This window comes from Pholcus phalangioides, unplaced genomic scaffold (genome assembly GCF_987345545.1).
Source record: "Pholcus phalangioides strain wild (caught in Gottingen) unplaced genomic scaffold, Ppha-v1.0 ptg000010l_1, whole genome shotgun sequence".
NCBI classification, from domain to species: domain Eukaryota; kingdom Metazoa; phylum Arthropoda; class Arachnida; order Araneae; family Pholcidae; genus Pholcus; species Pholcus phalangioides.
Window position 1 is genome coordinate 1,436,851 of NW_028301603.1, and position 67,979 is coordinate 1,504,829.

Sequence of the window (67,979 nt, forward strand, 5' to 3'; positions counted from 1 at the left end):
CAAAACTGTATCATGTCTCGTGTCTACCACTGACTGTAAAAATTCATCGACAAATGATTCCCATCTTCCAGATGATGATGATGATAAGTGGACTGATATGACTCAGGTATTTCCAATTTCTTCCTCTTTTTCGTCTCCTCAAGTATCTCGTACCTCTACTAATTGTAATTTGAGGTCATTTTTGCATAAAATTGGATGTCCCACATAATTTTTTTTTTCCACTCACCCACTTGGGGAAGCTCACTTACATCTTATTATTCTTATTAGTGTTAAATTTGCATAACCACTGTGTCACTCGTTACTTATGTGTCCACTGACAAGAACTGTTCCTTGTGTACCTACAAAAACTGACCCAGTCTAGTGACTGTATCTACTTCAAGTTCTTGGCTTGTATGTCATGCATCGAGTCGACTTGTCATGTCAATATATATTCTTTTTTTATGTGTATGATATTTTTTTAATTTTATTTTTCAATTTGTGAAATGCTTAAAGCCTTTTTGATATATCATTAAGTTGGTACAGGCACTCTCACTCACCTTTTGGGTCACTCACTCGTCATCTCCTACACCTTTCCTATGTTTATATATAATTAAGTATTGGTGTGTGTTTGTCTCGAATATTGCTGTATGTGTGTGCACGTTCTTAATTTTTTTTTTAGTTTTTCTTTCCAGCGAATCCTCGTTCTTTGTCAGCATTGAAGTTATATCATTGATATGTGTTTGTGCATACTGCTCCTGGTTGAAGGTGACATGTTTTTTTTTTGGGTTTTCATGTGAAAAGTAGTTCCAGTGTTGATATCATATTGTGAAGCTTATTTCTTTTAGGCTGGAAGTTTAGATTCTTGGCGCCAGATGCTGAAGTTTGTTATCATAGTTTTGATTTATTTTTTTGAAGTTGTTAATATATAGTTGTGATGCTGAATTGTGATTCTTTTGTAAAAAAAAAAAAGAGAAGTGTCAATTTTTTTTTCCTGGAGCAGGGGATGGACATAGATGGACATTTCTGATATTGATTATATCTTCATTGGCAACTGCGAAGCACAAGTTTGTTTCAAATTTTCCTTTGTATATTTTATTTGGTATAACACTGTTGATTGTGTATTACACACATACCAACCAAACAGCATTGTTTGATCCATATAGTATACTTGACTGCTGGCACAAAATTTTTTTTACACAACTTATGATACTATTGCCATATATTTTGTTTTTCTTCCTGACATGTATTCTAATGCTCAGTTCTAACATGCATACATATACAAGCACATACACCATATGTTTTTTTTGTTGTTGAACTCTGTTGTACACATTATGTTTACAGTGTTACATTATGTTTGTCATGTATGTGATTCACTCTCACCTTTTCTCTCGTGTTATATGTAATGGTCTCTCACCTGTTTCATATTGAAAAATTTTACTTCGTAAAATTTTTCTCCTCTTCCCGTAGGTAATATGTCACGAGTGCACCTTACACACACTCTCTCCCCCTTTCGCCTTCCCATCGAGAAACCACAAACCACACATCATACATACATACATGGGATGCAACACGTGTGCTCTCCTTTCCCTCACCAGGTATTTCTAAGATGCACTTGAGCACCGAATAAGTATGTATTACATAACACAATCACAACTCTACAGACAGACGTGCCTCTGGGCCAATGAAAACCCCTTTACAGAAATCAGGCGATTGCCTTTGACCAATAGCAGTGGTCTTCACCAACTTGGTTTGGGAACACACGAGGCTTTTTGCCAGAGAGAGAGTATGGCTGGAGGTTGGACGACCAACATGTCGCGCTTGAAGAGTCGTGAATTCACTCTTTCTCTCCTCCTAACCCCGGGTCGAGATCCCTCAATGTAGGGCACGCAAGAAACCTTGCCCCGAGATGACGGTGAGTGATTCAAACTATATATATATAATTATTGTGTGTTTAATTTGGTGGAGTGAGAGTGTCCATGTTGAATATAAATTGTATCGAGTTTAGTGTAATTCACGATGTCGAAGTATTTTCAATGAATGAATAAAGGTAGAATTGTAATTTTCTAATTGGAAAGGTAGTATTATTTTTCTCGCAATGTCCCTGTTCAAAATTGTCAAGTAATATATAATACGGAAAATATCGTCAGTAGAGCCACAACACTTTTTTGGCAATAATGGTAGCCTATACAAAAAAAAATGTTATTACCCTTTCAGACCTTGAATTCAATGATAACACACCTACAATCCTTGAAGTCAGGGCTGAACTCACTAAGTTAAAAAAAAAATCTACAGCGAGGAAAAGTTTACCACATTTGTGCTTTCTGGGATCCAAGTCAATTAGCTCGAGAAAAACGCCAGTGACACAATATTTCTTGCACTGTCTTTACTGCAGGGGGGCCACTAACTCTTTTCCCATAATATTTAGTGCAAAGCAATGTAAAAACAATAGGTTGCTTGTATTCCCATCCAAGCCATCATTCCTCTAGTGATTAAAGCACAAAACTTGGGTGAAACCTGATAACGTGAGTGCATACAAACAAACGAAATTTTGAATAGCTCAATTTATTTGTGCAGTATTTCCAATACTTCAAGTGTAAAACCAAAGCATAGAAAGACTGCCACCGAAGAATTTAATTTGATAGTTTGTTGTTTGAACAACATTTCATTTTTTGTCAACGTCTCTTTTTCCAGCAATTAAAAAAATCTGCCAAATTACTGATCTCCCCGTTGGTCTCTGCTCAGTAGCGTACGCAGGATTTTCTTAAGGAGAGGTGCTCATTTTGTTCCCTGAGCACCCCCTCCCCCTGCGTAGGCTTCTGTTTGGGGGTTTTGAACCCCATCTTGCGTACGTCAGCGGTTCTGCGCTTTTTTTTTCAGTATGTTGCACATTAGTACAGCATACTCAGTGTATATATATAATGATGAAAACTAAAAATATGAACATATAATAAGTAAAAAATTATGAAAATTTAGAATTGTAAGAGATACATTATTAAAATCTAATGTGAGAGTTAATTATAACCCCATTGTTGAAAATTTAGAATGAAAGAAATACGCAACTGAAAATTTATGACAAGTAATTATAAAATTGTATTTTTGAAAAAAATTTTGAGAATCGGTAAAAGCTTTGAATTGTCCATCAGTGCCGGGAGGGGGGGTCCATCCCCTCAAAACCTAAGAAAATGACAGAGATATATGTTATAACATGGTACATTCGTTTGCTCTCTATTATTCTGTCCCCTCCCCTCAAAAATAAATTTCTGGACAGGGCCGCAACTATAGATGCTTAGTTAGCCGATGCAAGCACGCATTTTGGTGCCTCGTCCTTCTAATATTGAAGGTGGGGTTAATAGATTATATTTGCGCCCCCTCTGGTCCGGGGCACCAAATATGTTTGCTGCCCTGGTCCTGGGGTCCATTTGATCTAGTGGCTCTCTTATTGTTAAAACACTATACTGATAAGAATCATGACGAAACTTTTTTCGCTTATAAGCTTGGAAGTGAAAAAAGTTTAGTCCGTGTGATTACACGGACCAACTGGAATCTTGTCATTGACCCTTCGCTTCAACATTACTGTAATGCAAGGATACTCAATCTTTAGGAGAGCGCGGGCCACTTCCTCGTTGATTTGAAAATGTGTCACGGTCCGCTTAGTTCATGTGGAGATATACCGTGGACCACTTGAGTGATCTGGAGCTGAGCCACGGGTAACGAGTAATATGTGGAACTGCACCGCAGGTCGCTTACGTGCTCTGGAACTGTGCCGCACATCACTTAAGTGATCTGTAAATATGTCGTGGGTCACTTGACTGATTTGTAAATGTGTCGCGGGCCACTTGAGCGATGTGAACTGTTCCAAAGGCCCCTTAAGTGATCTAAAATGTGCCGCGGATCACTAAAATGATCTGGAAATGTGTCGGGTTCGCTCAAGTGTTCTAGACCATGCCGCAGGTAAGTGACCTGTGTATATGTCGCGGGTCACTTGAGTGATTGATGTTAAACTGTTCCAAGAGCCATTCCAGTTCTCTGTAAATGTGCCACGGACCGTTTAAGTGTGCTCTGGAACTGTGCGGCGGTCACTCAAGTGATCTAAAAATTTTTACAAAATTAAGTTTGAGGTCGCAGGCCACATCAGATAAGTCCGAGGACCACAGTTGGCCATGGTTCGAGCACGTATGAAACAACAGCACAGTAGTATTGAATGCAACCACTATCTCAAAACGAGAAATTTCATGGATGGGAAATTTTCATTACAATTAAAAATTCACGGTTTGAAAAAAAACTTTTTTCTCTCGAAGACGAAAATCCACAAAATGTGTATTTTTCCGAGAAATGACGGGATAACGGGGGAAATTTTGCAATTTTCTGAGTTCTACGTAATTTCGTCCCGTAAAATACAGATTACATGGTCATACGATTTCCAGATACAGTTCTGTTTTGAAAGATAGCAACATAAGGTCATCTTGGCGACTTGTTTCTAAGATGGAAAAGTATAATTTCTTGCCAAATATGATAAACTAATGAAACCACGTTAGTACGTTTATACTGACGTCACTCCCTCATCAGCCAATCATATCACTGAGCCGTTTTGGGTTTTAACGGCTCGTCCCCTTGGGTTTTGAAAAAATTACTCAACTGGAAGTTTGATCTTTCAGGTCAGTTTATAAGCTCTGTTTATAAGGAGAAAAGCTGAATGAAAAATTTAGTTTTTTATACCTGAGCTTCGTCATCACCACATAAGGCACTTCTGATTTTGAAAGTAGATAGCAGCACCAACATTATTTTTAAAAATGAATGTCTTAAAAGTATTCTGATGAGGTCGTCAACGTGGCAGGGAGTGTGCAAATGACCGAAAAGCTCACAGAATGAGAGAGTAAATTATCGAGGAGAAAATGAGTGACCGAAAGAGATCAAGACAACGAGTGAGTGAGCAAGTAATATCGGAATAAATGAGTGTCTGAAGCAGCTGACAAAGTGAGCGAGCAAGCTATAGAGAAGATCATCCGCTGTATGTGGGGAACGCAATCTGTGGTGAAACTTTTTGTAACAAAAAAAAATTTGGAAAAATATTTCTGCCCGCTCTAGACGGGCACCAAATCCAAGGTAAAAAAGTAAAACAAAATTTTATCGGAAAAAATTAGGGAAAATTATTTCTGTCCACTGTAGATGGGGAACCAGATCCAAGGTAAAAGGGCGAAATAAAAAAAAATGTGGTAAAAAAAAATTAAAAAGTTTCCCCAATTTGGCTGAAATTTCCCTCCCCAAAGATAATAATGGAGATAGAACGGTAATGACACAAATGATAATTAAATTATTCGTGAAAGTTCATCGAATAGAGACACAATCTGTGATGTCTTGGTCCATGAAAACCGGCCGAGACTTGAATATATTGGCGGAAAATCTGGCGAAATTTCGAACAATGGCGGAATGAAACTCTTGGGACGAACATGAGCGGAATACTACGATAACGAAAGTAACAAATTCCCGTGCCTCCAGCATAATCTGTGGATGTGGTGTGAAACATGTTTCACTTTAGGGAATTGACGTACAGTATTCGGCGCAGACTATGTTATAGAGAAAAAATTCTTCCCAAAAGTAACCAAACGTGAGAAAAATGGCCAATTATGGGTCATTAAATTGTCAATTGGCGAGATTCTCAGCCATTTCGTTGGGCATTTTACCTGTTGTGGCCTCGTACTTGTATTTGGAATAGAGGGCAACTGCAAATCGCAGTGCATTCAAATGCATTTCATGAAGAGTGTTGAACATGACAAATCTCTTTTCGAGATGAATATTTCTAGGCATAATCGCCATAATTAGTTAATGGAATTATTTTCGTACTTCATTTCAATAAAGAATAAAAATTCAAGTCGAACTTTGTAGAAAAATGCCCCCCCCCCCTCCTCTGTTGTCATCAAAAGTCAGCGAAACCCCCTCCCCCCCCCCCGATGCTGACGTAATACTTGAATGACCCCTAACGCGTCAACCCATTGCGCGCGACCCAAATGTGGGCCTCAGCATAGGCGTATCGAGACTTTTCTCAAGAGGGAAGTGGTTTCAATTCTTTTTTCTATTCTGAGGGGCCTTTACGTTTTTTTCCCCTGAAAAATAACACTATAATCTCGGCTTGAGAGCGGGGAGAATTACTGTAATCTAACCTCCCTCCCCACCAACCTTGCGTACGCCAGTGGGTGTCAGAGTCATCTGATGTGGCTTTCGTCGACTTATAACCAAACCACTCAAATGGCCCACGAAAGATGATCAAATCACAAGTTGCCGTTAACACATTGTTTCCAGATTATATGAGTGGCTCGCGGCACATTTCCAGATGATTTAAGCTGTCACCGGTGCATGTACAGATAATTTAAATGACCCCAAGTACATTTGCAAATTACGTACTTTAGCAACCCCGTGGCACACCGTCAAGTTGACTTCTAGTGCATGCATTTTCAGATCACTTGAGTGGCTGCCCGCACATTTTCAGATCGCTTAAAGGCCCGCGCCACATTCACTTGAGCGTCTCGTGACACATTTACTGTTCCACGTCAGCAGCCCGCGGCATTTTTACAGATCGTTTTAGTGGCACTTGGTACATTTCCAGATCATTTAAGTGACTCGAAAGCAATTTCCAGATCACTTAAATTGTCTGCGACACATTTTCGGATCAACTGAGTGGCTGGAGACACACATTTCCAGAAAACTCGAGTGGCCCGCGACACCTTTCCAAACCAATGAAGTCTCAACATCATGGGGCCCTTAAGAGAAACTGATGTTCTTAGGGGCTGTAATAAGCCGGAAGAGTAACAGCTTACACATCAACATATACTTACTTTCGAAAAGCATGATACCAGATCTCGTCATGTAGTCCCTACCCGTGAACATGAGCCCCCCCCCCCCCCAAACCATGCCTTGTATGGATCTCCATGTGTTGAGATGGCCGTGGGTTTTATGGGCGTCACTGTTGGAATGTGATAGTAGTCACAATTTTCCCAACCATCTTTTCTTAAAAGCTTTATTTCTTTACATTTGAATTTTTCTTACGGCTCTCCGTTAGCCACCTTTCATGGCTTCCCTCCCATTTGATTTTTACCCATGGCCTTCTTAAATATCCCAGGACTGCAAAGGAAAATTTTTGTTTGTTCTTTTGTTTTTTTCTTCTTTTTTGACACAAAATAAAGTGTTCCAGACTCTGCCACGAAGCTGGGCTGGAAGAGATCTCGACAACGGGATAAGTCCAGTATCAAAGTTCTGGCGTTCATTCATTCATTCAGGACTGCAAGGGAGGACTGCATATGGCCCCCCAGGTTGCGAAACAATGCACCAAGAGCATGCGAACTAAAGAAATTAACTAACTAGAACCCATAGGCTCCCCCCCCCCCCCACTCCATGTTAAATCTGTAGCTTCTATCGCCCTCCCAGGCCATTCCATCACCCACCAGGGGACGATATTGCCCACTTTGGGAAACACTGGTCTAGCGTGTGGCGTGAGTGTATCCATCATAGAGAAACAATAAGTCGTCTCAGAGTACACGATCGTTTGACTTTACAGTAACGGTAGCGCCGTATAGCACAGTCACTGCCAAAACGAACATATTGTAATTATGACGTTGAAATTATTGGATGGCAGATAATAACTGGCAGGCACCACTCTAAGCTAATAAGTAGAAATGCGTAAACACATAAATGAGAATCATGAAAAAGTATTAACGTGGAAATGACCATTTTTCAAATGAATATGCAGACTGAGATTATTAAACATATATCTGCGTCTTCTGATAAGTTATTTGACCTTCTCAACGCATATTTGTGGTTTAAACACATTGCACACATTTACATTTTTTTGATTCCTTCGATTTGTTGATTCTAGCATCTTGAGAGCATACTTTGGCATTTTTGTAGTGCGTATAATCCAGACTCAAGCTGTCATGAAAAAAATAAACGAAGAATGTGATAGATTATAAACTTTAATATGTATTTATTCTAGGAAATTCGGACAACAGCCCACGAACAAACGAATACATTTCCGTAGAACGACCATTCGATGACCATCAGCAATACATCATGTAGGGGGTGCAGCACCAGCAGCAGAGCGTCGGGCAGATGGCACACAGCAGACAGTCCTCCAGACCATTACTCGGGGTTTGAGTTTCCCTGATGTACCTGCGAAAAAGACAAATTTGACTCTTGGATCGATGAAAACTTCAAAAGAAAGAAGAATGAGATTCAAGAGTAAGGTGTCTCTCTCGTGGTAATATGCATATATATGGCCGATTTTCTGTATTTTTTTATTTTATTTCGCGAACAGGATTCAAAAATTTGATGTTATGCTTTATTAGCATGATCTATTTTTTTTTTCTTTGCTTAGTACTAGTGGCGTATTTACGGGGGGGGGGGGGCAGCAGGCTGTAGCCCTAGGATGGCAAATTCGAGGAATAAGTGGCAAAGAAAATTAGTGGAATGGAAAAGGGTGGCGAAATTTGTATAATCCTCGATAAATCCGCCTCTGCCCAAACAGCAAGGGACTAGGGCAGGGAGTGAGCAAAAGAGTGACCTAGTGAGTTTGCAAGCATGTGAGTGATCAAAACAACGTGCAAGCATGAAAAATTGGTAATAATGATGCATTATGTTTAGAATTGATATCATTTTATGATAAAGTGGGTGTGAATCGTTTCTATTCTCTTGGACATCGTGGGTAAAAGTTATTCACCTCATTCCAAATGCTTTTGCTAATGTCACGTCCACCACATTGGTGCTACCGGAGCTCTGCCCTCGAAAATATTCCGTTAAAGACCATTATGGATACCATGGGATGGGTGGGCTTGGGCACTCTCTCTCTCTCTCTCTCTCTTGTGATCTGTTTGAAAGTCTTAGGCTCCAGGATGTGGGGCGATGAAGACCACTGCCATCCCTTCTGGTGAGATTCCCCCCCCCCTTTATATTATGATGTAAATTACCTGTATTATTATGTATTACAATTGTAAATTACCTATGTATTTTGTAGCAATCCAGACGAAGGATATGAATTAAAAATAGAGTTTTATAAACAATAGTGCTATACGTACGTGGTCTGGACAGGTTGTGGATAGTAGTAAGGTCCCGGATATTGTATTACAGGTGAAGAGCCTGGAACATACCGCAGATCTGGAGCAGTTGCCCCGTAAAAAGGCGGTGGGTTTTGTCCGTAATTTGGCAGACCCGCCATGTCTCTCTTCGACATGTCTCGATTCCGGTTCAGACCTACGGATTCAAGAAAACCATGAGGGGGCGGATGATCAATGTCTTTATAGAGTGATTTTCACCAAGCATGGGTGTAGGTAAATACATTATAGCACACTAAAATTGTAAAATCAATGAAATTTGATTACTCACCTTATCAAATTTCAGACCAAGCTTAACGTTCTTAGTATCTTTGGTCGAGCAATTATAAAACCTCAGTTTTTCACCGAATTTTATCGTTTGCAATGAAAACATACGCGAAACGATTTCCAAAGAGAAAAACACACAAATATCACGCGCAATCAGCGCCTAGGACGGCTGTGACTGCACTTTTCAACGCGATACATTGATCTCTATTGTTTTCCGGATCGTAATAATTGAATAATTGAAATTCGAATTGATTCTGACAACTTACTAGTCGAACTTAAGTCACAATAAAGCTTACAACAAGGATGCTCATCCTTTAAAGAGTGCGGGCCACTTAGCTCATGTAGAAATGTGGCGTGAGCCACGTGAGGGATGTGGGAACTGTGCCGCGAGTTGCTTTAGTGCTCTAGAACTATGCCCCAGGCCACTCAGAATATCTGTAAATATGCCGCGGGTCACTTGAGTTATCTTTAAATATGGCGCGGGTCATTCAAATGATCTGGGAATGTATCGCTGTTCACTTAAGTCATGTGAATATGTGGCGTGTGGGTCGCTTGAGTGATGCTGTAACGTGGGTGACATAAACGATGTGTAACTGCATCGTGGGCCTATTTACGAATTTGCCGCGGTAAATTGCGTTATCGTAAATGTGATGCGGGCCACTTGAGAGATCTATAAATGTGGTGTCTAGTTCGTTTTTATAAAATTAAGTTTGAGGTCATGAAACATATCAGACGACTCCTGGGGTACATTCGGCCCCGTGGGTTATGTAAAAGAGTAAAGTTCCCAACTTCTGGGCGCAAATGCGGGACGATTTCCCCGTTAAAAAGCCTCGCCAGAGAGAGCAACAGGCCTGTAACGATACAATTATTCAATCATTACACTTCACTCTTAGCTAGAAAAACTGATGGCAGATTGAGGTACTACACATAACACAGAAGCAAACTTCACGTCAGGTTCACAAAACGTACACGCACATTCCAGCATGTACCAATTCGTTAGAAGTTCCGCGAGGAATGTGGACGAAGTGCCTGTGCCGTCTTAACACATGTGCCCACCTCAAGAGAAGAGGAGCCTCACACACACAAAAATGAGAACTAATTGAGGTTTTCGAGAATTTTCCAGGTAGGGCCTCAGAGAAACCAATTGGCCCGGGGCACATGATGCTCTTAAGACGGTCTTACGAATCGGATGACGAACGGTGACGAGCACCTCCAAAATTATATCTTTGAATGGTACGAAAGACAACACTATGGACAAAATCAAACACTATGATATAACATCTGTTATTTTAGAATATTAATGTTAGCATAATAGAAGACTTCATATATATAATTTCAGTATGTTTTGCAATCATATTAGCTCAAACTCGTTCTGAGCAGAACTTCGTCTTAGAAGAACCTAGAAGGAACCTAGAACATTAATATCATAGGAAGTCGAGAGACTTGAGAAAATGAGGAAAGTAATTAAATTTCGGCAACCTGAGATGGCAGCAACCAATCGATCCTTTGAATTATTTCGGATTTGATGAAACATATATTCACTTATACATGCTATGCTATCTAAAGTGTAAAATTATTTACATATCTTCACATTACAAAGGTTTTTAACAGCTGGCTGTGCGAAGATATATTTTGGAATGAGAGAAAATTCAACTGCTCCTTCGGGGAATCGAACGCACGTCCTTTCACTTTCCGGATGAACGCCCAAGACCACTAGACAAAAGGCGATGTCACTACCTCGGATAAGTCGCCATCTGGTAGCATTGTCAGCAATTGTGAGCTTTGGCCTGAGTTAGATCCGACCGTCCATGTCAGTCCGTTCAGTGCACACGAGCTCGAAGGGGCCGTTCAAGTATTAAGTAAGCAAATTTTTAGCCATTTTTGACCCCCCCCCCCTGTCAGCAAAATTTCGTCATCAGCTTTGACCCTCTGAACCCTAACTCGTATTTTCACAAGGGGTGGTTGATGACGTAAGCATTATCCAAACCCCCCCCCCTCCCCCCTTGTCATCAAAAGTCAGCAAATCGGAAACCCCCTCCTTCCCCCACCCCCATCGATGATGACGTAATACTTGAACGGCCCCTAATGAAATATTGAGATATTCGTTGCCTCTGTAGTCTAGTGCGTTCACCCGGAAAGTGGAAGGACGTGGGCTGCGGGGAATCGAAATTGAATTTCCTCTCTTTCCAAAATACAGTATATCTTCGCATCAGCTGGCTAGCTGTTAAAAAAAACCTTCGTGCGGAGAGCGACATCATCCTCGGATATCTTCATTGAGTGATTTGTTTCCAAATTTTTAAACATTAACAAAAAATAAATGCATTGTTGCATATTGTATTTTTAAAAAATCTTGTGCGCATGAAGAATAGCTTGAAATCGATTTAAAATTCACTCAAAATAAAGAAAACGATTAAATTCATTGAATGAAAAATGTGATTGAATATGAATATTGAAAAAAAAACATCATCTTATTTAAAATTCAAATCAGCAAAAAAAATTGCAGAATTTACATAACTTTTTTTGTTCATAAATATTTCAGTTATGAGCGCATCTCATATATTTTGCATTATGGAATCACCCTATGGATAACTGAATCAAAATGCATTCAAAAGGAAGAAAATTTCATCGAGCGAAGCAAAAGATTTGAGATACGTTCATAAATATTTATCCATGGACAAAATAGTAATACAAATTGTATAGTTTTTTAGAAATTTGAGTTTTTTAAAGAGAAAAACTTTCCAATTTACTGGTGAACCAGTGATTCTAAATTCCTCTACTTCCGATTAGGAAAAAGTACTTAAATAACGTGTAGAACTTCGATACGTCATTCAAGTTGCAAGGGGTTGTATAGTTATTAAAATTAAAATAAAAACCAATTTTTTATACGGACACATGGTGCCTAAAACCTCAATTAGAAAGTTGTTGCACTGTCCTGTCTCTCCTGAGGGCAACAAAAATAAAAAATTCACGTTTCCAAGTGCAATATTCGCTGATATATTTAAATTCAAAAATCGGAGGAAATTTGGGAAAGAACAGCATAAACTAACGGACAATCATTGTTTCCCGAATTTATGCTGTTCTTTCCCAACTTTCCTTCAATTTTTTAATTATCGTTAATATATCAGCGAATATTGCACTTAGAAACGTGGGATTTTTTTTTTTTTTTTTTTTTTGGCCTCGGGAGAGACAGGGAAACTTTCTAACAGGGTTTTTTGAGCACAGGGGCGCCGTATGAAAAGTTAATTTTTTATTTTATTTTAATAACTATACAAACACTTGCAACATGAATGACGTGCCTGAGTTCTGTGAGTGAGTTATTTGAATAATTTTTCTAATTTGAGGTATGCCTCTAATACAGTGTTTCTCAACCTGGGGCCATATGGCCCACTTGCGGTCCTGGGATATTCTACGGTGGGGGCAGGAGTGAAAATCAGATGAAAGGGGAGTCATGAGGAGTGGTGAAGGGGGACCCGCAGAGAGTGAAATATGTTGGGGGGAAAAGTGTGACTAAACTTCCAGAATCCAGCAGAGCTGTCCATGAAGCAGGAACAATCTATACCTATGTGGGCATAGCTTGTGGTGCTCATGGAGGCCCTTCATGGTCACGTGTGGTACTATAATTTTTGAGTGTAAATATGTATAAGCTGTTTCGATTACGTAAAGGGGCACCCCAGAATTTTGCCCGGGGAACTATGATAGTGAGACGGCCATGTATAGATCCCCCAAAAGAAGGAAGTTCACTGAGCTCCAGCCCACGATAAGGTGCAGGCTCATAATGATGTGTCGGTAGGGGCGATTTACTGTGTAGGTTCGTTGGATGGTCCAGCATTTCGCACATACCATATATTATATCAATCCCCGAAATTAATATATTCCCATATAATTTGCCCCTTAAGAAAGGTGGCAATCTCCCCTTCCCCTCCCCCCCCCCCTTTGATTGATCTTATCTATAAAATTTTTGTTCATTATAAATTTAGTTTGGATTAAACTAAATTCAGTAAATAGAAAGTGTTTCACTCCTTCATGAAGGTAAGGAGGGGGGGGAAGGACCCTAGATAAGACGAGGGGCCACAAGAAGAAAATGTGGTGCAAAGTGGGCCATAAGCTAAAAACGGTTGAGAACCACTGCTCTAATAGACCAACGGTTCGTCAGTAAAATGCGGCAAGGCGAATTATAGAATCACCCTGTATATTGATTTTATGGTTTAAGCTCCAGGTGTTTATACAATTTTGAACAATACACTTTCTGCTAATCTCTGAAAATTTGGAAAAAAATAGCATTGAAGATACGTAAATAATTGTGTTGAAGTAGTGGCGGCAGGGCCGTTTTAAAAGCGCCATGGGTCGCAGGGCCAATGATTTTTCTGAGGCCTTACCTGGCGAATTCTCAAAAATTCCAACCAGTTCTCATTTTCGTGAGGCCCTCGGGACGAGCCTGGTTGTGTCCAGGCTTAAGTATTGCTAGAAGATTGCCTCCAAATTGTTTGCACAGCGGATATCTATCTCTATATTACCGTTGATTTCAGAAACATAGTTTCAATCGCAAGAAGTTTTAAAACAACATGCGGTAACTGAAATATCTCGCATTTTCCAAAGGATCGTATGTCTAAAAGAGAGAGAGAAAAAATTAACTTTTTATGCATACCATGTGTGCTAAAACTTCCAATTGGTGAAATGTAAATGCGGCTCCGAGAAGTCATTTACAAAAAAATACATATTTTTAAGTATAACGCAATCGAATCCCGTTGTAACGAACTCCAAAAGACCGAAGAAATCACTTCGCTACAATGAAATTTCGTTATAAAGGAATTCTAAGTATATGTATTGTTTTTATGTAAACTTATCTGGGGGATTGGAAAAGCGTTCGTTAAAACGAGATTTTCGCTATAGCGGTATACGTTAAAACGGGATTCAACTGCATAATATCTAGATCATATTTTCCCAAGCTTTGGTCACACACACACAAAATCACCCCCTTCTTCAAAACTTTTTTCTTCTCATCGCCCCTCAACCTACACCACAACCCATAGGATCCTATACTACACCCAAAGCATCTATCGCCCCGCATCTATCGCCCCTTGAACCTTTCCATCGCCCCTCACGGGACAATATAGCTCATTTTGAGAAAGACTGATCTAGATAAATATTGCATTTAAAATACTTATATTTCACAAATTTTGCTCCTTTTTGGCGCAGAATCTTTATTTCAATAATTGGAAGTTTTAACACCGGGGACTGCTAAGTTATATGCATAAAAAGTTGAGATTTCTACATATTTTCTGTATACGACACCTCGCCAAATTTTAAAATTTTAAGTAACCGCACGTCTCATTCGGAAACTATATTAACTGAAAGTACGTTTCTCTCTAAATTCAAAAATATTCGTAGACATATCTGCTGTGCAAACAATTTGAAAGAGTCCGCATTTTTGAAATTTTGTCTCTTATAGTATTTATTTGTATTATTGTTATTGTTATTACTACATTTTATCTTTTATTTATTGATTCTAGCATTTTTAGAGCATACAGGGTGTCCTGTAAGTGCTAATGCGGCTTTTATCTCATCGACCGTCCATCGTAGAAGTATGATTCAAATTTAAAAAATGCTCAAAAAGAGTTTAAAAATTATCCTGTACCAGCTTGTGAGAGTGGAAATACAGTGTGTCACAAAATAAATAAAAAATCTAAATTCTTATAAAATCCCCCCCTTGTCCCCTAACCTCTAATTAGAAGGTTTTTTCCCTGTCTTTCCTGATGCCAAAAAGAAGAAAAGAAATCAAAGTTTTCAGGAGCAATATTTGCTGTGATATTCGAATCCAAAAATGTGGAGAAAACTTAAGAAAAAGACAGCATAAATGAGGGAAATCAGTATTGTCCGTCAGTTTTTGCTGTTCTTTTGACGACTTTTCTCCACTTTTTGACTTCTAATATCTCAGCGAATATTCCACTTGAAATTTGAATTTTTTTTTTCGTTGGCCTCAGGAGATACAGAATAACAACTTTCCAATTGGAAGTTAAAGCACAAGGGGCACCGTATAAATATTTGGTTTTTTTTTATTTTGTGACACAACGTTATTTCCTCTCTCAAAACTGGTACAGTGTAATTTTTGAACACATTTAAGCATTTTTTAAACCGGAATCATGCCTCAAAGGGTTGATGAGATAAAGGTCGCATTAGCACGTACGGGGCATCCTGTATATTAGCGTACTATACCCTTTTTTGGAGCATATCGTGCAATTTTTTTAACGCATACAATCCAAGCTCTAACCCTCATGAAAAAACGCAAACACTATGAACGAAAAATATGATAAATTATGAGATTAATCGTGTATTTATTCTAGAAAATTCGGAGAACAGTCCACGAACAAACAACTCTGCAACATCTCCGTAGAACAGTCATTCAATAACATCAGCAATACATCATGTCGTCGGTGCAGCAGAAGCAGCAAAGCGTCGCGCAGATGGTACACAGCAGGCAATCCTGCAGACCTGATCCTGTTTGCGCAGGTTGTGTCTCCCTGACGTAGCTATGCAAAATACGAATTGTCTCTTGAATCGACGAGAACCTCAAAAAACAAACTTATTGATAAGTAGTTAGTTAGTTACTCACTAAAAAAATATATGTAATGATGTGTAATAATGACGCATTGCAACTTTACCGTTTCTGTGGTTTTATAAATTCCATTGGCAAAAAACCAAACTCTAGAGATTGATAGCTTTTTTCTCAGCCCGAGAGATATCAAGGAAACCGTTTTTTTCCGGATATTATGCTGAGGTGAGCTCGGAAAGAAAAGCCATCACGTCTCCGGTGGTACTCGAACCCAGACCTTCTTGCACAGCGGGCACGTATGCTATCATCTACACCACTGGAGACATGACCCTGCCTTCCTTATTTCACGCCCTGTGGCGTGAGGCGCTGAAGTAGAGGCATTAGTAGCCTCTCTTAACTTCAGGAAATGTCCCCCGGGTGGGACGGTTTAGAGTGAGATATAGATGGATACCTTGAACCCTATAGATGGTTTTTTTCTCAGTCCGAGATATCAAGGAAACAGTTTTTTTTCCGGATATTATGCCGGATATTAGGCGTGAAATAAGGAAGGCAGGGTGATGTCTCCAATGGTGTGGATGGTAGCATGATTGCCCGGTATGCAAGAGGACCTGGGTTCGAGTCCCGGCGAAAGCGTGGTGACTTTTCTTTCCGAGTTCACCTCAGCATAATATCCGGAAAATAACTGTTTCCTTGAAATCAAACTCTCTTTAAAATGCCGCTTTTTTTTTCAAGATGATGAATTACATATTTTGAGCTGGTGATGGTATATAGTGCTTTCCTCCCGACTCCAAGGAAAATTAATCGAGAAAGAGAAATACTCTAGCTTTTCTTTTCATGATTAATTCTATACCCGTATTCCTATACTACCCTAAAGGGAAGGGAAAAAAGTTATATTTCACACAAAAACCGCGACTCTTTTATTCATGTGTACTGAAGTCAACTCCACCCACTAGCGCAGGCATCTTCAACTTGTTGCTCGCGAACACCACGCTGCACTATAGCACCCCTAACGCTCCGTTCCCACGTCTAACTTCGTGCTCTTAATCAACGTCGCGATTAAACACGAGGTACAAATTGCAATCAAGGATTAAAATCATCCTCATCAGTATGTTAAAATTGGCGTAAGGGTGCTCTTCTTTTGATGATGGGTACAGACGCAGTGCTCGCGGCTAGAAAAAAGCTAAAGATTTCTGCAGTAGCGGTTGGGAGGGAACGAAAACATGTGCTCTTATAGGAGAGGTATCGACACAAAATATTTGGGCTGGTCATTGCCGAAGTTAAGAGGGTTTTAAGGAGGACGACATATCTGAGCGGGATATCTGGCAATTGACGAAATGCAAAACATCAAGTTAAGGGAGATATATCTTGATTGCCGAAGAGAAGGATAAATTGATTTCATTTTATGATAAAGCTTATCGATTCTACTCCACTGTACATCGTGGACAGTCGTTTATCTATTTATTTTCAGCTGATTATACGACATCAGTACCCTTTGTCCACGGTGACGTCTTCCTAAACACGCGTACAGTAACTAAAGAGCTCGGATTATGAGCTCAGTAGACTGATTAATCATCCTGTGATGATTTGAATTTTTGTTTTCAAGATGAAATTCTTTAAATTATAGATAATACATAGAGTACGCATATATTCCAGTTATTCTCTCTCTCTTTATAAATTTATTTATTTATTTCCTTTATTCTTTGATAAGTTTGTTACACTATTTGGGACGGGAATAGATTTTATTGAGTAATGGTAGAGTGCCCCAATCACTATATTGTCGGTGAGTAGGATTCGAACCCAGATTTGGTGTTTGTATCACAACTTTTTTTTTTTTATTATGTTAAATTTTCAACGTCTGAGTTTGAGTTTCATCTATTTTTCACAAAAGAAAACTGAAAAAAAAAAGGATTTTTTTACGCTCCCGCAGAGAAACAAGCATATTTCCGACTAATTCTACAACGAAAATATTAAGGAGGCTACACGCGTAAGAAGGCTGCAAGCTGAACAAATATGCATGCTCGATATTTTTGCAAAAGCATGCTTGAATGTCTGTAGGAGAATTTCGTTCGTAGGAGAAGAAGCGTTTTGATTTTACAAGCGGCTTGAAGATTGAATGAATTTTTTTTTTTTTTTTTTTTTTTTTTTTTTTAATTAATTGGACAAAACAGAACACGTTACAAAATACACAAGAAAGACAGATGACAAAACAAAATACATAATAAATAAACAAAAATGGACAAATGGACATACATAAACACCCACTCTGTGACCCTCAAGGGACTACTTGTCCTTCCAGAAGGTCGAATAATTTGTAATATTATATTTCTATTTTTCAAGCAACTTTCATTATTGTTCTATTATCATAAACAAAAAAACAACAAAAAAAAAAAAACATTAGTAATTTATGATCGTGTGCACGCACAATAATTGGATTTTTAAAACATCAAAAAAATATGTTGAAAATATTTAAAATTAAAACTAAAAATACATCTTGTTCGTAGTATTATCTCTTCAAATTGTGATTAGTGTTCATGAAAATTGTTGAAAATATAGATATTTATGTTAGATATCTCTATGCACAAAAATTAAACACGTATTGTAAAAATAAAATAAACGTATAGGTATTAGTAAATATTTCTATTGTATTATTGTTTCAAACACAATGCTCTTTGCAAAATCAAAAATATTATAATTCAATCTTTTATTAGTATAATTAGCAGTTTGGTATTTATTTAATACCTTTGGAGCAGTGTAACTAAAACTTTTTTTGAATAGAGTTTTATTTGTTTTTGGCACTTGATATTCCATACTTAATCTACTTGAAGATCTGTTTCGATTCTTTATTAACCATTCTTCATTTGCTATAACAAATTTTATTATTCTGTATATATAGTTTTGTCTTATGGATAATGCATGGCACTCAGTTTTGTTTTGGTTAGTGGGATTAGTTTTTATTGTGAATCTGATTTTATTATATATATTATCTAATTTATTTATGTTAGTATAATATGCACCACCCCAGGCACAGATTCCATACGTTACAATTGAATATATCCATGCATAAAATATATCTTTAAAAAATTTTTCATCTATTGCATTTTTAAGTCTATACAATACCGCTGCAAAAGTTCGAATTCTTTTAGTTATTTTTCCACAATGCAAATTCCATTTTAGGTCGTCCTGTATTATTATGCCCAAATAATTGTAGTCGAAAACTCTGTTTATTTCTTGGCAGTTACAGTATGATATGCTATGAGTAGGGGAATGGTTATGAATTTTTATATGTATATTATTAAAATTATTTATGTTTTTTGTCTTTAAGCAAAAATATTTAGTTTTTTGAATATTTATTTGCAGTTTGTTTTTACTTAGCCAACTATTTATTTTGAAAAGGTCTTCTTCTACTTTTTTTAATAAATTTTCCATTTCCATCTCTTCTACATACAGTACTGTATCATCGGCAAAAGATATTAAGTTTCCATTTAGTTCTAGTTTACAAAATTCGTTTATATATATGAGGAAAAGTACAGGTCCCAGAACTGATCCCTGAGGTACGCCTTTTTTTACTTCCAAGAATGTACTAATTTTTTCATTTATTTTAACTGCTTGTTGTCTATTGTAATAATATGTTTCAAACCATTTCAATATATTACCACGGATGCCAGCTGAGTAAAGTTTCTTAGTTAGGATATTAAGGTCAACGTAATCAAAGGCTCGTTTAAGATCTAGGAATACGGTTATTGAGTATTTGTTTAAGTTATATCCATTGTTTAAACGATTACATAAATCAATTATAGCCATTTCTGTATTTTTTTTCTTTTGGAATCCGTATTGGTTGGTGGCAAAAAATTTTTGATGATTTAAGAAATTTAGAAGTTGTTTTTTCATACATTTTTCCATAACTTTTGAAAAAACAGGTAGAATAGAAATTGGTCTGTAATTTATTAAATCGGTTGCATCTCCTTTTTTGTAAATTGGATGTACCAAGGAATATTTGAGTTCCGGATAAAAAAGTCCATTTGATATTGATGAATTTATGAGATTTCTTACTACGTCTAAATGGTATGTTGAAATAATTTTAATCATTTTAGGGGTAATTTTATCGTACCCACTTGATTTGTTTTCTTTCATTTCTTTAATCACATCATTTATTATTGCATCAGTGGTTTCAAAATAAAACATAGAATTACTTCCATTATTATTATTTGTTTGTGCTGTGCAAAAATAATGTTCATTTTCTTCTACATCCTCCAAATTTCTGTTTATGAAATCGACATTGAATCTTTCAGCCATATCTGAAGCACATTGGAATTCTGGTAATTTGTTGTTTATATTTTTGTTTAAAATGGTTTCATTTATACATTTCCATTGCAGCCTTTTATTACTTTCACAAGTGTTGAAATTGTTCTTAATGTACTTCAGTTTTGTGGTTTTTATGAGTTTTTTTAATTCTTTGTCATAGTTCTTGTATTCTATTTCAAAGGATACTATATTTGGATATTTTTTGTATTTTTTGTACAACTTTTCTTTGTAATTTATTCTATCTATAATTTCCTTGGTGATCCATTTTTTCTTGGATTTTTTTGGATTTTTTTTAACTGTTTTAGACCATAAGTTCGAGTTTAATGTTATCACATCCATGAACCGCTTGTATTTATTTTGAGTATTACTCTCTTCAATAATAGTCGTTAAATTCAAATTTGAAATGAATTTTTCAAATTTTTCATAATTTATTATCGTTATTTGTTCATTTGTTCTGTTGATTTTTATATTCCTTTCCAAAAAATTGATGTAACCTATAATTGGGTAATGGTCAGTGACTTGTGTTTTGTAAACAGTGAATTCTTGTGTGGTTGTTTGTTTGGTTCTATAGAAAGCATGGTCAATACATGTTTTAGTTCCATTTCCTTCTCTAGTTACGTTTTCATGTAATGGATGAAATCCATTTAATGCCATTATATCAAGATATTTTGATGTTTCTATGTCTTCTCCATAAAGATTAATATTTATGTCTCCCACTATTAATGTATTACTTTTCGAATTTAACATGTAAAACTCCAATTCATCATTAAATTGTGATATGGTATAACAATGTGATCTGTAGATTTGAAATATTTCTAGCTCATAATCAGGGAGAAATATGCAAAGTTCTTCTGCTGTTTGGAATTTATAGCTTTTTTTTTGTATTGATCTAATTGACTTGTTTATATACATTATAACTCCTCCTGACCTATTATAGGTTCTACAGTTTGCGTAACTGTAATAGTCATTTATATTATCTGAAATATAATAATTAATCAATTCGTCTGTTTCTATCCATATTTCATTTAGACAAATAATATCTATTGATACATTCAAGGACTTTAAAAATGCTGTAAAGTTGTCAAAATTTGCTCTTAAGCTTTGTATATTAAGTATTAAAAATGTTAGTGTTTTATCTGTGTTAGCGGGTCTTTTGAAAAAATTTTGAACCTCTTCAATATCCTCCAATGGTTTTTGGTTTAGTGCAGATATTTGATCAATATCAGTTTCCATTTATGTTTGTGTCTAGTTTGTGTAATTGCTCTTGTTCTGTTATTCGCAATATTTTTGACTTTTCATCTTTTCGGAGGAAAATTTTACCTTCTTTAACCCATGCAAATTTGTAGTCGTTTGCATTTTTAAATTGTCTTACCATAAAAAAAAGCTTCTTGTTTTCTATTGTTAAATGTTCATTGACATAAATTCTGTTGTCTTTAAAATTAGGATTGATTTGGTCAGCTGTTAACGTGTTCTGTCCTCTCGCTTGCTGGATCCAGATGGTTTTTGATCTTTCACTTTGAAATCTTACAATAATCGGCCTAGGTTTCTTGTTGTTCTGCGTTGGAACTCGGTGTGCACTTTCTATTACAGTTTCTTGTTGAATATCCAAGTTTATTTTCACTTTTTGAAGTATTTCATCAACATTTTCATTCTCAATTTCAGGAATTCCATTGATCTCTACGTTGTTTTTTCTGCCTCTCGTTTCAATATCATTCATTCGTTGTTTTAGTTCTTTAAGTTCAGTCTTCAAATTTTTGTTCTCTAATTTCATTTCCTCGTTTTCCTCTGTTAGATGTACCACTATTTCTTTCACGTTCTCTAATTTCTTACCAATGTCATCCATACGCCCTGAATTGAATTCGATTGCCTTTATCACATTTTGTATCTCGTTCTCCAGATGTTTTTGTCTCTCGATGATTTCCTGTGTTGCTTCCTTGATGGTATTTCTCATTTCTTGTTTCAGCTCTCTTATCATATTGTCAAAATTTTTGAAATTGTCATCCAATTCACTGTCTTTGCTGGTTTTTTTCTCTAGTCCTTGATTTGCTGCGACACATTTGGGGCAAGTATAGTCTGTTTTCTTTGCTTTTGACATTTTTCTGAATGTAGCTTCCTTAAAACCTGCGCAAACTGGATGTATATATAATTCACATTGTTTGCAGCAGAAAAATTCGTTTTTATCAATCACTTCGTCCCCGCAGGTACTACACTTCAAATCTCCCATTTTAAAGAACGGAGAAGAGCAAAATATATAATAATTTGCCTGGTAGAGAAAATTCGAAACAGAAAGAATCACCGAAATAAAGTTCTTAGTTTGATATGCGGTTTATAGATGGCAGCACGTGCACCACATAGATGCTTGCAATCACGTTGCTTTGTTTATGTATTTTCAATGCTTATATTTCTATTTTAGAAATACCATAATTAGCTATTTTAACACATTTTATGACAATATACTCATTATTTTTCCTACCTTTAACGTTGATACCTAATTTAAAAGGATAATTCGTTACTTATTAGTCAAAAATCGGGAGCTTGTAAATCACACGTATGTAAACAAAGGTGGCCGTTGCCATTTTTGACACAGTTTGACAACTGTACAAGCCGCGCTTGAGCAAAACTGAAGATGTGTATACTCTATACCCGTAATTTTTCCACAAACTTGTACTAGTCTTCACTTTTCAATGAGCTAAGCTTGGTGTTGGTTTTTTGTTGGCGCTTTTCCTCCGTACACAAGGACAAACGCAGCCAAAGCGAGTGCACCATCGCCCGAGCTCGAAAGAAAAATCGCATGCATGTGCACAAGAAGATAGAGCATGCATTCTTGTCGAACTTGCAGTTACGTGTGTAGCCATTTTTATATACTTATTACCGTTTGTACAACGGTATAAACAGTTTCACAGAGACTGCGTAAAATGGATGGGTGGATCTTCGATCAGATTTTTCATTCGATATAAAAGATATTCGGGTTACTCGAAATCGATCTTTTTTTTTTTTTTTTTTTGATTGGTATTAACATCCATCAAAATTTCATCACAAAAGTGTCGCAACCCAATAAATGCCAAGACAGCTAGAAGTTTGGAGGGGTCAAAGAAGTTTTAGGGCAATGTCTGTCAACCTTTGACTCGCGGACCCCATTTTAGTACAAGATATACGGAAAACTGGCTACATGGAGAAATGATGATTTCTGGGCAGAAAAATCCATCTCTGCCTCGCCGGAGACTCGAACCCCAGTCTCTCGTATGCTGGACAAGTGCTCTACCACTAAGCTATGAAAGCAGATATAATATCTCTCCGTTGAAGCGTATATGCTGAACGGCACTGTGGGAAGGACAGTGACAACAATCAGGTAATTGCTCGTAAATGACATCAGGGCCACCATATGGTGACATATATGTAGAGAAAGATGTCCTCTCCACTTGTTAATACAAGATATATAGAAAACTGGCTATATGTAAAGATGTTGATTTTTTTGGAAGTTTTCCTTCCATCTGTCTCTTGAACCCTGTCTTATAGCGTATGGTCTTTCTTTAACCAAAAAATAAAAAAGAATTAACTGATTTATTTTATTTTCCTCGATCGTCCGCGGAGCTCTCGGGAAGTGCGCACGGAGCTGCAAGGGCTCTGGGGAACACCGGTTGAGAACCACTGTATTAGGGTTTTGGGTCACGCATCTAGCAAAAGCCTACTAGATCACTAGAGTTCCTCCAATGACAATGTTTTGATGGGATACTGCCCGGTGAAGTCAATTGTTCTTTACCAGTGTAGAAGATCGGCATTGAGTTATCGATAATGCGACATTTGGGGGAATCAAAGGATTGAAAACTTACATGGGGCTCCATCTATAATGCAGTTTTCCAGAGACTACGTGAAATGAATGTTAGAGAAATAGATTTTGATCGAATGTTTTGTGCGTCTTGCTATTTATCACCAATGGGTATACCATCAACAGAGTCAGAACAACAAAAATTTTCAGTGTCGAAAGATGGCCACGTGTCTATGCATCTTGTTGCAATTTAGACGAAGGACGTGCCTTAAAAAATAACGTTGTGTATACAGTTAGTGTTATACGTACACGGTCTGGCCAGGCTGTGGATAGTTGTAGTAAGGCCCCGGCTGTTGCGTCACAGGTGAAGAGCCTGGATTATACTGCGTATCCGGAGCAGTTGGCCAGTAATATGGTGGTGAGTTCTGTCCATAAAAAGGCGGTGGGTTTTGTCCGTAATAAGGCGGCGGGTTTTGTCCATAATATGGTGGCGGGTTTTGCGCATTATTTGACGGGGCGCTCGGAGCCGCCATGCCTCTCTCTTCGATAGGGTCGCGATTCCGTTTCAGACCTACGGATTCAATAAAACTGTGAAGTTGTTGTTAAATGTTTTATATAAAGATTAATTATCACCAAGGATGCTTTGAGTAAACGCAATATATACGAAACACAATCACCTAAATTACTGCAATATAATTGGTGAAATCTATGAAACAATAACTCACCTTATCAAATTGCAGACCAAGCTTAACGTTATATCTGGTCGAACAAATAAAACTTTCAGTTGTTTTGCAATGAAAACAGGCGAAATGATTCCCGAAGGAGAAAACACACAAATATCACGCGCAATTGGCCACCAGGGACGGCGTTGACTGCGATTCAAACTCAAAACGGTACTCTGTATTATTTTCTGGTCGTACTAACTTGAGAATTAAAATTCGATTGATCCTGATAACGTGCTAGCCGAAATTTAGCCGCAATAAACATCTTTAACTATAGCATATTCTGCCATCGAGGTAGCTTAGGGGTCATTCAAGTATTACGTCAGCATCGATGGCAGGGAGGGAGTTGCTGATTTGATGACAGGGGGGGGGGGTTTGGATGATGCTTACGTCATCAACCACCCACTTCTCTTTATGAAGATATGAAATATTCTTAATGGCATCTTATTCGGTGCGCCAAAAACGGGGAAAACCTTTCGATAGTTATTGGGCAGCTGAACTAACATTCTCCTTATTGATTATTTCCGAGAGCCACTTTAGTGAACCTCTGAATGTTTCACGGATCTTTCAAGTGCTCTGGAAATGTTTCCGGGCCGCTTAAGTGCTCTGGAAATGTTTCCGGGCCGCTTAAGTGATCTGGAACTGTGCCACGCATCACTCAAGTGACCTGTAATTATGCCACGGATCACTTAAGTAATCTGGGAATGTTCCGCGGGTAACTAGAGAGATATGTAGAACCACACTGGGGGCAGCTTAAGTGCTCTAAAACTGTGCCACATGTCACTGAAGGGATCTCTAAATGTGCCACGGATCGTTTAAGTGTTCTGGAACTGTGTCGCGGGTTAATTAAGTGACCTTTGAATGTGAAAGTGATCTTTGAGGCGTACTTTGGTGATCTGGAAATGTGCCACGTAAATGTACCAACTTAAATGCTCTGGAATTGTGCCACGGGTCATTTAAGCAATTTGTAAAAATTTCTACAAAATTAGGTTTGTGGGGCAAACCACACCAGAACCTTCAGGACCCACATTTGGTCTGCGGGTCAAGGGTTTACCATATATGGCTTAAAGGGTGGGTCACAATGAATTTCTTAAAGAGAAATTTTGAGTTCTTACCCTTCAAATAGCATTGAAATTAACAGAAATCGATTATAATAACATATGAGCTATTTTCTTTCGAAATTTTAATTTTTTTAAAAATATTTTTTGCATTAAAAAAAATTTTTTTTTCGTCTGGGGGGGGGGGGAAGAGGCGCACGAGCCCCCATGGCCCCCCTCCCGCGTACGTTTCTGATCCCACCAATATGTGTTAGGAGGTAGGGGGGGGGCACTGCTGACGAAATTTTGCTGACAAGGGGGAAGGGGGTAAAAAATGGCTAAAAATTTGCTGACGTAATACTTGAACGGCCCTTACTACTTTTAATGATGGTTCACGCCGACCGCATCGAGTAGCAGCATTGTTTGACTCGAAACAGGGTAGAAGCGCACGATGGAGCGAGTTGTTTGCGGTCAAGCAAATCATGGAACGAGAGCTAATAGTCTTCAAGTCAAGAGTGCTGTCTAACACATCGATGCTCAACCCTTTACCCGCGGGCCAAATGTGGCCCATGACCTCTTACCTAATTTTGAAAAAGAAAAAAGGAATTTGTGGCACATTTACAGATCACTTAAATGTCCAGCAGTGCAGTTCCACATCGCTTAAGGGACCTGCGACATATTTACAGATCATTGAGTAACCCCAGGGCCGTCTGAAGGAGCATCACGGGACCCGGGCCAGGTGATTTTTTGAGGCCGTAATTGGAAAATTCTCGACAATTTCAACCAGTTCTCATTTTTGTGAGGAACCAAGGCCTGCTCGGGTGAGCCCATGCGTTGGGACACGGCACTGAGTGCAGTGGCGGATTACCGCACAGGCGCATGAGGCGCGCGCCTAGGGCCTTGGCAGAGCGGGGGGGCCTCCAAATAGTTGTGTGCTTCATCCTACATATGAATTTACATGCGCATCAACAAATCTCTTGAACTAAGTACAGTATCTGCTCTCCCTTTTTTTTTTTTAACCGCAATTTTTTTTTTTTTTTTTATGTATACTGTACGTATAAGAGTTATGGAAGAAAAACGGGAACTGAAAGAAAAGAACAATTTACAAGACGCAGCTCTCAAGGGCCAGGAGTGTTGAGAACAGCAGGTCCTAATGTCTGTCCGAAATGAAAATTGGAGTGAAGGCATAAACAGATGTCTCATTCCACAGTATTAAATGCTTTTATAGGCGCCAATAATACGACAGCTTTGGTGTAAGCTTTTGTATACAGTATAATGGATGGCAAGATGGCTATCGACAAGCGGCGACATCGACAGGAAGAGACACTCGTACTAATTAAAATGAATGTAGTAGAGCTCTTATTGTGATTTTGTCTCCCACTTGTTTGAATGAAATACTATAAGCTGGTTCAAACAACATATACATTTGCAATCTATGACTGGAACCATACGACCATATGACAAAAAAAAAGTGGGGTTTGAAATGAATGCTGAATGACATGCATTCTGAATCACGTGATTTTTCTGTTTCTCTTTTAACACTCCCTCCCCGGCTGAAAAAAATCAAGGGGGTTTCTTTTCCGTCTTTCTAAAAAAAAGAGCTACATTTTTGGATTGGTCAAGGAGGCTTGGGTATACAACATCTTTGTGTCAGACCGAAAAGTGTTTATTGTTAATGTAATTTGTAATGTGTGTTATTGTAATGAAAAAAATTTTCATGCCGATCCTCAAGATTTTCTTTAGGATTTAGATTGCAGAATCTCCAAAAGTAACGGTAAGCAAAACTAAAAATATATAAATTATCTGATAAATTTTTATTTGAGCATTTCAATTCAACTACAGTAGTCTCTCGAGAATTCGGTCGTGCTCTAATCCAGCACGTCCAGTAGTCCAGGATATTTAGGTGGTGTGGTGTCATTTTTCTCCTGATGCCCTAACCCCTTAACACGTTCTAATATTTCTCAATCGCTGATCAAGTCCTGACTATGTCTTTGCACGAAATTTCATATATTATTTCAATGGGTTTCTTCAAAGTTAATCCAGCAATTTCGGTAAAATCTGGCACACCGTGGTCTAATACGTACCGGCAAGGGCGTAGCCCCGGGGGGGGGGACTTGGGGGGGGGTCTGGTTCCCCCCCGAAATGTGAGAAAATGACCGAAAAAAGGGAAAAAGATGGTCAAATCCATTGTTCTGTCACTTTGGTCTCCCCCCCGAAATGAAAGTGGTCCCCCCCGAACGAAATTTCTGGCTACGCCCCTGCGTACCGGATTAGCGAGAGTCTACTGCAGGGGTCTTCAACCTTTGAGGCATAGCAGGCCATATTGAAACATTTTATAAAATACGCGGGCCACAATGTTATACTGTGGCATTTTTCGTTATTAAACGAAACGGGGGGGGGGCATAATATAGAAGATTTTTATTCACTCTGAATACAAATAATACAAAGGCAAAGGCCACAACAGGCAGAGTGCCCAACGAGGTGGCTGAAAGAGAAAATAATAATAATTAATATAATAATAGTAAAAATAATATAGAATAAACAAATAAAAAATAATAATTTCTAAAAAAAATTTTTTAAATAATTTCTTTCATTGACAATAATTTTAATTCATTCTGAACTAATTTCTTCCATTAAAAATATAATTCTTATATTTACTCTGATATAATTTCTTCCTTCTATTCCCTCTATTGAAGAAATGTTTTTCTATTAAATATTATCAGTATCTTTATATCAAATCAAATATATTATATTTGAGATATTATCAAATCTTTATTAATCAGTAATATTAAATTACTAAAACTATGACGGATCTCCATTTTTGCCGTGTGGCTGAAGGCACCAGGACGGACATTTTAGATTACTAAAAATATGATGCAGAATTTTACTGCGATTTTTTTTTTTTAATGGGAGTGTGATTATTTTTCATCTAGTACCAGAGAATATCATTATATTTCCTTATCTTATTTTTGTGTTTATGGTTTTGGTGATGCAAAAATAAAAAAAAAGTTATGATTTTCATAATATTGTTCATTTTAGTGAACCATCTCGTTCTTATTAGGGCCAAAAGGGTGCAGTGGTGGATAAACGCAAATTTGTGGGTGGGGGCGGTGGTTGTGACAATGTGTTCAATTTTTCAGGACGGTTCTGATTTTTTTTGGAAAATCTTTCCCCATTTTTTAAGCAAATTTATTTTCTTGGTTTGTTATTCAGTCAAAAACGTAGAAAATCTTTTTTTTTTTCCATTTAATTTTTCTGCTCTCGGGGGGGGGGGGGTGACAGCCCCTACCTTTAATCCGCCCCTGATAGGGGGGGCCTCCAGATCAGGTTGCGCCTGGGGCCTCCCAAAATCATGATCCGCCACTGGTGATATTGTCCTCCTTTGCAAACGGATGAAAGCACAAAATGATGGATTAGAAATGGCTCCCTTGCTCAGCAATGACATGACAAAAGTAAAGAGTGGATTCTAAAGCCACTTTTCTGCAGTGTCTCTCTATGCAATGGATGCGTATGCCAAACAAATGGACTGTTCAAGTGTGATACGGTGTTTGAGGACTTCCGCTACAAACAACGACCTTCAAATGGCCCCAAAGAAAGAATTCGTAAAATGAAATGACTATGAGTGACCATGTGTTCAATTTTTCAGGACGGTTCTGATTTTTTTTGGAAAAAATTCTGAATTTTCCCCCTTTTTTTAAGCAAATTTATTTTCTTGGTTTGTTCAGTCAAAAACGTAGAAAACATTTTTTTTTCTGCTCTCGGGGGGGGGGGGGGGTGACAGCCCTACCTTTAATCCGCCCCTGATAGGGGGGCCTCCAGATCAGGTTACGCCTGGGGCCTCCCAAAATCATGATCCGCCACTGACTGAGTGACCCGCGACATATTTACAGATCTTTGAGTGAATCGCGACACACAGTTCCAGATCTTCTGTGACCCCACGAAACAGTATCAGAGCACTTAAGTGACCAGTGGGACTGTTCTACATCACCCAAGTGTCTCACGGCACATTTCCAGATCATTTAATTGACCCGAGGCACATTCCCAAATCATTAAAGTGACCCGCGACATATTTATTTACAGATCACGTAAATGGCCTACGACTCGTTTTCTAACAATCACTTTCCTAAATGTTGAGCGCCCTTGGTCTGAAACACGAGCCAACTTCTTTTGATGTATAGGGTGTCCCATAAGTTCGTAAGTAGAATAAAAATTCATAAAAATTAAAGGAATTTATGAATTTGAATGCGGTTCACGAGAGAATTATTCTCAGGAAAGGGTGATTCTTTTTTTTTTTTTTGATACAGAAAAAATTTAGCTCAAATTTTTTCGATAGAGAGCGCTGCACGAAAGAAAATCACTGGAAATATGCAAATCAGAGTCCTATAAAAAGCAGGGTGTACGCCGGGTGGGCCGGATCAAGATGTTTGAAGGCCCTAAGCACTTAAATGATTTTGGTGCCCGCCCCCCCCCCCTTCTTATAAGTACATTGTACACAATGTTGAATCTATCAATGAAGAAAAAACATTGAATGAAACTTTGTATTTCAAAAGTAATCTAAGACCAGCAGTGGATCCAGAAGTAGGGCGGGGAGTAATCACTAGGGTGGAACGAAAAAGGGTGTTTTTTCACTTTTTTTGGAAATTGATGTTGTCTTAGTATCCGAAAGATGCCTTTCAAGGTTTTAAGACGTTATACCAAAATCTAGGAAAATATTTTAATACCTTGAGGTTCCTCACGGACCCTAAAGGTTGAGCAAAAAGACTTTTCTAAGTGCACATTATGAAAATCTTTTTAAATATTATCTTTTTGGGGGGACGCGGACAAAACTATAACCATGTTCCAAATTATAAAAATAAAAAACAACGTATCACACTATTACATTTCACTTAGACCATTTATTAAAAAATGGGTCTGACTCTCTGTTTAACTGTTTCACGGTCACATTTCACTTGTTTGCAAAATAGTCCGCTATCTTTTCAAACGATGGAAGAGTACTAATTTATTTTATTCTGGCTTGAATGAAGCCTTCACGACTCTCGGTTGTTGATACAGCAACAGATGCTTCAGTTAAGAGTCGTACGCACCGTTCAACTGCTTGCATGTGTGTGTGACAAGGAAAATTCGGTATAGATGGAAAAGCAGTTTCGGATAATTTTTGTGGGTCCGGTTCCTGATTTTTTATAAAAATCAGGTGGTTCAGTCACTAGCACTTGATCCCATGCGCATAGTTCCGAATAGTGCTTAGCAGAAAAGTTCATTTTCGGAACATGGTATTTACGGATTTCTGCTTCTGATAACCCTTCATTTATAATTTTTAGAATTCTCTTGATTCCCAGTTGTTTGGCAGTACTACACTGCTGGCCACCGTAAATGCAACACCCTGAAGGAAGCATGCAAATAATATGAAATTTACAACATGCATTAGCGGAGGTGAGATATGCAAATGATTAGAATTTCAGCGCAGACGCACATCACGCGCGCCTGTGGCGCCACTTCAAAGCGCTATTTAAGGCTTGGAGATTTCGACGATTTGAAGTACGGCAATTGTGTTTTTCTTGTGGTTTTTTCAAAAAAACGATCAATTATGCCTCGTAGAAAACAGCGATCATCTTTTGATCAAGTATCCGAGTTCGACAGAGGAAGGATAGTGGCCTACCGAGATTGTGGATTATCTTTCAGGGAAATCGGTAGTCGTGTTGGACGAAACCAAACAACTGTAATGCGGATATGTGATCGTTGGATGCAGGAGGGTACGACGGACCGACGTGTTCGATCGCATCCACCTCAGTGCACCACTTCACGTGATGACAGGCGTATTGTGCGTATGGCAGTGACGGATCGCTCAGCCACATCACGAACCATAGCACAGCATATTCAGTCTGTACCGCATCATCCAGTGCCTGCGCGTACCATTCGACGCCGTTTACAGCAGAGTGGTCTGTCCGCAAGACGTCCATTGCTTCGTCTACCCTTGACGCAGAACCACAGACGTCTCCGCCGCCAATGGTGCGATGAAAGAAGGATGTGGACGGCACAATGGAATGAAATTGTCTTTACTGACGAGTCACGCTTCTGTCTGCAACACCACGATGGTCGGATTCGAGTCTGGAGACACCGTGGAGAGAGGATGCTGAACAGCTGCGTTATGCACCGCCACACTGGTCCTGCACCGGGTATTATGGTATGGGGCGGTATTGGATATCGCTCTCGCACTCCTCTAGTACGCATTGCCGGTACTTTAAAAAGCCAGCGCTACATCTCCAAGGTGTTGGAGCCAGTTGTCCTTCCTTACCTTCAGGGCTTGCCCACAGCCATATTTCAACAGGATAATGCGCGACCACACGTGGCACGCTTCTTCGTCAATCGCCAGATTGAATTTCTTCCCTGGCCAGCTCGCTCTCCGGATCTTTCGCCGATAGAAAACATGTGGTCCATGGTTGCTCAACGATTGACCCAGATTACATCCCCAGCTGCCACACCAGATCAACTTTGGCAACGCGTGGAAGCTGCTTGGTCTGCTGTACCCCAAGAACACATCCAAAGTCTCTTTGAATCAATGCCGAGGCGTGTGGCATCGGTGATCTCCAACAATGGCGGCTACTCTGGCTACTGATTTTGGCAGGAACCACACTTCACAGAAGTCTATAAATTTAATCATTTGATGCTTGGTCAACATGTTATCTACAAAATAAATATTGTTGCGATATCTCTTGTCTTGGTGTTGCAATTTGGGTGGCCAGCAGTGTAGTTATTATTATTAAGTTATCTGGAAGACGGGAAAAAAATATTTTTTAAAGATCGGTCACACAAAATATTTTTGCTGCTATGTCTTCAGAGTGGGTGTTGACAGGATACGCCTTTCACACTCAAACATTACCGTCCCTTTTTTAACGGAAGCTTCATTTTTTTATTGTTATTATTCCTATTTACAAACAGATTCGGTATTATACACTTGTATACGCTTCTTCAACAGTTCTTGCAAAAAAAAGAGCTTTCTTCTTCATCGTTTGATGACATAAATGAAATATGCGTGTCTATCTTGTTTGGCAGAGCCTAAACTCCTATAAACAAAGTTGCTGTCAACAAGATTTTTTTCGCACCCACACGCTTTGACGTATACTGGATACGGGTAGGGGGGGGGGGTCACTTATCGTGAAGTAAAGAAATTATGTGGATGACTCTCTCGTCAAATTGGAACCGCTACAGCCCGTGGATAATTATGAAATATTTAATTATACGGACCCGCAAGAAAAATAAAAAGTGGCAACACAACGGTAAGTGGTTCATAATTTGTTCCACGTTATAATTGGTAGCAGCATATCCGTCCCAGGAAAATCATACGACGTAAATTAGCTCAGAAATAAAATTGTAAAATTTTAAAGAAAAGACGAGTATTTTTCTCACTGTGGAGCCGTTCAAGTATTACGTCAGTAAATTTTTAACCATTTTTGACCCCCCCCCCCTTGTTAGCAAAACTCGGAACCCTTCCCTTGTTAGCAAAATTTCGTCATCAGTTCTGCCCCTCTGAAACCTGACGCATATTGGTCGGATCAGAGACGTAACATGAGGGGTATAGGAGGGCTCGCCCCCCCCCCCGACGATCAAAAATGCATTTTTAAGGCAAAAAAATATTTTTTTAAATTGAAATTTCGGAAGAAAACACCTTTATAAGTTATTATAATCGATTTCTGTTAATTTCAATGCTATTTGAAGGGTGAGAACTCAAAATTTCTCTATGAGAAATTCATTGCGACCCACCCTCTAAGCCAGTGATTACCAACGTGGGCGTTAGCGCCTCCTGGGGAGGGGGATGTTCCAGGGGGCGGTAGAAGCTACGGGTGTAACATAGGATTCTATGGGATTAGATTAAGGTTAGATTGAATTGGGGAGGCGACGGAAGAAAAAATTTCTGAAGAAGGGGGCGATGGGACAAAAAGGGTTGGGAAATTATGCTCTAAGCTACGTATGGTAAATCGCATAAAGGCCCTTGTCCAGCGGACCGAATATGGCCCTGGGGGTTATCTGATGCGGCCTGCCCTCCTCAAACCTAATTTTGTAAAAATGAACTAAGCGGCACATTTACAGATCACTTAAGTAACCCGTGGTAAAATTCCATAGCATTTCATTGGCCCGTGGCACATTTTCAGATCACTTAAATGACCCGGGACACAGTTCCAGAACACCTAAGCGATCCGTGACACATTTAGAGATCCCTTGAGTGACATGTGGCATAATTTTGGAGCACTTAAGCAGCCCCCAGTGCGGTTCTAGATCACTATCAAGTTACCCACGGTATATTCTCAGATTATTTAAGTGATCCGCGGCTAATTATGGATCACTTGAGTGATAAGTGGCACCTTTCCAGAGCACTTAAGCGGCCCGTAAACATTTCCTGAGCACTTGAAGGATCTGTAGGCTCTGGGACCTCTTGAAGGAGGAAGTGGCTCTGTAGGGCACTTATCAATAGGGGAATGTTACTTCAAAAAGTGCCCACATACTATCGAAAGGTTTTTCTCGTTTTTGGCTCACCGAGTATAAGATGCCACTAAAAATATTTAATATTTTCATAAAGGGTGGTTGATGACGTAAGCGTTATCCAAACCCTTCTCCCCCTTGTCATCAAAAGTCAGCAAATCGGACACAGGGCCGTCATTTCAACTTTTTCCAGGGTGGGGGGGGGGAGGGCAGAGCACATGTACTCAATGTATGTATATGTATACATACCGTTTTTAGTGTATTTTCAAAAGCCGGGGGGGGGGGGGCAACGGGCCTGTCTTTTAAACGATGGATCGGCTGTACGGGACCTGACGGTTCAGTTAAACATCACTGGCCTCCAAGATCGCCGGATCTCACAGTGTGCAATTTCTTCTTGTCGGGGCTTATAAAAGACTACGTTCATGTCCCTCCCTTTCCAGCTACGTCAGCCGAACTGAAGATACGTATAACAGCAGCCGTGGATGCAAACATGCTCACAAAAATTTGGTACGAATTTGACTACTGCATAGACAAATGCCGTGCATCCCAAGGTGGACATATTGAGCACCTTTAATTTGGTTTGTAAAAAACTTTATGATTGGCCAGAACTATTGAAAATTCTCGTAAGTGATAAAAACTTCTAATTCGTGAAAAAATAATTCCAGAATTACTGTCAAAAATAATTTTTAAGTGAAATAATTTCGGTATCAGTGAAAAAATAAATTAAGAACGAATGAAAGAAATAATTTTTAAATCAGTGATAGAAATGATTTCATAGTTATTAAACGAAATGATTGCATAATTGTTGAAAGAAATGATTCAGAGGCAATTAGAAATCCCCAAACTCTCTTAAAAATATCATATATTTATATATTATTTTAATGAAATTGGCTGTAGATGCCGAATTTCAGCAGTTGCAAACTCAGGAGTATAGAGGAAAGTTTTCCATTGAGAAATCAACTTTACAAAATACCTAGCCTTGTCAATGCTAAGAGGGTTTTATGAAGTTGAAATGTCTTGTGATTGTCACTTAAAGGGTTAAAGTTTCTTTTCACTGGAAATTTCTATGGAGAGTCCTGCTAAAAATCTTATTCTGGGCCTGCCAAACATATCAGCAAAGGGGCCCAAGCTTAAGGATTTCTGGACCGTCGTGGGCTCCCTTCCAGCCCCACCCCAAAAAAATTACGTCGGACGTACGGCCCGGAATTATTGTATTCAGCAATTATTTGGGAAAATTCTCAGTCCCTCACAGATTTTATCAATGCAGAAAAAAATTTCATGTCGACTCCGTTGAAAAAGTTGAACATAACGGGACAGTTTTGAATCGTAATGGACGAAATTACGGGGAAATATATCCCATGAAATATTAGTCATATTGCCCCCTCCCGCTCTTCAAGTCATGACTATCATTATTAATGAAAATTATATCATCTACGATTTCAGTAAGATTATGAACCCGAATGAACCTCGTTGAAAGTATGAGTAAAAATGGGACATTTCTTTAAAATTCGTCACCCTACTTGCTACAGACTACTTTCTGTTTAAGTAGGTGACCATTTAGCAAAATGGTAGGTACCTGAAAAAGAAAGAGGGGCCAAAGAGACTTCAACTCTACTCGGCACCAAACCACAAAGGTTCCCAACCAACCACCCGAACTTTTCAACGAATGCTTTCACGTACGTTTCTTTTATAACCTCCGAACAATGGCGTCATCATCATCATAGTCATTCTTATACCCTTGAGTAGGGAAAACAAATATTGTGTGTTGAAAATTCGATTCCTTGTCATTTGCCAACAAAAGTAACAGCAGCAACAGAGGCAAAACAGTACATTACGGGGCTTGACTGTCATTGAGAAGACCCTGGCAAAGTAAGCAATAAGAGGCCTACACGAATAGGGTAGAAGATATTTGATCAGTCAGCGAATATGTTACGGTAAATGTGATAAATCCGGTTATTATGCATAATCATCGAGCATTTTGGTAAGTTTGATGAACTTCTCTTAATTTATTACACTTTTACCGGCGATTATTCATACTACTCAAGCATCGGTGGTTAATTGATAAATTTCCCTAAATTAATCATTTTTACCGGTGATTATGCATAGTACCGAAGCGTCGTTGGTAAAATTAATAATTACTTGAAAAAATTATCACTTTTACACGCGATTATGCATGATACTCAAGTGTCGCGTGGATAATATGATAAATCGTACTATATGATATACTATACATGACAATTAGTACATGTATTGTATCATAATATCGGGGTACGATCGTACAATTTGTTACCATTACATCGAAGTCCGACTATATTCCTCACACATATTAGACTCGTTTGGTATTTTTTCATATTAATCAAATTTACCAGCGACACTTGGTTATTATGCGTAATTGTCGGTAAAAGTGATAAGTCTCAGAATTTGTCAAATTCACCAATAATGCTCGGATATCATGCATGATATCCAGTAAAAGTAATAAATTAATCACAGGAAAGGGTCCCAAGGTCGACTTCAGAGAATTATGAAAAAAATTAAGTAGTTTTTAGAATCTCGACTATCCGGACTTCGCCAAATCATCGGAACTGTCATCAAACTTCGCCAAGCTTGTTGCCAATTTGGCGATATTTACAGAGGAATGCATTAACTCTCATTTTTACGTAAGATAATAACTATTTACAGGCGAAAAAATTACATAATAAATGAAAAAAAAGAACTATTTAGATAATTTTTGTAACAATATTTATGTTCTTGGACTTCCATTTTCTGCGCTAAATTATTAAAACGTACACAGTACAGTACATTACAAACATTTACATTATGTATGCATTATACATTTACGTATCAAGTACTGACCTGTGCCAAGAGCTCACAATATATAATAATTCCGCCGGATTTTTTTAATATTTCTGTGAATATTTAAACAGAGTCAGTGGTAATTTTTTTCAAACTTTGTGCAAGGCATCACCTTGGGAGCCTTTCTTTGCTAGAAAGAGATTTTTAATGTCCTACAATTCACTACACAAATCGCACTGTAGATATACATTCTCAAAATTCTTCGACATTTTCTGCTACATTATTGTGATTCATGTGCCTCATTTTTTACTATTTGCATTTCGATGCATGAATAAGATAGAATATGAAGTCGTCTAAAACATATATCATATGAGTCTGACAATCATTTAATCTTTCAACATTAAAAAAAATCTATAAATATCAAGTCGGCTGAAATATACAGAAGCAAATCAGTCGATTAATCACCTAATATTCCACGAGATTGAAGAAAATTGTGATACATTTCTTAAAATATATTCATACTATTCATCCTGTGTTCCAAGTTATATTTGGATCGATTTATGCAAAAAAAACAATTGGAAAAATTTGCGTAATAACTGATTTATCACATTTACCGTAACAAATACATTTCGTTCAAATTGAGGGCCTCGGTTGTAACGTTACATCGCCTATATCGTCAATTCTCAGCCACCTCGTTGGGCATTTTGCCTGTTGCGGCGTTGTATTTGTATTTGTATAAATGGTTTGGAGAGAACATTCCAGAGGGTTACGCCCCTCCAGACAGTGGCGCCACAAACCTGCTACTCTGAAATAGAAATTTGTGGAATATTCTTTTCCTCGAAGTTTCGACCAGAGCTATAAATAGTAGGCGAACACAAGAGGAGAGATTCCAGATTAGAGAGAGATTTCGATGAAAAGTCAGTTGTAATTGAACTTTGAGAGGAAGTTTTTAATTGGAATTATAAAGAAAAAGAGTTTTTCTTTATAATTTACTAGCTATAATACCCGGCGTTGCCCGGGTTTTCTTCAGTGAGTCGTTTTGAATAACGTGATATCTCCCTCTTTCTTTGAGGGACATGTAAACAGTGTCTAAGTTAACCAATATGGCGACTTCCTGCGCGACTCATGAAATAAGCAAATCTAAATTTAAAGAAATGTAAAAATAAATAAATAAATATATATATATATTTTTTAAAGGGTGCTAGGTATTTCGATCCCCCCCCCCCCGAACTTCAAGTTATCCCTCTCTGCCTGTTTCTGCTTCAAAAAATGCTTAATTAAAGCTGTGGAGTTTTTTCTTTTTACGGGCCCATAATTAATTTTAAAATAACCTAACACACATGAATCTATGCAGTTGAACATTAAAAGACAATACGGAGACATTAATTTTCATACGAAGGTTTTTAACAACTGGCTGTTGCGAAGATATATTTCGGAAAGAGAGAAATTCAGCTGCCCCTACGGGGAATCGAACCTACGTCCTTTCACTTTCCGGGTGAACGCCATTTGTTAAAAACCTTCGTATGGTAGCGGAGAGTGACGTCATCCTTGTATTAATTTTCATGCTTGAGAAGATATAAATAAAAAGTTGAAATCAATGTTATTGCATGGATCTCACCTCAACTCAAAACTAGGTCTGGCTAATCACTTCATATTTAATCTCCTGGGCTTCGTATATCTCTAAGTAAACTCAATATTTCAAAAATCGAGTACTTAATACAGTTTTTAAAATTATTGACGTGACAGAAAACCCCACCCAATTTCCGCATTTCTACATTAAAATCGGCAATTTTAACATTGATTTCTATGAGAATCACCCTTTTCCTGACCCTCAAAGCGAGGCTAATGATGATAACGACGTCATTCAAAACCCTCATTGCTGGGAGTATTGAAAATGTGGCAAACCATTATAAAGGTATAAATATTATACATATACTGACAGCGTTGAAGAAATGACAAACCATTGTAAAGGCATATACACGTCTGAAACGCATTGCTAGGGAACCACGGTAACCACAGTAAATGTTCGGAAAGTGATTGTTGAAGCCCAAAAACCATTGTTGCCCTACGGTTTTTTGCCCATTTGGGGCATTTGCCCTGCTCTGACGAAATTTTAAAGTAGCCTATCGTTCAAGTCGGGTCCCATTTGGTATATATGCAAAATTTGGTAACGATCGATCTAAAATTGTAGATTTGTATAGAGAACATACACACACACAGACACGCAGAAAATCAATTTTATATATATAGATTCTTTTTAACATATCTTCATTTATCCAATTTTTCCTCATCTTTTTTAGGCTTTTGTTTTACTGTCCTGGTCCATAAATTTGAATTCAACATTAAAATATTAATAAATAGCTTATATTTATTATGAGCGTTATCATCTTCAATGACATTCTTGAGATTCAGTTTCGAGATAAAAGTTTCAAATTTTTCATACTTTATGATTTTTATATATTTACTTTCCTCATTTATACTACTCGTTTTTTTCTGCAGAAAGTCTATGTATCCCAATACAGGATAGTGATCTGTAATTTGGGTTTTAAAAAGAGTAAATTCACGAGCACAGTTTTGTTTATTTCTGTAAAAAACATGATCAATACGTGTTTGTGTTATGTCTGTTTGTCTAGTAATTTCTTCATGTAAAAGGACTTATCCATTTGTTTTTAATACATCAAGATATTGAGACTATTGAACAAATCAATGTTAATATCACCAACAATTAATAAATTTGTGTTCACCTTTTTTAAATATAATTCCAGTTCTTCATTGAATTGAGTACTAGTATATGAATGAGATCGATACAAGAGCAAAACGTCTAAGTTATATTCTGGGAAATTTATATGTAGTTTTTCAGCCGTAATTAAGTTCACTCCCTTTTCTTTTCTTTTTTTAATACAATATCATTATTTATATACATTATTTTAATTCTATTATAGCAGCCATGTCACGTAAGAACCGGAGAAACGTTGGTGGACGCCCGTATCGGCAGAAATGCAAAACAGGAATGGCATTCATTGAAATTTACACTCATTCATGCTTAAAGAGGAAGGTGAAACTCTCAGAAATCCCTTTCAGGACCACTCAATAATCCAGGTAAATAATAAGCCCTGTCACCTATCAAATAAAAATAACAACTGTTGATCTTTCAAAACAGAATTAATAAAAAATATTTTGCTCATAAAAATCAATACAGTGTCATATTTATAAACATTTTTTAATCAATAATGCAGAGTGGAGCAACAAGTCTGCCGCAAAACTTTAACGGTTGATATTTTTGAAAAGTAAATTACTATGACAAATATACACAAAACGTAATCGTAACCGGTTTATCAGCATAGACTTTTGTATAAGCTGATTCGTATGGATATGCGTTACAGCGTAATTAAATTCTGGATCCTAACTCATATTTTCATAAAGGGTGGTTGATGACGTAAGCATTATCCAACCCTCCCCCTTGTCATTAAAAGTCAGCCAATCGGAAACCCCCTCCTCCCCAATCGATGATGACGTAATACTTGAACGGCCCCTAAAGAAGCGCCCAATACCGCAGACTTTTGTGCGTACACCAAGTCTCTCCTCTGGCGGAACAGGATAGCAAAGTGGCAACTGGATTGGGATATGCCGGAGGCATCAGGAAGATCAACTCATGAAGTTATAAAGAAAGTAGATACTAGGAGCAGGGGGTGGTCACGCGAGCTCATCTTTTGTCACCGGTTTTCGGTATAGGAATGTTTATGTACATTCCCAATAGTATAAAAAAGGGAAACTTTTGTAATGTAAAATAATGTATATGAGTAATTCCAATGTGAATGCCCAGCACTGTGGACGGAGGCTTTGTTTCTTCGTTTCCCGTCGCAGTGGAGGCGCTGTGTATATATATATATTTTGTATACATCATGTATTTAGACCATACTCAAATCTCTCCCACTTCAACATGCCAGCTTCTTCTTCTTTCTTGCCCACAAGTCTTTTCCAGACTACTTCTTTCGAAATTCTACGCTGCGGTCTCCGGCCCTTATGGGCCACTGGGCGAACGTGCAATTTTTATCCCTAGTCATTTGGTTCAGCTGTCCATTTCAGTCAAATGTCTTGTACGTTGCATCGAGTTGATGGCTGTCTTCATGGGGAGAACGACGCGAGTGATTCGATACTTGCGAGCAAGGGGAGCCACCACTGTAAATCTTTGCTAACTTTTCCGACACAACTCTGCCTCTTTTGAGGTAACGGAAGTAAGGTGATTTGCATTAGTCCGGGGTTGTGAGCGGTTCTATCTATCTATTTGTCACCGTCATGGGCTTTTCCTGGCAAACTTACATCGCTTTAAAGCGATTGCCAGTGACAAATGTTCTTGTCTTGAGCCTGGCACGCCCCTGCACTACGCCACATGCTGTCCAGAAACGACGCTTCTCCAGTCTAAGAGCTGCTCAAATCTAACGCACCTTACACCAACCATGGCAAAATTTGCACATCTGTGACTACAATTGGCAGAACAATGATGAAGTAGTTATATTGTGTCATAATGGCACCGAGGCACCACGTCTGACAAATTTGGGCTTTGGATTATAACCGAAAAATACTTTTGACCAGAAATTGTAATTTTTTCGATTTTAATTATACGTTGCCGTTGCTAGTTGGTGAGAAGTACCGAGCACTCTCGTCTTCTACGTCTTGGTTTCTCTACTTAGGTGGAGATATTGATCAGTCAATGGCGAAATGGTTGCTTAAAAACAACCATCAGTGATTTTTTAATTATATATAACCCTTTATACATAAAAATGATCTCACTACTACAAAACAATATCACAAAAATTATTTACATTGTCAACAGTTTTCAGGGGTTTTACCATCAGATTACACATACTTTCAAAAATAAATCTCGAAGATTGCGAATATTCTCGATATCTACAATATTAAACAATTCACTTTTACTAAAAAGGCCACTTTGCCACAAATCGCAAAAATTACCAATGTTTTACAACATAAATTTACCGCATATTTTACAATATATTTCCATTTAGAGAAAAAGTGATATGTGTATGTACATGAAAACTTCAACAATTATGTCACCAAAACCATTCAATGTGATTTCTAAACATTTGACAAACATATTTAAAAAATAAATAATAATAATAAGGGACCATTCACAAGTATTACGTAAGCAGATGTTCAGCCATTTTTGACCCCCCTCCCTTGTCAGTAAAATTTCGTAAGCAGCTTAGAATATTTCATATCTTCAAAAAGGGGTGGTTGATGACGTATAAGCAACCTTCAAACTCCCTCCCCCTTGTCATCAAAAGTCAACAAATCCGAAACCCCCTCGATGCTGACGTAATACTTGAATGATCCCTAATAGAAAAATATAGAGTGGAAGGTTACACACAAATGGTCATTAGAATTTACAGAACACTAAAGGCGGATACACACTACACTGACGTAGCGTGTTACCACACGTTAATACGCGTGATATAAAGTTCCACCAATGAGTTTTCTGTAGTTACGTTCACACTGTGCTGACGCGACGTGGGAATGTGTCGGATGATGAAATCCGACGTAACACGCCTTATTACGTGTCACAAAAAAATCAAATCGTTCAGATTTTCGTCAGTCGTGTGATGGCATGTGAAGACGCCACATTTGTTTTCCTCGTTCTTTTTGTTTCATTCGTGTTTTGATCAATTTTGTTTTTTGTTCGCAATTTGATTTATTTACATTTTCTTCGTGTTTTCATTTAATTTGTTTTTGCTCGTGTGTTGATGATGGAAGAGCAACTGATCGAACACGTTCGGTCAAATCGTCATTCAATCAGAAAAACTTGTTTTTCTCCGATTTTCAGGTCAGTCAAAAAATTATTTATTTAGTCTTTGAAATTGTAAAATTAAACAAGTATATCTGAATGAGACAAATAAACATATACGTTACGGTAAATTTTATTTATGCGGTTATTATACATAATAGCTGGTTAGTATGGACTTGCTAATCGTCTTGGTGAGTTTGATAAATTGCCCTAAATTTATCACTTTTACCGGTGATTATGTATAGTACCCAAGCGTGATTAGTAAATTTAAATACTAAAACTGTAGCTTTTACTGGTGATTACGCATAATAACCATGCGTCGCGTCGTTGGTAAACATTATAAAACGTACTATATGATATACATAAAAATTCATACATTTATTGTATCATTGTATCGGAGTATGATAGTAAAATTTTTATCATTATATCGGGGCACGATCGTAAAATTTGTTATCATTACGACGGGGTACGCTCGTCAAATTTGTAATTATATCGGGGTCCGACTATATTCATCAGACATAACTCTCATTTGGAATTTTTTTTCATATTTATAAAATTCCCCAACTACACTAGGGAATTTTTTTTTTATATGCAAATTATCAAAAACAATATACTTTGGACAGAGGTGCCGACATGTAGAAAACATTGAGGGGAGATGAAAATCATTTTTCTTCCTGTATATATCAAACCCATACGCGAAAGTGGCAAAATGGTGCATTGCATTGTACAATAATTAATTATTGGGGGGAAAGGGGGGCTCAAGCCTCCTCATAAAATTTATTTGCGAACATTCCCCAGCTTCCAGCATCTATGATTTTGAATTTTATTGGAGGCTTGCATCTCGAAATTGACCTTCAACATTATTGGGGATATAAAAAAGGTTGGGAAACGCTGCAATATAACGACCAATAAATATCATTAAATCGACCAAAACAACGACGGAAATCAGCTTCCTCCCCACCACCAAAGAAATGGACAAAATTCGTCTTTCAGTGTGTTTAAAATTTCTCTGTATCCCCTTTTTTTAGAGTACAAAATGGCGTCCAAAGTACGATTCTCGACAGAAGAGCACAGATTGAAGAATGCAGCCGACAGAATAGCTAAGATGGGCCACGCTTGGAAACCACAAACGCCTAGCGCAATAAAGTTGCACGTCACGTCAGAGACGTTGGGAATTCAGATTCATGGAAATTCTGTGACGTGGGAATTTCACGTCACAGAATTTCCACGAATAAGATTTCACAAATTCGACATCGTAGTGTGTTTCGGTCTTAATGCATCACACCAGTGTGCACACCGTATAATGTTTGATATGACCTCGTGCCATCTGACGTCATGTGGTTACACGTCACGTCATAGTAGTGTGTATCCGCCTTAATACATTCCTCACAATCCCATCAGAATCATTTGATGTAACTTTTGAACATCTGACAATTATATTAGATTTAAAAAAATCTATGCTGATAGGTCACATAACAAATGGTTATATAATTCACAAAGCGTTCATATCATATACCTTTCGATTATTACAATAATTAATTTTGTGATTAACTGTATTTACATAAAACACTCCCACTCCACCATGTCAAAAATGAAATTGACCGGTAATGATTAACTTTTCCATCATTTGCAGCATTTTACAAAACATTGATGAAATTTATTTATAGTAATATTTATCTATGCTATGCTGTGGTACATTAGTAATAAAATGTGAACAAACGCCGCCAATGTAAACAAACACGCTAAAAAGTGCTCTCTATACTTAATTTTATTTTGGATTTATATTTACCAGAAAATGTATGAAAGTTGAGAATTTTTAGACTAATAAACCAATCAATTACCTAAATAGCGTTAATTATTAGAAAAACATGTGTTAAAATCATAGGCGGATATAGACTTGGAAGTCTGGGGGGGGGCACGGTCATTATTGCTGGGGGGGGGCAAGATGATGATGATGTCAATTCGTATATACATTTATACATTAGATCAGTCGACTCCACCTTTGATGCTGCCTCCCCCCCCCCCGTATCTCCGCCCATGGTTAAAATGGTGACAAAGTATAATCACATGAACGATGGTGTCGACATCTAGTGCAGAAATCTGAAGGTGAAAACCGTAGTAAACATGGAGTGTATGAAGTGCAGGGATTCCGTTGTAGATGAATCAGAATTTTTCATTTGTAAAAAAATGTTCGCGATTTATGCATCCTGTCTGTGCGGGAACAACTGAGGGGCCCTTAGAAAAATATCGAGGACAAAAAAGGAGGCGTTTTTGTGTTTTGAGTGCGTGAAGGAGACCAACCCGGATAGCGCTGATTCCAGCCCCTCTTTGGAGAAAATGCAGACAATTATTCAAGATCTTCGACAGGAAATGAAAGCTTCATTTAATAAATCCATCAAAGATCTAAAGGAAAAATATGAAGAGACTAGCAAAGAAACGAGTGGGCTAGTAAAAGCCATAACCTACAACTCAGAATACATGGAAGAACTTGGAAAAAAAATTAATGACATGAAAAAATATATAGAGCGAATTGACAAAGAAAATAAGGAGATGAAACTAAAAAATAAAAACTTGAAGGATGAAATGAAGGAGCTGAAAATAAGAGTAAACGACTTGGAAAATAGGAGCAGGAAAAATAATATTGAGATCAATGGCGTTCCTGAAACAGCCTCAGAAAGTGTTATAGAAATTGTCAATGCTATAAAACTGGGGATTGGCATACAGGAAGACACACCAACAAAAAACTTATACAGAGTATCTACCAGAAATTCAGCCAAAAGCAAGTCCATAATAGTGAGATTCGTGAATGAAGATTCAAAAAGACTGTGGATAGAGAAGGCAAAAGAGAACCAAGTTAAAGCTGACAAAATTTATCCCAACTTCAAATCTAACAGGGTATATATAAATGAACATCTTTCCCAGGAGAGCAAACATCTATTTTATCTGGTGAGAGAGTTTAAAAGGAGCTATGATTATAATTATGCTTGGACAAAAGATGGGAAAATTTTACTCTAAAAACCTGAAAACAGCCATGTATGGAGAATTAGAGATGAGGAAGACCTCTCAGGAAGTTGAACAGAAGTGACGAACAATGAATATATAAATTTTATTGAACTGTAGCAGAACGAAGGTTTTCTGGAAGAATTGACTGATGTAGATAAGTTTTTTAATTACTCTCAAAATTCTAACCAATATATAAATTCCCTAATTGTAAATATACAAAGTTTAAAATCTAACTTTGGTACTTTCCTTGTATTTTTGAGATCTCTGCAAGTTCAAATAGATATAATATGTCTTTCAGAAATATGGGTGAAGGAGAATGAACTATTCAATTATAACATTACTAATTATGAATGCATTACTGACTACTATTCATATTCTGATTGTAGAACATACAATAAATCAGGCGGAGTCATTATGTATGTAAATCAGCGGTTCTCAACCTTTTTTAACTCGCGGAGCCCTTTTTAATAAAAGAATTCTATGGCGGATCCCCGTAGGCCCATTTCTTAATTATTCATCAAATTTACTGATTTATTTTTACTATTTTAAAATATTTATAATTTTTTTTTTATTTTACCATTTTTTTATTTTCTTCAAGCGGCCGCGGAGCCCCTGGAGAGTGCACAAGGAACCCCAAGGGCTCCGCGGAGCACCGGTTGAGAACCGTTGATGTAAATAAGCCCTTAGAAATACTAAAAAATATAGCAAATTCAAAACTGCAGAAAGCGTATGGATAAACTTCCCAGATCATGATGTTGATGTGTTATTACTCTATAGAGATCACATTCTTTCACCATTATTTAATGATGAGCTTAAGATACTTATTCAAAACACAAGACAAAATATGTTAATTATTGGTGATGTAAATATAAATATATTTGATAATAACGAAATCTCTAATTACTTAGATATAATGGCTGTTAGTGGCTTTGTGTCCTTACAGGAATCTATTACTAGAGAAACTGAAGTAGAAGGCACGTGTATTGATCATGTTTTTTATAGAACGAAGAAAAATACTACACAGAAATTTAATGTGTTCAAAACTCAACTAACAGACCATTGTCCAATATTAGGATACATTGATTTTCAAGATATAAAAAAGTAACAAATAATATCGAATGTACTAAAACCATAATTGATTATAATAAATTTGAAAACTTTATATCAAGTATCTCTTTTAAAAACGTCTATGATGAGAAGTTGGTCCATCAAAAATATAAACGCTTTCTATATATTATAACACTTAACTCAAACCTGTGGAACTAGAAAAAAGGCAAAAAGATCAACAGGTAAAAATAAATGGATTACAAGAGAGCTCATAAAAAAAATTAACATCAAAGAAAAATTATATAAAAAATACAAAAAGTGTCCAGGCATAATTACATATGAAATGGAATACAAAAACTATGATAAGACACTGAAAAACCAAATTAAGCAAGTCAAATGTGAACATCAAAAAAAAAAATTTTTTTTGAATGTCATAAAGACAAAAGAAAACAATGGAAATATATAAAAAACTTTGTACTCAACAAAAAAACTCAAATAAAATTCTTCCAAATCACCAAGACTCAAAAATATTGGCAAATGAATTTAACATAGACTTTATTACAAGAAACCTGGATAGAGAAGATAATGAACACATGTATGAAGATGACAATGACAATGCATGGAAATCGAAATACCCACTTTGAAAAAATTAATAAATGATTTAAATGAACATAAATCAAGTGGGTATGACGGGCTAACACAAAAAATGTTGAAAATTATTGCACTATACCACATTGATATCTCTCTCTCTTGAAAAACCTAATTGATTCTTCAGTAAGTAAAAGTCATTCTTACGATGAACTTAAGTTCTCCCTCGTACATCCAATTTACAAAAAAGGAGGTCCTAACAATATGGCTAACTACAGACCAATCTCAGTTCTTCCAATATTTTCAAAAGTTATTGAAAAACATATTAATGGACACTAATTAGCTTCTTAAACCATAACAACTTTATTGCATGCAACCAGCATGGATTCCAGCAAAACAAAAATACTGAAATGGCTATATTAAAAGTCTGTAATTATCTAAATAATGGTTACAATAATAACAAATATTGCATAATAGGCTATCTGGATTTAAAGCAAGCATTTGATAACGTAGACTTATATTAAAATATATTAACAATAAAATTACATAAGGCTGGAGTCAGGGGACATGTACTTGAATGGTTTAAAACTTATTATTTACATAGACACCAAGCTGTTACTATAAATAAGAAAATGAAAAAAAGTGATTACCACGAAACCAAAAAAAGTGTTCCCCAGGGATCAGTGTTGGGTCCCACATTATTCTTAATTTATATAAATGACTTTTGCAAAATGCACCTGAACGGACAGCTAATCTCATTTGCAGACGATACAGCATTATATATAGAAGATGACGATATAACTAATCTTTTAATAAAAACTGAAAATGACCTTAGAAATATCAATCAGTGGATGACAAAAAATAAACTTAAACTAAACATTAGTAAAACAAAATACCAATGCATAAAAACACGAAGCATTCATCATGACACTGAAATTCACGTTAAAATCCACAGCTGTCACAACACACAGGAACAACATAACTAATTATTAACTCATAGAAAGAGTTTACGAGTATGAATATCTAGGAATAATCATTCAAGATGACCTAAAATGAAGCGCTCATTGCAACAAACTTGTGAAAAACTTAGATTACACACAGTCCTGATGTATAGATTCAAGTACCTAATAGATGCAGACTTTCTAAAAGATATCTTCTATGCTCGGGTGTTCTCTATAATAACCTATGGCTTATGTGCTTGGGGAGGTGCATACCAAACCAACATTGAAAAACTAAGCAACATATATAATAAAATAAGAAGTATGATAATGGACACATATCGTGAAAACAATAATAATATAAATAGCTATATTTTTAACATCAGACAGCTATATATTTACAGAATGATTAACTTCTTAACAAGAAACAACGAATGGTTACAGAGAAGAACAAATAGAACCTCGGTAAGACTTAAAAACGGATATCAAATACCAAAAACTAAAAAACATCTCTTCCAGAAAAGTTTCTCTTTCAATGCACCTAAAATAATGAATTTTTTCCAATCGGAGTACCAAACAACTAACAACACTAACAAAAAGTATGAAATATATCAATATGTAAAAACGTCTGAAATAATGAAAATGATATTTTCCTAGCATTATGAAATGTTTCGATTGCTCTATTTCATTTTCACATGTCCTGCTAATAGCGTATCTATATAGACACTATTACATAAATTATGTCTTGCACACTGAATCACCTACAATATATATAATTCTTGAACTTTTTGCGAAACCTTCACAATAGTGAAATTACAATCGTCTATTTTATATTTTTTTCTCTGATAAATTTTATCTCATTGCTTTATGTCTTCATGCAAATAGAAAACCTAATAACATTGTAATGTACTTTGGTTCAAATTGGCGGCTAAACAAATAGAAATATTCAAATTCGAATATTGGATAATATTCAATAGAAAAATATGTATATATATATATATATATATTACTCATTGTATATTACTTTTACTATTATTTTTTCTTTTTAATTTCTTATTTAATTTTTTTTTTCTCTCTTATTTTGCTTGTGTAAACGGAGAAGATATAAATCTTATGGGCTTCCTGGAAGGACAATTGTCCCTTGGGGCCACACAGATGTCTTTATTGTTTGTGTGCGCGCTCAATTTCATATGTATATTTGTGTATTGTCAGAAATTAATTAAAAACAAAAAATACAAGGTCTTTTCAAAATCATAACTTCAGTATGATTAACCATTATTGTTTGTTCTATGACAATTAAAATTCCTTTCTAAAATTTGTAACCAAGATATTCTTTGGTCTCAGCTGCGCTAATCTCTATTCAGCTGGGTAGTTGGATGCTGAGCTGATAACATCCACTTCTGAAGCATCTTGCTTCTCAAAGTACTTTCTGGTCAGTTTCATTACATATTTGTTAGATGGATGGAATTTGAATATCAGCGTGCAGGTCGGTTAGTCTGAAGTATTTTGGAGCACCTGTGAATATAATATTGCTTTTCTGAGCGAAAGCCCAAGCAGGTGTGCCATATGTAAGGACAGGTCTGATAATTTGTTCATACATTATTTTACTTAGGGTTTTGGGAATGTTATATATATATATTATTTTACAGTACACAAACATGAACTGTTGAAAATTTAGTGCTAATACAATAATTTAAACAATAAATATTATTACAAAATATTTATTAATATCATGAGATATATTGATATTTTTCATGCGGTACATTAATTGGAAACAAGCCACCAGTTCGAATCATAGCAGTTGTGTCTTTTACTTGATAGGTTGCAGAAGAGTGTTCCAGTTTAATCACGTTTTTCAATATAATACATACTTGTACTGCATAGTTGTTTTGTGAAGGACATATTTTGCGCTGATAAAATTACAGTGTTACCCCGTTTTTGTTATGGAGAATAGTAACTGAGAACGGCATTATTTTTTCATTGTTAATACGTTTACAGTATACACATTGAAAATCTGGGTATGACTATGGATGAGAATGCTTCTGTGTACATACACCGAGACATTTTTCTGCGCGGACAGAAAGAAATTTGCTTTTATTGTATAAGATAGTATGTTATTTTGATATTCTGCACGGATATCGAAATTCTATGCTCAGACAAACAGATCAATGCCGGAAAAATAAGACATTATGCCCACATCCGGAAGGAAAATATGTTAGGGGGCACATTTCATTTGGGAATAAAAAATTCCCTTTCCCAAGAAGCGTCTGTCTCTATGCTCATCGTGTGCCCTCCTGGAGCAAAGCCCCGAAGACTGAGATCTTAAGTGGGGCCTGCGTAATACTGAGTTTATAGTGTAAAAAACCCTGACAACTCAGGTAAACAACCCGTAGTTCAATAATTAGCTTCATGATTATTTAAAGCACATGCCAGATTTCTTGCACGGGAGCTGTGGTGATGGTTACAATAAAAGCTCTTGATTCGTGAAGAGATGGCCCAGAATAAAGCCGTCAAAACAGATGTGACTCCTCGTTCCCAATCTTTGAACAAAAATTAGGTTGTTCTCTTAAACTTATGTCTAATCGTTTAGAAAAATAGCAGAGTAAGAAAGTTTTTCTCTCGATATATAGCGATAATATTGATGTAGTACACACACTTTTTCGGCAAATATGTGCGCGAGGGAAAAAAGTTCAAAACAGCGTTTTAAAGAATTGAATTAATATGTTTTAAAAGAATTACAAAAATGAAGAATGTGATGTAAATCTTAATACCGATGATGCTGGAATTCAAATGGTCATATCGGAGTGTAATTCAAACATCATTTTTAATTATTCATTTTTTGACGTGATTAAATCTAACAAACTTGTCATAAAATCACTCAAACAGGTCAGATTTCAAATCCAAACGTTTTAGGCAACGTGTGTGAAGACCTGGGCCACCAGGGGCGTAGCCAGAAATTTCGTTCGGGGGGGGACTACTTTCATTTTGGGGGGGGGACCAAAGTGACAGAACAATGGATTTGGCCATCTTTTTCCCTTTTTTCAGTCATTTTCTCACATTTCGTGGGGGGGGGGGACCAGACCCCCAAGTCTCCCCCCCCCCCTCACTACGCCCTTGTGGGCCACCCTAACCAGACATTGAGACATGTGCGAAAATAATAGCAGTACCCCTACGCCCCGATTTTTTTCCATTAACACAGGGCAATCGGAGATATTCTGAGAATGAAAATCATGAAAGTTCAGAATACAATATATGAAAGAAATAATTTGAGCACCAATGAAAGAAGTAATTTCAGAATCGGTGAAAATCCAGTTTAAAAGAAAGAAATAATTCCAGAATAATTCAAAAATTAGGATAAATGCAAAAAAATATTTCCAGAATTTTTATGAAAATTCATTATAAATGAAAGAAATAGTCTTAGAACTGATACAATTCAGAATGAATGAAAGAAATGGTTTTAGAGCTCAACAATTCAAGAAAATTCAGAATTTATTTTAAATATAAAAGAATTCCAGAAATGGTGGGAATTCAGAGTTCATGAACGAAAAATTCCAGAATTATTTCTTTGTAGATGAAAACGCAGAAAAAGTTCCAGAATCATTTCTTCCTAGAGGAAAATGCAAATTTACACAATTGATGAAAATTCAGAATTTATCAAAGAAATTATTACCATAAGCGCAAGGTTTTTCCAAAACGCGGGGCCCTGTTACACACAAGAGCCGCTCTGGTGAAGACAATATTCAATATCACACGTTGCGAAGAATATAATTCACCGTATTTAGAAAAAAGAGTCGATATTACACGTCATCAGATGACACATCAGTTACAAAAATACGAAATACTCAAACCGTTTTGTCACGCAGAAAAAAAATTAGCATAGATTTTTGAATTCCAGCCTCTTTTCATATTATGTGAGGTGCCGTTCGGTTTGTTTCAATAAGAACAAATAACGAGTGTTTTAAAATATTAAGATGGGAAAAAAAAAGCAAAAATTTTGATTCTTACTAAAAATGGACCCTTCTAATAACTGGTTTTTAAGAAAATTGAAATTGTGATGATGATGGGGCGACATTTCGGGATTCTGAAAAATCTAATTCATTGAGCAGGCCCGTCATTTAGGTGGGGGGGGGGCTGTTGCCCCCTGGATTTTGAAAATACACTAGAAATTGGTATATATATATGTATACATACATTCAGTACATGTGCTTCCCCCCCCCCCCCGGCTGAAAAAATTTGAAATGACGGCCCTGTGTGTCATTGAGTCATTGAGGCACTAAAAATTTAAATTTATCATGTACGTAACAAAAGGCTTTCTGGGACGTTATTATTCTCAGGTTACAGAATTTCCATTCATCAGGGTTCACTCGTCAGAGTAGAATTTAGTGGCATAAAACATGGTGTTCTGCGGAACCTTAGGGTTCCATGACAGCTTTTTAGGCGTTCCGCATGATCAAACTCCACGGAACCCTCAAACACCCCCGGATCCCGAACTGCTTTCCAAGAAGGAAACTTTCTTGTTGCTGATATTCGAAAGCTCTTTGTTTTGAATTTTAACGAGATAGTGTAGCGTTCAAAAAAAAAGTTCAGACCATTTTTATGACTAACCTGGAGTATGTGGAAGCATGTGAATGACCAAAACAGTGACCTGATGAACGAGGGAGAAAAAACGTGATCTATATATGGAGTTCGTATGTGAAAGCATGTGAACGACAGAAAGATAGTGACATAGACATTTTTGTGGTGTGAGAGGAATGGGCGGGGGCGTCAAATATGTGATAATGAAAAGTATTCAAGAAACAGAACAAGAATGGATGGTTGAATTTCCGTGACATTTGTATATATCACAGACCACAAAATGATGATTCTGCATCCGGGAGGTGGGGGTGCAAAGCCCTCTTCCGATTGCTTAAAATTATGTGGCCTTTGGGAATTTCTCGAATTTCGGGGGGAAATGAAGCTGAAATGAAGGAAGAAACGCTGATAAGTGCTGAATAAGAAATTTTTATTTTGATTGGAGCTAATTATGTTTTATTTTCCAGTTAGTGGGTACAATCTTCTCATTTCACTTGTACAGAACTGTTGTTTCCTTGGGCGCAAAATTTCGATATCTGCGCGGAACGAAAAACATATCTAACTACATCATACAATATAGGAATTTATTTCCCTACTAAGCAGAAACTATGTGTACAGGAATGTACTATCATTCTTAGTGATCCTCACAATCTAAATGTCCATATTTTGTAAAAATCATGAAAAATTATGTCTTCTTAGTTACTTTGGTGTATAACCAACAAACGGGTAAGAATAAAATTTTATCAGCCGAAATGTCGCTTTTAGAAAACAACTATACAGCGTGTACCGCAAAATGGTGCAAATTCGTGTCAGGGTTACAACATTGTCTCTCACACGATTTCCAAACGTCATCGCGTTCTAGCAGTGAATGGTAAGAAAGTAGATGTTCAGAACAATACTTGTAGGAAGGAGTATGTGTGTAGAGGTAATATTGCGTCGTGGTAAGAATAACCTTCCCATTTATCCTAAATTTAATGCATTGTAAAGTTGCAAATACAAATACACCGCCACAACAGGCAAACTGCCCAACGAGGTGGCTGACTTAAGAACATCATGGATCCCCGAGCCATTTTTTGGAGGCCCTACCTACCACTGCTACACCACACATGCACCCCCCCCCCCCGCGGAATGTGCGTGTACGTGTAGTGAAACCTGACGTGAAGTTATTTGTGTTTTTCTGTAATGCTTGTTATGTGTAGTGCTGCCATCTGCCCCCAATTTTTCAAACTATGAGTGAAGTGTTATGATTGGATGATTCATTGTTGTAGGACTGTTGCTCTCTGTGGCGAGACTTTTTAACGGGGAGATCGGCTCGCATTTGCGCCTTGAAGTTGGGAACCACAGAAAACCAACTTCAGCCGACCACCACTGTGGGGTTCGAACCCGGATCCTCGCATCGCGAGTCCGTCACTATAACCACTCGACCACCACAGCGGCATTGCTTGTTTATCCGAAAATTAGTGATAATTTAGAACATTTTGGTGTTGATGAGAAATTGAAAAGTGTGTCTTTCAGTTGAATGATTTAGGTTCCCTAAAAGATCTAGTAAGTATTTATGCTTATTTTTTTATGTTACCCACTACCAATTGGTGCACTGCGTGTTTCTAATAGTTTTTGTTTACCCGTAGTATCACTTGTTACCAATAATCAGAACTTTTTGCCACCATATTTTTCCCAATTTTCGAATTTTTATGTTTTCAATTCTATTGTAGTAGATATGTCACGTAAGAACCGGAGATACGTTGGTAGATGTCCGTATCGGAAGAATACAGATGGACTCCTGCAGAAAGTTTTGCCCGAAATCATGACGAAATTTTCTAGACGTGAGTTGCAAAAGAGGTATGGCACTCATCGAAATTTACGCTCATTCATGCTTAACGAGAGAGAGAGAGAGAGAGGAAGTTCAGAGATCCTTTTTTTGGACGACTTAATAATCCAAGTAAATAATTAGCCCTGCACCTAGGGGTCATTCAAGTATTACTTAAGCCATAGACTTAAGATATAAATAGACCGCGCACGCTATTCATAAAACTTGTCGAACGTGAAGAAAAGATGAGCAGTATTGTCGGGGAAAGAACAGGTTCTGCGCTATTACATTTGGCGCGTTTTCGCAGAAGCTAGGATTCTGCTGTAACGAAATTTGACTCAATTCGATCAAGTTGATGAAAACTTTTCTTCATTTTTTCAATGAATTTCACTCATTTTTATGTGAAATATTTAGGGAGTATCAGATTTGAAAAAATAAATTCTATAAAATAAACAAATATTGGAAAACGGAACAACGTATATGTTGTAAAGCCTAATTCATTTATATTTTTAAATATTCTCTTCATTCACTTTGTCGCTTTTAATTTCGAAAATTTATTTATATTAGAGGTTATTAAAACAAAAATATATCTTTCCAGAACATTACAATTACTCTATATACTCATAATTAATGTATAATTAATTATAATGCATCGTATTATGTTATGTAATGTAACACATTCACACTCATACCATATTCAGTCATGAAATAATATTCAAACAATAAGAAAAAGTTTCATTTCTAACATTCCTGAAAAACATTCCTGATGAGTTGAGCAAAACTCATCACACAAAACTGTAAACACTTACATAATATTTCAGGATTAAAATAGATTTTACTCAAGAAAATTACAGAATCTCATCATCAATTTCTCTAAATTATAAGAATTAAAATTCCATGTAGAGTATATATGTAATAATTTAAAGTGTGTGTATATATATATATATATATATATAATATTTTAGGATATAATATTTCATATATATAATATAATATTTACACATGTCACATATATATATATGTGACATATGTAATCTCTTCGCTCCAAAAGTATGCATATGTTAATCTTAATTTAAGGTATTAAATCGTTTTTAGAATGATTCTTTTTCAAGATAACATCTGAGGTACACAATATATGACTTCAGGTCTTAGTACAGATATTGACTCAAAAAATCAATTGAATAATTAATTTTCTTGTTTGAAGCGGCAATTTCACATACAACAAACATAAATTAATGAATAAAAAAATTTCTTTTCTGTAATAGTTTTATCTCAGGTGTGAAGAGGGGTAAAAATACTATTATTTTTAGAGGTTGTTATGCATTTTTATGCAAAACTGCAATTGTCTAGGGGGGGGGGAAGTTTTCCTCACATTCTATTTAAATAGAATATTTTTCATAAATTTCTCCTTCTGAAAAGCATATTTTCTTCCAAGTTGAGCAAAACTCGAATGAACTCATTAGCTCGCCAAATCTCGCCAAATCTTGCGGAGACGTATATTTCAGTTAAAACTTCATAAAACTCACAATTTCAATCATTTATTGCCAAAAATTCTATTAAAACATTTAATAATGATTTATGACATTTGAATTTTACCAAAACTTGGAACTTTAATTGAATTAAATCCAAAATGGAGTCGTTAAAAACTGAGATTACGTCAGAAATCCATTGCATCGTCAATTTAATATTCCAATTTTTAATTTATAAGAAGAGGAATAAGCAAAAAAGTATTTCCTTGTGAAAGGATACTGGTCCCCCTTTCCTAAACCGCTCAGAACATCCGAAAGCTGCGCAAGTGTTGACCATTCTAATCAAAAATAAGACAGCGCGTGTAGATCGTCATACGAATAGCCATAAGGAAAGCATTGCCAGCGAGATTCCCTGACCAGCCTTTCGACCGGAGTCACGTGACTCCGGATCTTTGCTTCACATTGTAACCCCTCGCGCGCACTCTATAGTATTATTACTCTGTGACTTAAGCAGATTTTCAGCCATTTTTGACCCCCCCCTCCCCTTGTCAGCAAAACACTGACATCCCCCCGCCCCCGTCAGCAACCTAGAATATTACATATCTGCAAAAACGGGTGGTTAATGACGTTAGCAACCTTCAAACCCCCCTTGTCATCAAAATTCAGCAAATCCGAAACCTCCTCGATGCTGACGTAATACTTGAATGACCCCCTATCAAATAAAACATAACTGTTGAAAGTCCTTGAAAACAGAATTGGTAAAAAATATGTTGCGCATCAAAAGCAAAAATACAGTATCATATTTATAAATGTTTTCTAGCCAATTATAAAGAGTGAAGTAACAATTTTGCTGCCAAAAGTAAAATATTATGAGAAATATATGCAAAGTGTTAGTAATTATATCCGAAAATTACTTTCAACCGTGTGTTGTACGTTTTTCGATTATAATTATACGTTGGATTTTGAGAATGTTATACATATATTATGTTACTTTACGCAAATATAAACTGTTGAAAATTTAGCGCTACTACAATAATTTAAACAATATTATTATAAAATATTTATTAAGATCTTGATATATTGTTCTTTTTCATGCGGTGCATTAATTGGAAACAAGCCACCAGTTCGAATCATAGTAGTTGTGTCTTTTACTTGATAGGTTACAGAGAGAGAGAAGGGTGTTTAATCACGTTTTTCAATATAATACTCGTACTGCATAGTTGTTTTGTGAAAGACATATTTTGCTCTGATAAAACTTTAGTTTTACCCCGTTTTTGTTATGGACAATAGTAACTGAGAAAGGCATTATTATTTCATGTTTAATACGTTTACAGTATTCATGTTTAGAATCTGGTAATGACTGCGAGTGAGAATGCTTCCATGTTCATACACCAAGACATTTTGCTGCGCAGAAATTTTATAATTTTTTTTCCTTTTATTTTATAAGGTAGTATGTTATTTTGAGATTCTGCACGGATATAGAACTTCTATGCTAAGAGAAACAGACCAATGCAGGAAATATAAAAGACAATATGCCCCATCGGAAAGGAAACAATGTTAGGGTTAACACATTTTATGCGGGAATAAAAAATTTCCTTTCCCCGCGAGCATCACTATGCTCATCATGTGCCTCCTCTCTCCTGCAGCGAGGCCCTGAAGACTGAGGTCTTTAGTAGGGCCTCGTCAATATTGGGTTTATAGTGTAAAAAAAAAACCGACAACTCAGGTAAACAACCTGTAATTCAATGATTAGCTTGAGGATTATTTGAGGCCCATGCCAGATTTCTTGCACGGGAGATCTGGTGCTGATTATAATAAAAGCTCTTGTTTTGTGAAGGCATGGCCCGGGGTAAAGCCTACAAAAGAGATTGGACTCCCCGTTCTCAATCTTTGAACAAAAAATAGGTTGTCCCCCCCCCAAAACTTATGTATAATCATTGAAAAAAGAGCAGGATAGGAAACAGCCGTTCTCTATATAGCGATAATATTTATGCGATACCACACTAGTGGATTGAAGCACGCTGGCGTTCCGTGACAGCTTTTTAGGGGTCCGAATGATTAAACGCCACGGAACCCTTACAATCTTCGCTCCGGATAGCGAAGTTTGATTTACAAGAAAAAAACTTACTTGCTGCTGATATTTGCGAATCTTCCTTAAGCAAATATCTTTGTTTTGAATTTGAAAGAGATAGTGTAGCGTTAAAAAAAAAGTCCAGATCTCTTTTTATGACTAATCAGAGAATGTGGAAGCATGTGAATGACCAAAAAAAAAAAGACCTGATGAGCGTGGGACATAAATGTGATCTAGAGTGTGTGAAAGCATGATGTTAACGACAGAAATATAGTGACTCTTAGACACATTTACGTTATCGGGCTATAGTCCGGGACGGCTAATTTATGGGAATGAAAATCAGTAAAGAAACCTAGACTAGAATGAATGAATGAATTGCACGAATTTTGTCAATTTTTATATCCCACACGCCACAAAACGATCATTCCGCATCCTGAAGGGGGGGGGGGGGTTAAAAGCCCTCATCGGAAGGCATAAAGTGAAGTGGTCCTTGTTAATTGCTCGAATTACAGAGAAATGAAGCTAAAATGAGGAAAAATTATGCTGATGAGCTGAATAAAATTTTTCATTTTGGGGGTACTAAGGATCCATTTTATTTTCCACATAGTGGACACATTCTTTTTAATTTCACCTGCACGGACGTGTTTTTTCCCTGCGCACAGAATTTCGATATCTATGCAGAACATAAAATACATAATATAATACCTCATACAATATAAGATTTTTTTTTCTGCTTAGTAAAAACTTTGTCTTCACGAATGTACTATCATTCTTAGTCATTCTCAGACTCTAAATGACCATATTTTGTAAACTTATTAATAATGAAAAATGATGTTATCTTAGTTACTTTTATCCATGACCAACAAACGGGGAAAAATAAAATTTTATAAGCCGAAATGTCCCTTTTAAAAAATAACTATACATTAATTACAGTATGTACCGAAAAATGGTGCAACTCATGTTACACAGGATTTCTAAACTTCAACGCGTTCTAGCGGTGAATGGTTACGAAAGTAGAAGTTCGGAAAAACACTTGTAGGAATGTATGCGTATATAAAGGTAATGTTGGGTAAGAATAACCTTCCTAGTTATCCTGCTTGTTTATCAGAAAATTATATCATCAGAATATAATATTATATCATAGAAATTATATTATCAGAAAAATTCAAAGTGTCTCTTTCAGCTAAGCCATTTAGGGGTTCCTGAAAGATCTAGTAAGTATATATGCTTATTTGTATGTTAGCCACTACCAATTGATGCCTTGCATTTGTTTCTAAATGTTTTTTGCTTACCTGTAGTATCACTTGTTACCAATAATCAGAACTTTTTGCCAGTTTAATTTTTTATGTTTCTATTGTAGCAGATATGCCACTCGAGAACCGAAGAAACGTTGGTGGACGTCCGTATCGGGAGAACACAGATGGACTCCTAGCTAAGTTCTTGCCAAAGATCATGGAGAAGAAAATCATTCTAGACATCAGGTGCGGAAGAGATATGACATTCATTGAAATTTACGCTCATTCATGCTTAAAGAGAGGGAGTAAGCTGAGAGATTCCCATCTGGGCGACTTAATAATCTAGGTAACTAATAATCCTGAAACATCGCGGGGCAGAGGCAGGGCCGTATTTATGTTTTTTGCCCCCTGTGGGCTATACAAATTTTTTAACCGCCCCCTTCTATTTCAGTCTGACTTTTTTACCCCCCCCCCCCCATCTCTCTTCCGCTTCTCCCATAGCATCACTAATAAAACATAAACAAACAAAAGACAAAAAAGTGTTACTGTATATAGTTGCGCCTAAATTTTACTTTCCTGTCCTGTATCCCGTATTCGTATCCTACTCCGATTCATAATGATTGCCATATAACAGGAAGGGGGGGGGGGGGCTGAACGCTCAACCTCTGTCACGCAGGCGTCTACAGCTCGATGAAAAACACTGAAAGATTTAATTCGAATGTATGGTGCGTACATTCGAGTATGAAATTATCTCAGAACCAATCAATGGTGCCAAGATACTTTCTGCGTACTTGGTTATAGGCTAGCAACAAAATCAATAATGCATTACATAATATCTATACACGTTATTAATTATGTAATTAATTAATTTATTTATAATTAATATCCGCATGTCCTAAAGTGCATTTTGAAATAATGAAACACATTTTCAAAATTGTTCCGTGGTCCAATTAAAATTCTAGACGGGACCCGCTAGTGGTTTGTGCACTCGTGTGATTTAAATTCTTGCATTACTTGAATGTACAGTGTCTCCCACAATCGCCTGACGGTTTTCAAAATGGGAATAGCAAGAAAACGGTGACAGATATTAAAATCATTTTTGCGGAATGTGAATGTGCGAAGTCAGGAATTTCAACTACGTCATTCATGTTTCAAGGGATTGTATAGTTACTAAATAAAATAAAATAAACATTTTCTATGGACACCCTGTGCCCAAAAACCGAATTAAAAAGTTGTTGCCCTGTCTCTTCTGATGCCAACGAAGAAATGTCCACGTTTCTAAGTGCAATATTCGCAAAGATATCTGAGTTATAATCGGAGAAAAGTTAGGAAAATCGCGTTGTGTCCGTTCGATTTTGTTGGCTTTTTTCCCAACTTACCTCCGATTTTCGAATTCGAATATCTCAGTAAATACTTAAACAAAGAAATTCGTAATAATTAAACTGCTTTTGTTCATTCCATTTTTGTTCTTTTCCTTATGGTACTTTTATATTGAAAGCTACATAATAAAAAAATAATAATGGTGTAATCGAGAGTTGTTCCCAACCTGATCAGCGGTTCTCAACCTTTCTTGACCCACGGAGCCCTTTCCGGTGTATAATTTACCCGTAGGCCTATTTTTTATTTATTCATCAAAGTTACTGATTTATTTTTATTATTCAAAAATATTAATAATTATTCTTTTCAAATTTGCTGGTTTTTTCCCTCGAACCCCTGGGAATTCACACGGAGCCCTTAGGACTCCGGGGAGCACCGGTTGAGCACTGCTGGTATAGATTATGTAGAAAATTCTTTGAAAAGTTAATTTAGTACTTAACAATTTAGAATAATAAATATTTTATAGGTTCTATGATATTCAAAAATGAGCCAAATAACATAAAATCAGTGACCAAAAACGCATGATGAAACTTCATGGTTTCCAAAATTTGCCATGTTCATCAGTTGCCAGAAATTTTTCAAAATTTCAATTCTACAGGTGTCTAAATAATCAAATTTGTTACATTAAATCGATTCTAAATACGAATTAATATGGGATTTACTGAGTTGTAATGATTTTTTTGTAGTAGAACTAAAAACGAAATTAGCAATAACTAACATATATTTTATTGTGCCTTTTGTTTCTATATTTCATTGAATGTATTTTTTTATTGCGGTACATATAATATAACACAGTACCACGTTTCTCGGAATTATCACCACATGAACGAATGCGTCGCTGTATCGGAAAAAAACCATCAATATATGACATTTTGTTTATATAAGCTTAACATAAGACCCCGCATCCGCCGCACATTTCTGATATAAAATTTATTAAATGCTTAATTTTAATTTCGGAAATGCTTGCTAAATGCTCAGTAATGCTTGTCAAATGACTACCAATTTTAAAAATGCTACTCGGTCGATTGAGAGTTCAATATCATGTGATTCAATAGGCCTATCTCTTGGAAATTGTGTTTTTCGAAACGAAAATGTATACATACGAGTCGCATCTCTCTCAGTGTAAGCACCACCAGCCTCTAAAATTACGTTTCTCAAAAAGTAAACAACGCGATACTCGTTCCATGAAATAAGGGGGTTAATATAACATAACAATTAAAATACTGTGTATATACGAAAGGCACTATGTCCATTTTCGTCAATATCGAGATAACGCTATTAATTTGCTCTTTTCGTTACACTATACACAAAGGTATAGAACAAGTCCTATTTCAATAAATAACACAGTTATTTATATAAATATTCACTTTAAAAACAGTTTCAATGGCTCTCTGGTAAAATTTCCCTTTTGGCACTGGTGTCAATTATCTCCGATGTACAAAATATTTCAAACTGCAAATGTAAAATGTAAACAGTTCGCCTGTTGTGTGTGTTACACATCTGAAAAGCAAGTATGACAGGACAATATAAAGATTGCAGAGAAAACACGATTTAATTGTTATCCCTGTATCAAGAGCAGGATGTGAGTGAACTTCATATGCTTTTGCAGCCAATATGAAACTAAAATACACAGTAAATATTCCTTTTTTTACTTTAATTTCTTAAAACGAGCACTATAGCTCAAACTTTTTCAATTTATCGATTTATCGTATAAAAAAATATGCTCTTACGCCTTATTAAGTACAAGTGTGGCGGTGCTGTCGGCAAGAGTGCGTTGGCATTCCAATATAACAAATCTGCCAACACATCGTTTTCTTGAGCGCGCCTTTTCTTTACCTCTCTTTCGCTGTTCGAGAGAGAAGGCATTCGTTTATTGCAGAGTCAAGACGTTATTAGAGTCAGATGTTATGATTCTTTCGATGGCTCCCATAATATCGAAATCAGTTGATACCGGTTTGGGTCTAGCGCAGAGACATGCGATTGGCGGAGGACTGACGGGAACATTCTAGAAAGTCCCGCCCCTCCAGACAGTGGTCCAACACCCCCTTTACGGTGGCGCCGCCAAATTGGAAACTGTAAAATAGAATTTGGTGGAATGTTCTTTTTCTCGAAGTTTCTTCGGGGTTATAAATAGTTCACAACATGACAGACTCAAGGAGGCTCGAATAGAGACAGACTCGATGAAAAGTCAGTCACGATTGAACGTTGAGAGAAAGTTGTTAGCTCTCTGATTACGTTGTAAATATGTGTAAATTGCTGTTCTGTAAATAAATCTGTGTTTGTCCGTCGAACCATTTCTTGTTTTACAATCTCGAAGTCTTGTGGAAAATTATCCGGAACAATTTGGTGTCAGAAGTGAGATAATTCAAGATTTGCATGAAGACAAGAAGAATGGACATGAATGAAATGCGAGAACAGCTGAATCTACTGATTTCTGTGATGTGCCAGATGAAATCAGGCATCAACGATGTCACCACCTCCATTGCTGCCGTGAATGACAGGATAGAGGCTGCGAGCGCAGCCGTCAACACGTCCATTGCTGCCGTCAAAGATGACGTCACCGCTGTCAATACGTCCATCGCTGCCGTCAAAGAAGATGTCACCACCTCTATTGCTGAAGTCAGAGAAGATGTCGCCGGCGTGAAGGGAGACATTGCCATTGCTATCGCTGGAGTACAAGACGACATTGCCACTGCCGTCGCTGACGTAAAAGAAGAGCTTTCCCAGGAGATGAACTCCGTCACTGAGAGGGTGAGCGTGGTGGAGGGAGCGATGAACGCGGTCGACGAGAAGCTTGCGAGCGAGAAGCGAATACTAGAGCTGGAAAAGAAAATTCAAGAGCCTAACATTCTCTGCGGGCGCTCAACAGGTCCTGCCAGCCATAGCTGACGTCATCCGCCCTAACATCAAGCCCTCCAGGTATGACGGGAGGACAACGTGGTCGATCTACAAGACCCAGTTCGAGATCATCGCCTCTGCAAACGGATGTATTCAAGGCCTTCCACCTAGCCGCCGCTCTACGAGGTAAAGCTGCCGAGGTTCTACAGACGCTTGCAGCCGAGGACCTATCTAGCTATGCAGCCCTGACGAATGCGCTCGAGCTGAGGTACGGCGAAAATTACCTCAAGGACTTCCACGGGCTGCAACTGAAGACCCGAAACTGACCATGGCCCCCCGCTCTGTCCCCATAGGGGATATAAGCTGGTCACCCAGAGGGTTTGGGCCATGGTGGAAGAGCGATGCAATATCCGGAGCACTAAGCACCAAAAGACCACCAGCGGGTAAGAAGACAAAAAGTTGAGGTTACATGGGCAGGTGCATACGCAATTCGCCAGCAGGCCACGAAGGGGGCCCACAAATAACTATAGACACACATATATAAGATATATAAACATATATATACAAACATATAAACACTCATATATATAATATATGCAAGACCGGCGACATTGTCCATTGACAGAAACGGGAATCAAGGAACTTCATTGTCTATCAGAAGTCGCGCACAATGACACCGTGAGACAATCCCAAAATATCTCATCTCATGCCAGAGGATTATAGTCTGAGTATGATGAAGGGTTGTTATCAGCTTGTGAGGGAGCTGAAAACTTCGTACTTTGGCGCTGTTTCTTGACTGCGATTTTGTCTTCGTTTGAAATGACGTATTTAATAAGGCGCTTAATTCTTTCGATTCTGGGGTGTTTTCTCAGTAACTGTTGCTTCCAAGTGGTGTAATTCTGTGGCGTAGTAGAGCCAAAATGAAAGTCCTTGGTATACTCGCATGCCGTAGCATAGTGAAAGACGGTTCCCTCCACATTTACACATGATAGAAAACCTACTCTTATGAAAACGATGAAGATAGGAGGGGAAGGGGCCATGCTCTGCAAAAAAATAAAATAGTCTCTCTAGACCAGCCATAACTAGAGCATTTAACTTGTGGAAGAACTTCATAGATCTTACGACCTGTTTTCGTGTCATTTGACCATCGTGATTGCCATTTCTGTAACAGATCCTTTTGAAACTTCTTCATCGTCCACGACTTCGGAAGAAGGCCTGCCGAACTGCCGTCCACGAGAGCACTGGATTTCCACCAACACAGATGCTGATGGGACGAGATCTTCGGCTGCTGCTGGCCTGCTGTTTGGGCGACCGCCAGATGCTTCTCTTCCACCAGAAGAATACGTCCAGGAACTCCAGGAGCGCCTCGAGGACATGCATCGAATCGCCAGAGACAGGGTCAACATCGACTCCGAAAAGATGAAGAACCGCTGCGATGCGAAGACCACGTCTCATGACTTCAAGGAAGTGGACCTCGTCTGGCTCTGGAACCCGAAGCGACGGAAAGGGCTATGCCCGAAACTTCAGACGTCATGGGAAGGACCGTTTAGAGTGAGACTGAACGACGTCGTAGCCCGGATACAGAAAACGTCATTCTCGAAGTGCAAGGTGGTCCACTTCAACAGACTGGCCTCTTACCGCAGTGACAACCCGCCGATTTAAGGACTGAATATTCGGGACGAACAATTCGGGACAACACATTCCAGGATGGTGGTACATAATGGTAAGAGAGGGGCAATGTTACGAACTATAGACGATAGACGGCGCGATTCTTTCGATGGCTCCCAAAATGACGAAATCAGTTGATACCAGTTTGGGTCTAGCGCAGAGACATGCGATTAGCGGAGGACTGACGGCAACATTTTAGAAAGTCCCGCCCCTCCAGACAGTGGTCCAACACCACCTTTACGGTGGCGCCGCCAAATTGGAAACTGTAAAATAGAATTTGGTGGAATGTTCTTTTTCTCGAAGTTTTTTCGGGGTTATAAATAGTGCGGCGCTCACAAGATGGCAGGCTCAAAGAAGCTCGAATAGAGACAGACTCGACGAAAAGTCAGTCGCGATTGAACGTTGAGAAAAAGTTGTTAGCTCTCTGATTACGTTGTAAATACGTGTAAATTGCTGTTCTGTAAATAAATCTGTGTTTGTCCGTCGGACCACTTCTTCTTTTGCAATCTCGAAGTCTTGTGAAAAATTATCCGGAACAATATATATATATACTGAAAAAAATAATTTTAAGATGAATGAAAATTTACAATTAATGATAAAATAGTCACAGAATTACTGAAAGAAATCAGAATTATTGAGAATAACTTGGGAATTGTCAAGAGTAATTTCAGAACTGTTAAAAGTAATAATTTATGCGAAAATTAAGTTTTTGGAAGAAATATTTTCATAATTGATGAAAATTTAAAATTAATGCAAATAAGAATTTCCGAATTTTTGGGACAAATTTTAGATTTAATGAAAGAAATAACTGATCAAAAAAAGTTAATTAATTTTTTTAATGAAAGGAAGTTATTTGAAAATAAAAACTCAAATTTAATGAAAGATATGAAGTAGTACCTCCCCCTAATTAACACTCCCCGTTAATGGACACTTTTCTGATTCCCAGTTCCGTAGAATATCGCTTTAATGTATTTCAATCCCCGTTAGCGGACACTTTCGATAGTGGACAGTAAAATCAGGAAAACTCCAATTTATTAACTTTTGGTCATAAATCGTGAATTTATCACATTGAACAAGATTATGTCCCAAGCTCGTGTAGGTAAATATGATAAATCACCAATCAATTACTTAATTAACTGAATACTCCAGGATGGTGGTACATAATGGTATAAATCAAGGAAACATTTTATTTTCTGGTATTATGCTGAGGTAAACTCGCAAAGAAAAGTCATCTTGTCTCCGCCGGGACTCGAACCCAGGCCCTTTTGCATACCGCTACCATCTACACAGCTTACCCGGTATGCAAGAGGGCCTGGGTTCGAGTCCCGGCGGATACAAGATGACTTTTCTTTCCGAGTTTACCTCAGCATAATATCCAGAAAATAAAATGCTTCCTTAATATCTTGGGCTGAGAAAAAGCCATCTATCTCTCTAAAATAATGGTAAATGTTGATTTTGTTTGTTGATACCTTGTGACATTATAAGACAATGTAACATTATAAGACTGATAATGCTATAATGAATGTTTTTATCTGCTTTAATTTTAATTTAATTTTTATTACAAAATAAGTTTGGTGCACGTATCATGTACGGGTTAAAATAATTAATTGGTTTAATGAAGAGAGATGAAAGTTTATAATAGCATGCAAAGGTTATAAATTGTTCATATTTATCAGACTTTCCAACTTCATTTGGGAATTGCGCATAATCACCGGTAAAAGGGATAAAAATGTAGCGAAATTTAATCAAACTTTATTTGTCGAGATGATTGGTGATTATGCATTTCCACAGGTGCATCAATTTTGCAGTAATTAAAATGCATAGGAACCAATAGCACAGAAGACAGAAAGTCGTGTAAATGAAAAGGTCGTATAAATGATGTTTCATTGCATATCGTTACTCCCCGTCGGCGAACAAAATTTTTGGTCCCATGGGTGTCCGTTATCGAGAGGCTCTACCGCATATTTGAAGCAATTAGACCAAACGCACGTAAACGGTTAGTATGCGAGAAATAAAAAGCATCCATAGCTAATTACAGGCGAACTATTATTATTATATTTTTAACATTGCAAGTTCACAAGAGTTTGAAGTTTCCATTTCAAGAGCTCGCAAGTCTTTATTAATCATATTTCTTTTAGAAAAATAATTTAAACAGAAGCTCACATCTACGTCCTATGGCATTTTCCTTTATAATCTCGCTCAGCTCATGTTTGTTTGGAATCAGTGCTGCCGGTCGTCACACTAATGCGCCCCATTAAAGAAACCTAGAAATGTATCGTTTTTTTATTTTTTTTAACGGGAGCTAGAAATTTCGATTTTTTTTTCAACTTCAAGTTATCGATCTGCCTGTTTTACCTTCAAAAAAATGCGTTATTAAAGCTGCGGTTCTTCGATGTAATTTATATGGACCCATAGGCGTACGCAGAATTTTCTCGGGGGGGGGGGGATTACGTTTTTTCCTGCAAAATAACACTATAATCTTTTCTCACCCCCCTTGCGTACCCAATGTGTGGGCTCATAATTATTTTAAAAACATCCTAAACTATATGGATTGATGCAAATTGGATAATATAAGAC

General features: G+C 37.2%; 1 protein-coding gene across 1 annotated transcript; it reads right to left on the reverse strand.

The window, feature by feature from the left end:
* Window positions 1-15,733: 15,733 nt before the first annotated feature.
* On the reverse strand, window positions 15,734-52,115 carry LOC149080737 (uncharacterized). Its single transcript, XM_089237285.1, has 3 exons — window positions 52,036-52,115; window positions 24,272-24,533; window positions 15,734-15,871 (listed from the first exon to the last, which is right to left on the reverse strand). Exons 2-3 carry the CDS (start codon window positions 24,493-24,495, stop codon window positions 15,754-15,756), a joined length of 342 nt encoding a protein of 113 aa, XP_089093411.1. The 5' UTR covers window positions 24,496-24,533; window positions 52,036-52,115; the 3' UTR covers window positions 15,734-15,753.
* Between the last annotated feature and the right edge of the window lie 15,864 nt (window positions 52,116-67,979).

What these genes read in the sequence shown, in the direction of transcription:
- LOC149080737 (XM_089237285.1), bottom strand. Translation starts at nt 24,495, where the DNA reads ATGGCGGCTCCGAGCGCCCCGTCAAATAATGCGCAAAACCCGCCACCA. An exon ending in CCACAGCCTGGCCAGACCGT is followed by an intron (nt 15,872 to 24,271) that starts GTACGTATAACA and finishes TATTTTGCATAG; the next exon opens with CTACGTCAGGGAGACACAAC.